This window comes from Platichthys flesus, chromosome 20, assembly GCF_949316205.1.
Source record: "Platichthys flesus chromosome 20, fPlaFle2.1, whole genome shotgun sequence".
Taxonomy (NCBI): Eukaryota; Metazoa; Chordata; class Actinopteri; order Pleuronectiformes; family Pleuronectidae; genus Platichthys; species Platichthys flesus.
In genome coordinates this window covers 7,604,658-7,674,494 of record NC_084964.1, presented here as the reverse complement: position 1 = coordinate 7,674,494, position 69,837 = coordinate 7,604,658, and the positions used below count along the sequence as shown (strand labels likewise).

At 41.5% G+C, this 69,837-nt stretch overlaps 2 protein-coding genes across 3 annotated transcripts; one reads left to right on the top strand and one right to left on the bottom strand.

Annotated features, from left to right (window-relative positions):
• Positions 1 to 12,269: 12,269 nt before the first annotated feature.
• LOC133975670 (uncharacterized) lies at positions 12,270 to 21,977 on the top strand. 2 transcript variants are annotated; one of them, XM_062413630.1, is made up of 3 exons: positions 12,297 to 12,342; positions 12,432 to 12,533; positions 14,315 to 21,977. In XM_062413630.1, the coding sequence occupies exon 3, from the start codon at positions 14,324 to 14,326 to the stop codon at positions 20,786 to 20,788; it is 6,465 nt and encodes a 2,154-aa protein (XP_062269614.1). In that variant the 5' UTR covers positions 12,297 to 12,342; positions 12,432 to 12,533; positions 14,315 to 14,323; the 3' UTR covers positions 20,789 to 21,977. The 2 variants fall into 2 exon arrangements, with proteins under 2 accessions (XP_062269615.1, XP_062269614.1); XM_062413631.1 differs by having other exon boundaries at positions 12,270 to 12,533.
• A 1,151-nt stretch (positions 21,978 to 23,128) lies between these two features.
• LOC133975788 (bone morphogenetic protein 7-like) lies at positions 23,129 to 25,657 on the bottom strand. Its single transcript, XM_062413769.1, has 5 exons — positions 25,345 to 25,657; positions 24,967 to 25,106; positions 24,676 to 24,792; positions 24,339 to 24,528; positions 23,129 to 23,544 (listed from the first exon to the last, which is right to left on the bottom strand). The coding sequence occupies exons 1-5, from the start codon at positions 25,655 to 25,657 to the stop codon at positions 23,129 to 23,131; spliced, it is 1,176 nt and encodes a 391-aa protein (XP_062269753.1).
• Between the last annotated feature and the right edge of the window lie 44,180 nt (positions 25,658 to 69,837).

Sequence of the window (69,837 nt, the reverse complement as noted above, 5' to 3'; positions counted from 1 at the left end):
ACAAAATGAGTAATACCTAGACCACACACAAACACACACACATACACACACACCTCTACTTCCGGCGAGTGAGTGTGAAATGTAATTTCCTTTGCAAGACGGAGGGGAGGAGTGTGTCGTTGAGATAGACGCCGTGCAAATCACACTTCCAGCTGTGGAGGTGAGTGGGCGCAGACCTCAGCCGGGGTTTTTATTTTGAAACACACGCACACATACGCTGACACAGTGGGGGGATGGGGGATAGCAGACTGTGTGGGCAAATCAGTTGTCAATGAAATTGATCGAGATGAAATCGTTTGCTTCACGTGTCTGAAAACAGGCTCAATAAGAAAGTTTTTCTCTGGAGTAAATCGCATAACTCTCAATGAGATACAAAACTTCATGCAGTTTCTTGCTAAATTGTAATACATGTTTATGGACATGATTTATCCTGCAACATGGACACGGTTAGAAGAAGGTTACTTGCCACGTTTGAAGAAGAATGGTGAACAGATAATGTGTTTAAACCAACATTGTAACACCAACACAATGCGTTTAGTTGAACAGCTAATTATTGTGTGTATTGAGAAGGGAAGTTGACATTTTACGATGAGTTAAGAATATTTTTACTAAAGGAAATACCTGTTAATAATCCACACATTTTCTGGTGCACTCAGGATGCCAGAATGAGTGGTTGCTTGATTAGAAGTTTCTACCTTTGTTTCTAAATCTTGAAAAAAACATATTTATTTATTTGTTTGTCGATGCTTCTATTTCTTTCTTTCTTGATTTGTACCTTTTCAGAAAAATGCAGCCTGTTTTAGGCAGGGCACATTAATAAAATCATTATGAAGATCAAATTAGGGAGTTAAAGTGATTCATTTTCAGGATACCAGAGTTTCCGCAAGTGCTTAACCAATATGGTTGCTCAAAGTAATGAAAACTGGCCCTTGCAACCAAGGGTTAATGCTGTGTGTATGTGTGTGAGTGTGTTTCTACATCTATCCCCATCATCTTTGCTCTCATGTAACTGGAGCCCAAAGTGAATCTCTCAGCTCTGTTTTTTTTGGGATACTTCTTCTGGCTTTTATCAAACCTCAGAAAGCAGCGCTGTGGGGACCTGGGACACTTTTGATTTGCAGATAATAGCCGAGGCGGCTCGCCGGGCCTCGTAAGTGCCCCCTGTCTGGCGACAGTCCGACAAATGAAACTGATCTATTCAGAAAGAAGTCCAGTGCAAAACGCGGTGGGATTTAACAAATTACTTCTCTAGACACAGTGCAGAAGTGCTTGCTCATGATTTTTCCTGCTTATTATTCAGACGATAAAACCTTGGAGCGAAAAGGATCTTGTGTCCTAAAGCTAAATCACATTTCTGGACGTTTAGTTGAGGGGAAATACAAAGCTGAAAACATAACGCTGTACAAATCACTGCAGTTTCTATGGCTACACATTTACACATCCTGCAAACACAAAAAATTAATAAGCATTCAGTTGTGTTCAGACGTTCACTGAAGTCCAGATGGACTTTATGTGAAAACGGTAGATGTCCAAGTGGGTCCAATCAGGTGGAAAATATCTTTTTTCCAATTTTTTAAATTTCGGTATCGAGTCTTTAAAATGAACACACTGGGTTTTCATCCTACTCCTGCACTGTGTATCATCATTTGTGATTTTTCTCAGCATGTTTGTTTTTAAATCTTTCCTAAATTAAATTTTCCAAAAGTCTCCTGATGTCCTGTTATTTTCTTATTTTTCTGCCACATGTGCTCTTGTATAAGTTCACAGTGAACGTCAACTTCTCTTGTAATGCAAGTAATAAACATGTAATGTTCAATGGTAAGAAACACACTATGGTGAAATAAGAGAACGAGCAGAAACATTGGAATGAATGTTTAGATGTTCAGGATCCGGTGCCAGGAAACATAGCACACTGATACTGTCAAAAATTCAAGAAACATTGAAAAACGTTATCTTACTTTGAGGTAATGTTGCCCCCTTGTGGCCATTTTATGCTAGTTAGTCCTGAAGTCCCCTGCTGAGTGATGCTAAATCATCTCTGTGCTGCATGTGGGTCAGTGGAGGAGAAAAATAAAGAATAAACAGATCGACACAGTCAGGCTCTTCAGTCTACAAGAGATTGTTTATTGAGCTTTTCTAAACATCTCACTCAAACAACAATCCATTGGGACAAATTATTTTCAGTTTAAACCAAAACCATATTTTGATGTTTGTAAGACAAAAACGAGGGGTAAACAGGGCTGCCTGGTTGACCTTTCACCCAGAGCGGCTCACTTTTCCTTGACCTTTAACATCCAGTGACTGTGGACTACGGGATTCTCTGATTAGCAGCAATGGCTAAATTTCTTTGTTGAGAGAAAATAAAAGTCAAGGTAATGTTCAGATACAAGAAAGTTAGAAATGTGATTTTTGTCATTGTCATTACGAAATATTGAGGATTCATCAATTGTCGAGGACAAAATAGACAAAGGATCACAAGGGATTCATCTTTTTTTTTGCTTTGAATGTATTGTCATGTCAGTATCATAATCAAAACCTTTGGAAGGTTATCATCTTAACACTTTGGGTCTTTTCATAGTCGCATCTGTATGAAGGATATTGACATGAATAAAAGTACTGCCTTTTTACTATGATTTACACACGTAGAAATATACAAGAATCTGACAAGAACAATCCAAGAGGCAGAAGTTAGAAATATTGACTTGTGGCTGGCCTAACCTGTGCTGTTGTCCCGCACATGTTTCCTGATCATGCAGACCTTGTTCATAGTGAATCCAGCAGACAAGAACAGGCCGATCCCAACGCCGATCAAAATGTACTCAATGTCTGGAAGGAAAAAAGAAAAGGACCAAAAAATACAAAATATCAGGGGACAGGAAATGGTCAACAACAAAACTAGATGGAAAACAACATCGGTTTGTCCGACGCACGCTCGTGCTCAGCCCTCCTGAGCAGCACGTGTGTGTCTGTGTATGACAAGCATGTGGAGGAGTGGGGTTGGAATTAAAAAAGGGCAAGACATGTTTGATTTCAAAACTTGTTTACTCGCGGAAAGATAAAGGTGTCAGCCGGGGTCTCACGCTACTTTCAACATGTCAAATTGCTTCACTCGTGTCTGCAATATGAATCCCGGACATCCAGGAAGCATCTGGGGGGGGGGGGGGGGGGGGGGGGGGTGCAGAGCTACTGCTAATCAACCACACAGTGTTGACATGAGACTGCATATCATCGCCCGCTTAACACGTCACGACATTTCACGCTACAAGCACAAACACACTGGACATGGCCCCGCTGGGTTGGAAGCCGTCACAACACGAATATGCCAGAGCATGACAGTGATTATTTACAGCCATAAAGTGTTTTGAATTGCTGCAGTGTGGTTTGATGCCTCCACCACCCAGTGAATTCTCTACCTTTATATTTTTTTTAGGTGTTCCTGTTACATCTTAACTCAGTTACTGAATGGAAACAAATATTCCTTTCAGCTATATCCGACTAAAAATTTGACCTGTGTTGAATGTAAACAATTTGCAGAAAACCTCTGTGTACATAATATATGTATCTGATCCATTACATAAATAACTCTCCGAATGCATTCTTCTAGAAACCACCGATGACTTCTCAGAATCAATACTCAAATTGATTAAATTGATCAATAACAAATACAAATATCATCAACTGTGGCTGAAGTCATTAAATGTATTTTTGTTATTTCTCCCTTCCAGCTTTTGCTCTGTTTTGCAAAAACATAACTGAAGGAAACAAGAAATTGACTGTTTCATGACAGAAGTATAATTGTTGAACAAGCGTTTCTACAGGAAGTCACCCATCTGATATGCAGGTGATGACGTCACCTGGAATCAGGGTTTTGTTCGGTGCTTCGTCTTTCGACTCACCTCGTCCTTCTTCAGAATCTGCTTCATCTCCTCTCACTCTCGTCAGCAGAAACGCTGAAACACACAGTTTGTTGACTTCAGGCCACAGAAACAAGATATTCAGAGCAACAGGAAGAAGGCAACACCACAGATGAGAGCAAGAAAATGTATAATAAAATACAATATTGCTTTAAACCTGTTGTGAGGAGTTACAACAGCTACGCAACTAACACGTAACTTTCACATAGAGCAGCGCTTACAGAAGCAGTGCAATCAAGCAAAATGTGATTTCATTTCTTTTTAGACTATGGCCTAAAAATACACTATGCCTTTTGTTCGTAAAAGAATATCAAAGGAAAATACCGCCTACAACAAACATATATTCCAATTTGGGGTTTCACTTAATGATTTGGAGAACAAAGTGAATTACCAAAACGTCAGTTCATCAAAATATCTTTGAATTTTCCCAGTAGCATAATAGAATCAACTCCTCTCAGTTCGGTCTTTTTTTGCTGGTAAATTACAGTTATGGCAATTACTCGAATGAGTTGCTCTGTTTCGTTGATACTGTTGTTGTAACTATAAATGGAGCGATTATGTGAGCTAGTTCAGTTCAGTTCCGCGCTGCTCCACTCATGTGACATGCCTCACTCCACGATCCTCTGTCATACACCTCTGCTCTGTCAGTATCGCTGGTGGTTGACTCAGCCCCTCCACCAGCCCAGCACACTTTGGAAGTTGAAGATATTTGGTCATCATCCCTCATTATATTAATGTAATCATATCTGGGAAGTTGATGATGTCAGAGCCGAGACTCCAAACTCTACAACTTTGTTCTGCTGCTGCAATAAATATTTTAAATCTGAGCTGTAGTTGTAGCCTGCAAATTCCATAAGCTGTTTTTTGTATATATATTTCCAATTGTTACATCAGATGAATTAAAGTGAGCTCAAACTGCCCCACTGCAAAACCTGCTGCAGCAGCAGAATAAGAAAAGTCCCCCAGCCTTAGGTTATGACCACTGGAGATAAGAAGCATGCAGTAAAAGGTAGAGAGTGGTTGACCCCTGCCCTCTGACCTCTGGCTCCCATCTCACATAACAGTAAATATCACGTGTGCTGACGGAGGCATTATACCAGTGCACATATAGATTTCTTTTAGTTAATGCACTTTCAGTGTGAAGTAGTGAAAAGAAAACAATAAATTCACAAAATGTACAGAAACACATTAGGTCACAAATACCTTTAAATGCTTTGACCATGTGTGACAAACACATTCAGACTTATTTGCACAACTAGGTAGAGCACATATAGCTCTGACAATTATTATCTAATAACGTGTTCCCAGTTTGGAGCCGCTTTGGCCTCTTCTTTCTTAACCTGACACATGCCTCTTGAATGCAGGTTAACATGCTTCAATATTCCTTCAAAGAAAAGATTAACGGGACAAATAGTTAATACAAGGCTGATTGATATAAACCAGAATGAGGCTCAGAGGAGATGGAACCCCTGAGGAAATATACGGCAGGCTAAGTCAGTAGCTTCCTTGGAAATAAGGCTTAAAACATACATTTATCATACAATTTAGCTAATGTAGTTTTTATTTCTGAAATGTGATGTCATGCTTAATTTTTCTGACACATTTATTCTTAAATTATTTTATGACTGTGTTCTCATTTGTATATGTTCTTTTTATATACTTTAAGTCGTGTGTTATATTTGTATAGGATATAACATATGAATTCCATTCTGTTATCGCCTGTTTTTGTTTACGGCAATACCGTCACTCGCACCTGTACTTAGAGCTCTTAACTATTTTTTTGCATATTGTACACAAATAAATTAAGACCAGGTCTGAACAGGGCCACATAAAATGATGAATCCAAATAACTGAGTTATTGCCAAGGGCCCCTTGAGCCAGGCACTCGCTGCTCCTATTCAGAAGCCAAAACACAGGGTAGTGGAAGTGTAGGAGGTGAGGTATGACTGAGAGTGGAGCAGGGTGATGTTGAGACAGAGCATATGCTCAGTAAGTACATTCCTACGGCAGCTCTGCCCTGTTGTTACAGCGCAATGAGATCGGAAGTAAAATGCAGCGTCAGCAGAAAACAGCTGATCAATAAACAATGAAAATTATATAAACTTGTGACCTTTCAGGCTTCATATTTGTCTCGATATGATCTGATTTCTTTGTTTTATTTTTACTTTTGGAGGCAGAAACATGCATCTCAGCTCCAGGCCCAGAGCATGAGCAGGTTAAGTGTTTTACTGAAGGACGCAAGCAGGAGTTTGATCATTGCAGTATTTCCCAGTGGAGGGCTTGAACCTGTGATAAGTCACGGTGGGTTTTTTAATCTATCTATTATTCTCTAGTCGTTTCAGCTGAAAGCCTCCTGAGTGCGCAGAGATAAAGTTTACAGCAACCTGAAAGTGACCTCTTACATAATGTGCCTTGTCCAGTCTCTGTGGCTGGAACTCAAAGTCAAAGTTATAAAGGACCAGAGCAAAACCTAGTATGAGACTGGATATGTGAAGAATTCACAATGTCATTGTGTTGTAGTTCCTTCCGTGTAGTATCAGCCGCTTCATCTCTTTGATTCTCACCCATGTATCCACGTGTACAATATTTGAAACAGCTGAATTCCCTATAAAGCTCCTCTCTTTTACATATGTTATTATTAGACTGCGAATTCGAGAATCAAATCAAAAAGCTCACAGGCAACTGTTATCACAATATCCAATTCATGTGTTGCTTTGATCCCTTCATCACATCTTAAGTCATCGTGTCATGTTCAGAAGCATCAAGCACTATTAAATGATAAACAGAAAAACGGTTTTACTCACCAGGGATGAGGACGGCCCTGATCATGGCTGACAAACACCCACACGGCTGAAATGCTTTCATGACTTTTTGCCTACATCTTCAAGTGCAGAGTCTTTTCTCATGAATAAAAACACCAAGCCGTTTCCTGAGGTTGTGGGTTTCAAAGCTGCTGCCAACTGAGAGGTTGGCATCTCTCTGAGTGTTGTTGAATGTCAAGTTTCTTATGATGTAAAAAAAAAATCAAATTATCTCCTCTGATACAAAATCCGTCTTTCCAACATAAATACAATCACATTAGATGTATTAAGTGCTACAACACTCATCAAGCCATCATGAGCTATGCTGGTCAAGAAAATGTATTAACTAAAGTCCTGACAAACAGAGGAAGAATGAAAATCTTAATTGTGGCCATAAAAAGCTGAAATATAAAAACTGCATGCGTCTTCTCTCTTCCTTATTGATCACTGATTGGAATAAGTATGGGGCTACGGAAATCCAAACTACAGATCCAAACTCAATTCAGAACTTGTGAGATCGTGCAGACATTCTGAGAACCACCAGACTTTCTGCAGCCAGCCACCTTGAGAAAATTCTGCAGAATGTAAGGAGAAACAAACAGCACTTTTTGCAGAAGAGAAGGCCTTGGTGTAGTCGTGGAAAATCTCGGAGGTTTCATACGTTTGATGTGGAGAGCTTTAGAATTCATTGCTTGTAAACTCGTCGCTGCTGAGTGGGCAACATCTGCAACGCACCCACCAAACAAAAAAAACGAACCTTGAAGTCACTGTTTTATTTAAACATGTCGTTGGAGACCAGGGCCAAACGGTGCAAACTTTTTTGAGATTGAAGGCCCATGTCTCACTCTTGTAGCACTTGAGACAGAGTGAGACCATGGCACACCATGGCTTACCTTTTTCAGAGGCTCCTTTAAATGCGGCAGATACATGTTGGGATCCAGCCCAGCCAAATCAATCCCAGGATCCATTGCACTTCAGTGATGAATCGTTGTTCAAAGAAATAATGACACCAGCAAGCGAAGAGAACACTTGAATGTCACGCTTCAACTCAACCGAGCAGCTAATGGTACAATTATTAAAAAATCCAAAGGGCATTAAAACTGTCTTGTGTCCAACTTCAGCTCGGTTGCCAGGTAACAGCAGTAAAGGACAAGCTGGTGATACCTAATAGAAATCATCTATAGAGCAGACCCTCTCATTTCTGTTCTTTTTCTACAGTTTATGTGGCCCCTTAATTGAGACGCAGCTCAGCAATGAGACAGGAAGTGAAGGTCAAAATAAAACAGGAAATGAGGGATAACTAAAGGTAACGTAACAGAGTCAGAGATACACAAGGATGAAAACACAACTTAACTTACGGAACCTACAACAGAATCCAAAAACCAAACAGAAAAAATTAACAAAGTAAAAGTCGATTCCAGATCCCAGAGGTTAGATTAAAAGTTCTCAAATACCTTAAACTGAAGCAGAATCATGACACTCACAGCTCAGATAACCAAATCATTCCAACATGTCTCCACCCAGTCACCATGGAGTAGCTGATCCACCCTCAAGAGGTCCGACAGAGCAAGTAAAAACACACACACACTGATTCCAACACAAAGAGAAATGAAATCACAAAGAACTTTAAATCCCTGATAAATCACATAAATGTACAAAGGAAATGTGGGGATGAGGGCCTAGAGAAAAGGGATTGAAATTATTGTTTCACAAGGATGAAACCCAGGAATTTAAAAGAACTAAAGAAAGAATGAAAATATATTTACACTTGAGTTTTCCAGTGTATTAGTACTGTAGGATAAATGTTACTTGATTATCAATAAAAATTACATTGGTTTAACTGTGCTGTGAGTTGTGGGCTGTAATCTGAAGTGTTGCCTGAAAGCTTTTACTTACTGGTTGGGAGAGTGCTCTGTTGCAAAAGACATGGTGTGTTTCACGGTTGTTCCTTCAGCTTCTTTGAAAGTTAACACGTCTTCCAGGAACAACTTGGACTTTTGCAATAAGTTTTTGCATCTCTTGTTGTTGTTGAATCAGGATTACGAAGCTTCTCCTACGCTTTACACGCATGGGCTGTTTTCTGTTCACTGCGGCAAGCGTTTGGCACTGATACTGGAATAAGCTCTTAGGTACATGTTGCCAGTGTTGACGTTCGAGTGGTCCCGTATCGCAACAGCGAACATGACACTCCATAGATTTATTACTGTGGTAGAATATCATGGGTCAACCGCTCCATTCAAACTAAGCTGGATCCAATGCAATGAAATACCTTGAAGCTGGCAGTATTTTCATTTGGCAAAGGATTTTCCTCCATGTCTAACATCTTGACCAATCATTAATATTTTGCAGAGCCAATGTTTATCATTTCAACAAGAAAAGAAAGTTTAATGTGAAATATATTGTTGAGAGGTGTCCAAAGCGTCCATTGATTAGGAATCTACAATATATTTACAAGGACAACAATGTTCCAATATTAACCCCATTAAGACAATAGTCTGAATCAAACACTCCCATGTAAACAGCAGGTTCTGATGACTGTAATGTGAACAAGTCATAATAAGACTATGCTTTGTAAAGGGGGGGGGGGGGGAGTAATGAATGGAACCTTCGTTTAGCTACTCATGTAAACATCATAATCAAAATAATATCTTATCAAAATAAGGTCAATAGTCAGACTATTGCTTGCCATGTAAACACAATCATGGACTTCTTCATATCTTCAACTGTGTAAGCCCCAGCTGTCCCAGAGTTCCCATACCTGGGTTTATTGGCCTGTCAGTGCTTGAGGTCAGTTATCTGCCTCTGCCTGCTTGTCCCCATTTCTCAGTGGTTATGGGGGGGGTCATGAGCCAGCCTGCTCGCTCGCTCCCCGTGGCTCCACAGCCAAACAAAACACATGTGGGTGTCAGTCATAGCGGCACAGACAAATGTTGGGTATTGTGCCTGCTGTGCTTGGCTTCATTCTTGGGTGTCTGTTGTGGGTCAACTGTCCAAACATGTCTTCTCACAGATAATTATAAATCCTTTTTTTTCCATTTCTATTTCTGCATGTATTAACAGGCCAAGGCTAGACTGATGGACATAGTGGGCAATGACACATGTGACACCTGTGATTTGTCATTTAATCCTGAGCTCTACTGAAAAGACAGATAGTTGTGTCCGATGAAAACCTCAGAGCTGAGAGTCCAAACTCAAAAGAAACTCCAAAAGGAACAAAACAGGAACAATAGATAACAACAGGAAGCAAAGCTGAAGCACTGGGAAGACCATCAGGAGTACGAGCAAAACCAGGAGCACACTTAACTGAACCGACAAATCAACAAAGAAGAGTGAGGAGGTCACTCACTAACTGAGGGTTTGTCTAAGCTACTGCAAATATTTCTTTATATTTTCCCCTGCTATTTCAAAAGCGTTATTCATCGACACAACCTTAGTTTTCCAAAATATTTCCATCCAGACGACAAAAATGATAACAACAGGCTCAAATAAGCATGTCGGACCAGTAGGTAGAGATAAAGTCTACATCTATGATCCGTCAAACACCAGGACATTGGGAGAATGCTTCATTCAAAAGCCAAACAATAGTAGATCATCAAACTAAATTTATATCTTTGCTTTTATCTGGTGAGGCAGATGTATGTGACTGCAGACTTGTAATTACACCTAGCAGTGCAAACCAAATGTAAAGAAACATTGGTTACCTCTCCAGAATCACAGATCTCTCTATCCCAAGTTCAGAATCCTTTCAAGTAGGAAAGCCATTGGCGTGTTTGCAGGCGAACATCCCAGAACACAATAATACCTTATATGCTGTCCCCTGAGCTGTCATCATTCGAAAATGCAACATTGACTCCCGTCACTCACTCTCTGCATGTTCATGCACTTCATGTTCTTCTAACACACACATACCTTCTCCCTCTTCTTAAACAGCCAGGTCACACATCCTTGGTCACAGGTCTCACACAGCCGGCCACCTTAAAGATATATCAGCGCAATCAGGTGCACTCCAAAAAAAGTTGAGGCTTAAACAATGGACTTTTTTCACAGGAGCTAGAGCGGGTCGTCCACTTACCACAATGTTGGAGGTTCAATCAACGTCTCCCCCATTCCACATGCTTTTGGACAAGACACAAATTTGGAGATTTCCCTGGCAGTTTGGAAGCGATGTATGGCAGAGAAAATGCATTGTATGAATGTGGGACCAGTTTGATGACTCTCTACCTTGGGTCGGTGCCAGAATTGAGTCCGCTGAATTTCTTTCATTCTCAGCACTGATTGGATGAAACGACATCGCATCGCAGGAATTAGAGGCCTGATTACAAATATTTTGCATCAGATGCGTTAGGTCAAACAAGACGCACTCAAATCCCATCTAATCCTGTCGTGCATTGACTTTGTATGTAATCTCAACGCACCTCATATTTGTGTTGTGTTCGGTGTGAAGACACCATTACAGTACAGAGAGCTACTGCTCACCTAACAAACCGTGAATCACAAGTTGAAAAAAGTTATGCTATTAACTTGGCATCTACTGCAAAAGGAGTTGAAGCACTATTTTAGACAAGCTCATCCTCAAAATGTATAATTGATTATATGACTTGGCCACGCGCTACTCTTTATACAGCACTCTACATGTGTATCCCGTTTGAGACACTATGAGAGTTGCTGTTGGGGCCAGGATGTCTCAACAGAACAATTTAAGACAAAAAAAGCCTGATGAACTCTGTTGATCATATAAGTTACAAATAAAGAACAAATGAACTAAGACCTGATGTAATGAAAGAGGTTGCAGGATAAGCGATGGTAAATAGCCACCTTCTCTCTTATGATGGGTATAAAAACAAGCTGAGCCCACACAGGGTTTCTTAATCACTCCACTTTCTTCATTGAGGGAAAGCACAGGATGATCCATCACATGTGACCTCATCCACTGACTTCGTATGCCCTCTCCATTTCAACTCAATCTCACGGCAACAACAGCTGCATTGGTCCTAAAACTAGACATCCCTAGTCACGCATGTTCATGTCCGCAACTTGACCTTGTCAACAGAGCTGGAACAACAATAATCATCCAGGCCCCACCAAAGTCATATCAGTCCACAGACGTCCGCCTCCAGGTCCAAAGTGGAGCTTCGGGGACTCTCCCACTAATTTGGGGATGGGTGATGCAATGGGCTATTATCAGAGACCTTGTTTCCCTGGGCGACAAAGGCTAAATGTGTCAGGAGCTTAATGTGAGCCAGTAGTGTTGGAAACCAGGTGAGTACCCCACCCCGTCTGCGCCGTCTCCACCAACATTCAACTGATAGACGCCTCATTGTCACTGACATGAAGATCCACTGTCGTCAAAGATGCCAAACACTAAAGAGAGGGTCCATGTGAGAACCTATCAGCCCTCGCTGCTTAGATACAGAAATAACCAATGACAGTGTCCATTTCATCCTGCTGCCCTGCCACTCGACACCCGCTGCTTCTTCCAATGTGAGCGAACCACCAGCGTCCAGTGTTGCTGCTCAGTTTGGCCACAGCGACTTGTGCATCTATTTTGGTATCTTCTGAGCTTGCTATCAGGAGCCTGAACACACCAGTGCATTTTAAACATGGATCTGAGGGCTTGACTCACTTTGGTGAGTTTTCTTTGTTCAATAACTTCAACAGAAAAACTTTGTTCACCGTGAAAGACAACCGCTAATTGGGATTTCTTCATGCTCTGCAGGTGGTACTGTACTGGATTTTTCGATTCTACACTGAGGATTTGTTTGATACCCGAGTCTAAATAAGACCCTCACCCTCAGAATGAGAGAGAACTATCACCAAGGTGAGGGAGCAGTGTGTTGCTATCAATGTTTACAGAGACAAGGAAAGTACTGAAGCCCACTGGACAGAGTATAATATAGTAAAGTTTTGTGTTTTGCACCTACAGGAATTATTAAATCATTAATCATGAATACTACCATAAAATGTACTGTACAGTAATAATCACAGAAATATTGAGGGAAATATATACTTATGTTCAAATAGCTGGCCTTTATACAGTAGTTAACTGGGGAGCTTCATTCCTTGGGTAAAAATACACGAGCAGATGCTGGGAAAGTACCGTGGTTGCTAACTGATCTGTGGTCATAAGAGCTGGGAGATTGTTGGCAAACAAAGTCGAATGGAAAGCCAAAATACTGTAAGTTAGTCGAAAGATAGAGTAAAGACACTAGGTTCTAGCCATTTAAGCTGGGTTGTTGGGTTTTATTGATAATAATAAATATAATGATGATGGCGAGTGGTTGCTAACTTATCTCTGATTATGAGAGTTGGAAGACTAATGGCGTGCACAGTCTAATGGGAAGCCAGAGCATTCTGTACTTTAGTCGTGTGATACAGTAATATGGCTGGGTTCGAGCAATCTATCCTACCTTGTTAGTTTTTAATAATGGTAACAATGATAATAATAATGTGTTTATGAAAGCTGGAAAGTTGTTGCTGACCACTCTCATAGAGCGTAAAAACATATTGTATATTAGCATATGGTAAAGCCACAAGGTTCAAATAATTTAACCTTGGTGGCTAGTTTTGATCTGTGGTCCAGAGTGATGGAAAGCCTAAGCCTTCTGTAAGCTAAGAGCAAGATACAGCAAAGTCAAAAGGTCTCATCAATTTTAAATAATAATTAACAATAATTATAATTATAACATACAACATGTTTTTGCTGCTTCAAATCATTCTTGACCGTGAGCATGAGGGCAAATGGAGGGCCTGGCTACTTTTACTGTACTGAAAAAACTATATAAAAGAAAAATATAATGCTAACAATCAAATATGCCTCCAAATCATGTAACGTCTATATTTATATTTGTCTCAGTCAATGCCATCCGCTTATATGGAGAATCGTGGTTGTGTGGATTGTTGAAGAGATGAGTTATATGCCAGTGGCTATGCTCCCAGGTCAGAACATATAAATGGGTTAATGAGCTATTCTAGGCCGTCACCCAGATAGCTGAAGAGAGCTACAGTAGAGCAGCTGCTGTTGAGGTACACTGTGACGAATGTGACGATTTACTTACATTTCCTGCACTTCAGTTAACCTTCATGAATGTTGCTCAAGAGTTTTGCAGAAGAGTGGTCTCTATTATAACCACACAATTCTATTGGATGTGAAAAAGGTACAGAAGGCATTTGAAGGGGACCAGCAGGCATTTTGGGCCCTACATAACACAGGACATAAACAATGGCAATGTCTACTTAATTTTCATAAAGTTTTTTCCTGTAAATGGAGTCAGGATTGGTCTCATAGCTAAAAAACAGAGCTCACGGCTCAAGGTACCACACAGTGTTAAAAATAGACGAGTGCATGGTATGAAGTGTTTGTCTGTTGCCTGCATAGTGACACCACGGCTGAAGTCGGCACATGTCATGTACATAAAGGTCATCAGGGCAACCACAGAGTTCAAAACCATTTATAGTAATCAATCCAAAAACCGTTTGCATGCCATTAAACCATTGAGATGTTCATATAATCATAGCTTTTATTGTGCACCTCAGTGAGTATGTTTGAAGCCAAAGCCTTTGACCGCTGATACTGATTTCCCTCTTTATTTTTCTCTTCAGGAGGTTTACATGTGCCACGACTTCCCTGACATCAACCTGAGCTGCAAAACCACCAAAAGACCTACAGAGCTGCAGACCTGCAGCAGATGTAGAGGAGACAAGACTGGGGATGCACAAGACAGAAACACACTTGTTGCCATCATGAGCTGTGTGGAAAAGCGACATGTGAGCCATCGGGGGGGGAGCATGCTCCACCATCGCTTCCCCAATGGCTTCACTGACTTGTTCATGGATGAGACGGACCGGGAGGTCAGCACTCTCACTGACCGAGCCTTCCGAAGTCTCTGCGTTGGAGATGACGCAGTTTATAATGATGAGGTGTTGTATGGATTTTCACCTTTCAGCTGCCATAAACCCTTGGCAGGGGAGCCTCTTAAAAAGACTCATCATAAGGAATCGAAAAAGCACGGGCAAAAGAAATGTGACAAAAACAATGCCCAGCCGTGGAAACAGCAGCAGCAAAAGAATATGTCCAACATGACATCTTTCCTTAAGGCAATGAGTGCCACAGAGGAAAGCTGTGAGGGGATGCTAATCAAAAATGGAGGTACTATGGATTCTAATGGGGAATCATGGGATAAGTCAGCACTTCGCAGCATCCAAAAGGAGTTATCGGATTTCTCCACGGTTTATCACCCCAATCTGAGGGAGGGACAATACAAGAACCATCATCGACATCACTCTGGTGGTGGTTCATCCAACAAAACAGGCAAGGATGCTGCCCTGCCCTCAGGGAAATCCTCAAAGATCAAAAACGGGAAAACCACTGTCAAATTAAAGAAACTTAACATCAAAAACTTTTTCCTCCACAGTGAGTTAAGCCCTTTCCAGACTTGGAGAGATTTTAAACACTTCCCCTTTGGCCAAGAGGAGACAGTAACATCTGTACGTCCCAAAGATGATATCCCTAAATGGTTCGACTTGCCATTTTACAAGGAATTGACAGATGCACACAGAAAAGAGACTCTGCACACAGTGGAGGCGCAGTCATGCCAGAAAGCAGCAGTAGAGCCCCCTCCACCCACTGCTCCTAAACCCATCCCTCCTCCTCTTCCACCAAAGGTCCTGCCAAAGCCCTCAAGTACTCCGGCGGAGAAGAGGTGCTCTTCGGAGGGAGGAGATGGGATTACTGCCCCCTGGAGGCGCAACAGGTCAAGGGCAAGAAGTGCAATTCCGGTCAATCAGCCAGAAACACCAAGTCAGGAAAATTATTCAAAGACAACTGATGAAACTCTTTTGTTAGTCAAAAAGGAACCTAAATCTGTGGAGGTTAAAGCTATAGAGGAGGTCAGCTCTTTGGCCTCTACTCCATTCAGCATCTGCCAACTGATGACTCCTCTCATTCCCTCCAGACAACCAACGGAAACATCAGAGATCCTCTCAGTCTTCTCACCCTCTGCCCTTGACCTTCCACTTAGACCACACTCTGAGGTCAAAGTGACCCCCGAACCTCCAGTCAAGCGGGAGAGCTACAAATCACTAGCCTCTAGCATCCTCTTCAACCTCAAGGACAACAGGAAAAGGGTTAAAAGCCGTTACAGCCCGCCTAAATTCAAAACTATAGAGTTGCCTGATGGTGGCATCCAGTCCCCACAATCTGATAATTATAAGCATCCACAAGCCGGCTCTGACGGTAATGCATCTGGCTTTAGCACCCCTGCCTTCTTTAGAGGTGGACAGACAGTTTGTAGTCCGATCTTGGAACCTGACAGCAGCCCAACTGCTGGTCTTACAAACAACGATACTAACAGGCCTCTCTCAGTTGACTACTTGTTATCAAATCTACTGCAAACCAAAAGGGATGCTGCTAATGGTGAGGAGAATCCGATGTCCCCCTTTACATGCTCAAAAAAGAATAGGAGCCCCATGGGTAAGAAGCAAAACTACCCCTCTCTGAATTTGTACAAGAAAACCAACCCTGTTGATAGTGATATGAAATATGTTCAAGTTCCTGCGAGCAGTGGTGCTCCTGCAAACACAGACCACCTAACTGTGACAGATGAACTTTCACCACTAATGCTCAACAAAGTCTCCCCAACAGCACTGCCAATAAACACAAGGCCTTTACCAAATACTTTAAATCTCAGCAAAGATCTATCACCCATAATTTCACCCCGTGCCATTGAGAACGAGAGGTTGTCATCAAACTTATCGGTAGAGAAAAGATTCACAAATTTACCAGACAAAGCTAATCAGCTGGTGAAAGACATAAAAGAAATAGACTCTGGAGTTCAGGCAGCTTTTAAGGAAAAACAGGCTAGTGGCCAAACCACGAGTACAATGGATGTGATCAGAGCAGCGAGGGAAGCAATCAATGCAGCGAAAAACAAAGCTCTTTCTGCGACTCAGCCAGAAAGCATCAATAAGCCAATTTCAGACAGAGAAGAAAGGAAAGAGAGTGAAGTAGATGAGAAGGTTGCTTATTCAAAGGAAAATGTTAGCAACAAGAGGGAGGGTTCATTATCAGAAAACAACAATATTTTCTCTCAAAGTAGAAATGAATCAACTGGTACAACACTTGTTGGCAAACATCTCGTCAAGAAAGAGCCACCGCCAGTTCCAAAGAGAAATTTTGCCAAATCTGATATTGAATTTGCATTTGACAAACATCAGACAGATAATTTTGAAAAACCCAGTAGGTGTAATTCAGTGAATGCAAAACTAGATTTACCAGAGAAAGAAATTGAATCTCTCCCAAAAAAAGCAAAGAGCAAACATGTCTTCTCAGCCAGACAGAACAATTACATTAAAAATCAGAGATTTGCTGTGACAGATGATGATCAAGGACAGGAATATGAGGAACTTGATCAGAATGTGAGTATGAGGTCAGAGAAGGATGAGAATGTGACGTCACTAAGACAAACGAGAGACAGCGAGCACATTATGAATGATCTGCATGCTCTGAAAGAGCTGCAGAGGGCAAAGCTTGGCGATCGCATACTTGAGAACACCAGGAACAAATTTGGGATAATTAACATTGATGAGGAGGCCAGGGCGAAGAATGATTTGATCTCAAGGGAGCTTCGTAATATAAAGAAGGGCATGCTATCTATGAGAGGGAACACATCAGCTAAGAAAGATGTGTTTTCCAAGACAGAGAAGGAACAGAGAAAGCAGGAGGCTTTCACAAAGAAAGTCACTAACGTCATGGTAAACAAAGCACTTCTAAATGACAATTATGACAAAGCCAAAATGGCACTTGAGGAGATAATTTCAGAGAGGGAGAAAAGAAAGAATATATTTGACGACAAAGACGATAATTCAACATTTGATGAGAACGCTAGCGAAGAATGTTATGTAACAAGGGGACAGAAATGTAAAAACGCAATGAATGATTCAATGATAGAGGGCAAGGAAAGACAAAATGGCAGCATTTCTGCATTAAATGAGAGAGATCTAAAGGAGAGGTTAAGCGATCTGAGAGACCGCAATCACGTGAGGCAAATTCTGTCACTAACCGAGCCTAGGCATGGTGAGACTCACAGACCGGGTGGTAGGAAAGCTCTACCTGTTATGGAAAAGGCTTTAAATGGGCTAGACTCACTCCTTAAAGCTAAACATGGTATTGATAAACAAATTGATACTCCTAGCTATGAATCAGAGGTGGGGAATTTCAGCCATGTAGCGAGACAGATGTCTGAAGACAGTGGTGAAAGTCTGAGTAATGAAATCGGAAGCACAAAGTTTGATGCTCCACCTGTTCCTCCGAGGAGTAAAAAAGGAGGCATTACTAAGGAAATAAATATTTCAAATGATGCAGTAGATGAGGATGCCTCGGACGAAGTTGGGAAATATGAAAATGGTGAGGTGTTCTTGGATGAAAGGAGGAGGACAGGCTCAGGAAAACAAGAAGAAGACAGTGACCAGTTCACAAAAGAAACTCTGCCCATTCAAAATGAACAATTTTCTGATGAAGACATGTGGGATTTGGTAATTAACGCAAATTCAAAATCCATCATAGCTCCTCATGCAGTTGTCTGTGAGCCCATCTCATCTTCAAATTACCTACAATCTGAAAATAGCTTGCACTTGTCACCAAAGTTCAAGGGAGATGAAAACGAGCCAACTGATTTACAGACAGTGAGGGCCAAAGGGGAAACCACATTTGAAAACAGCAATGAAAAGTCACAGGAAGCACGCAAGGTAAAGAGAAAGGCCCCTTTAAGACCAGACCATCTGCCAATCACACCAGATGACAAAGTAACCAGGAATAAAGTTGCAGAAGAGGAATCGGACAAAGCATATAGACACACTGAGGAAGTAAATGGAGATACAGAGGCCGTGTGTAAAACGCCCAGAGACATAATATCACCTTTACTACTGGTGAATGGTGTTAGTGTCAATCAGAGCCCACCTGATCAAGCTAGCTTGTCCTCAAAATCCTCGTACTTCTCTGCAGACAGTGCACAGCACAGAAACATTGAGACGGATTCCAACATCTACCACTCACTGGAGAACTTGATGGGAGAGGTTGAGGGAATGCTGAATGTTCCACAAAACACGAAACACGATTTGGACAGGACTGAGATGGAATATTATTCTTTGAGCGATCATGAAAGTGAGTCCGAGGTTATGAAGCGAGCGATAGCAGTGCTTCAAAAAGAGGCAGAAGTGCCCGACTACGACAGCAAGGAGAAGTACAATATCACAGCAGATGAAAGTTTAACGCAAGATGAAAAACCTCCAATGACGCCAATATCACCCCCTAACACATTCTCACCAACTTTGGCAATCCCCTCTTTATTTAAAATCAAAGACAACACTTTTAATATCAAGTCGAAGAAGAAACTACAACCTTGGGTGCTGGGAGGTAGTCTGGGTGGTTCAGAGAGGGGAGAAGATCAAGCAAAGGAAAACCCAGAGCTCACACTTATTAATGTGACCACTACCAGTGATGCCACCTTACCTCCAGCAGAAACCTTCACACCTAAAGAGATTGTAACCAACCACTTGCCTCCTCTGCTGCTTTCACCTTCAAATCTACTGAACGAAATCCCAAAGAAACCCCAACTTGGACAGTTCCTCACTGTCCAACAGGAGGAGGACAGGTTGTCTGGAGTGAGTCCATTATCTGAGGGTGTGGAGAGCGTAACAACCAGCACAGCTGAGATGGGAATGAGCGCAGGAGTCCTAGGAGAGCGTGATGTGTCTAAGGTTCTCAGCGAAGGCTCCGGATCCACCTACAGTGGAAACGAAAGCCAAACTGGGTTACCCAAACCCCCCATTGTCTTACCAAAATCGAACAAGGCTGTTCTCAAAGCCATTAAGCTGACGAATAGAAGAATCAAGAAGGAGGAAGCCCGGAAGTCCCCCAACAAGTCATCTCAAAGCAGCAGCAAGCACAGAGCAGACAGACAAAAGGCTGACAAGTCTGAGCAAAAAAGTGGCAGCAGCAGTAAGAATAGCAAGAGCATCGAGAGAAAGCCCCACCATCAGAGTGAGGATCACCCTGGTAGAGCAAACATTGAAGGAAGTGAGCAACTACTCCATGAAGACAGTGCCCACAGAAGCGAAGACCACCATCCAGACAGAGCACAGATGAACCACAATACTACGAGACGGGGCAACAAGTCACCGGACAGCCACAAGCAGGGCAAAGAAGCACTACCCAGTGCTGCAACCGAAAGGCCAGGCCGCAGCAGCGACAGACACATTCGAGACAAGTCCAAAAGACATTACAGCACTGATAGGGTCATCAGTAACGTACCTGTGTACAAAGCTCAAGTCAGCCCCATGTCGGACAGGCCCTTCCAACGGTCGCAGAGCATTGATAGATACTTGGGAGACAAAGTGGAACGCCGGCTTAGCGCCGATTTGTCAGCGAACGAGAGGTTTGATCCACGGACGCAGCGCATTGAGAAATCCATCGTGGACGGGATCCAGCAGAGAGGCCGAGCCAGAGACAAGGCGAGCAGAGACAACCCGTCGAGGAGGAGTCAGAGCATTGATGCGTACAGCACTGAAGCATCTCACCCTCCAACTCTGTCTCGCCAGTCGAGCTACAACAGCCAGTTTTCACGCCAGTCCAGCATTGAGCACGCCATCGTCGCACAGTCTTTTCCCATGACCCAACGCAAGCTCCTCCAGGATCCAGAATCGGGGCAGTATTTCTTCGTCGACATGCCCATACAAGTCAAGACAAAAACCTTCTTTGATCCCGAAACAGGAAGCTACGTGCAGCTGCCAGTCCAGCCACCAGAGGGAGTTATTCCCCAGCCTTCCCCCATGGAGGTCTTGACCCCCCCAATGGTTGTGTACCACAGCTTTGTGCCAGTGCCTCTGTCCCCCATGGCTCAGCAAGCTATCATTCAAACTGCTGCTGTAGAGCCGGAGGAGTTTGAGCAGAGACGCCTAGAAAGGTCAAGGCAAATGCACTGTATGGAGGGACATCAGTATTTAGAGCCTGTCTATGGTCAACATGACCACATGTTAGGGGAGTTCATGGGCACAGAGGAGCTGGACTGTCCAAGCTGATAAAACATGAAGATCCAAAGGAAAAATCCACCCTCCTCATATGCTGTTTTCTCTCATCAGATTGTTGTGTTCATTGCATCCCAGGAATTATTTTGTAAACTTTTACTCGAGCTCTTGAGATTTGACGGTTAAATATTAAATGTGATGAACCCCCTGTATTTTCTAAGATTCATAATATGCTGTTTGTCTACGATTGAGTAGAATGGCCATATTGAGGAAAAACTATTTCGAGAATAAAGTTTTTATATTGTGAGAACGAAGTTGAAACTGAGAAAAAATGTTTAATGTAACAAGAAGAACGTTTTGCTTTAGCTAGACAAAAAGTCATAATATTTTGAGAATAAAGAAGGTTGGACACAACCAGCAAGGAAAAGACTTTAATTCTTGTAAAATTAAATTAAAATTCTCATATTATTATGACCCTATACACTCTTAATAAAGCTGTGTGGGCTTTGTGAAGTTCAATCGATATTTATACTGAGGATTTATTTTTGACTTAACTGTTAGCTGAGAACAATTTATCAATTTTTGGGTGAATGATGACTTTCTGTTGAATCCTATCGTCTGAGTATGAGTTTAAGGATTTGTGAAAGACAATGTGCAATTTTCGAGACAGATGATGGACATGGATAATCCATGTACATAATGTATTTAAGTGTAAACAGAAAGGGAAAGCTTGAATGTAAATGTGGAATATTTATTGTAAATGCTGAGTTTGTTATATTTAACTACAGTGGTGTTTTGATCTGTACGACTTTTCAGGTATTTTGCTGTCTTTTTTGTTTTATTACCTGCAAAGGTTGTTGCTTGAGCTTCTTTTTCCACCAGACAGTTTCCAGTCACTCGAGTTAGAGATATCTGAAATAAAGATTATTGTTTAAAAAAATCTAAACTTTAATTTGTTACTGATTTTAACTGATTGTTTTCACGCAACTAAATGTTCAGATTCTTTGCATGCTGAAGTTTAAATTGCCGTGGAAGATGTCTGATACAACACAGAGTTTCGTTGATACCATGTAAATGCTTGAATTGGCGTTATTGAAATCAATAATTTTTTTTTAATAAGCAGAGGATATGAAGGAGAATTGGTTTTGCGAGTTTGTTGCATTGGCATTTTTCTAAATTAGAAAAAAGCAGGGCTGTATTGTGTCTGTGATCCATTCCAATAAAAAACAACTGTTTTTACAGACTTCCATTGTAACAGTGTTATTCATTTCACTCCACTCATTGATCGTTTAAAGCACAACAGTCGAAACGAAGAATACATGAAACTGCTTAACCTGTTTTGACTGTTACGATGGGTGATTAAAATATCTTGCAAATACAGAAAACCCACTTTTGGGGTATATGTTCACCAAAGTTCACTACTATTGTTACAACAAAAAACATTTTGATTGGTAAACGTTGTTGTCACTCACCAAATAGTCGCTAAGTTAGTTACTGATATCTAACATTCTTGTAAATCATTTTATTAAGTTTATATTAACAATAACATTATATTTACAAACTTTTAATGATACAATTGTATTAACTTGGGGCCTGCAGAGAAAGCTTATATCCACTACTGTGACGTAATTAACTCCTTGATTAATGGAAAATTATGTATTTATTTATGAGAGTATAATTATTTTGTGCAGACTGTCAATAGATTATTTGTAGTGTTCGGCTGCAGCTCTATTCTGCCCTCTGCTGGTCAATTCAGTTTGTACAGTATGTTACTTTTCACAGGAGCATCTCTTATGGCTGTTGAGCTGTTCCATCCTGTTGCTATAGGTGATCATAAAACGGATTGAAAACATTAAACACAATAACTAATCTCTGTTAAAACTGCCAATTACTTTACATCCTCATTAGCTTCTTGAGTCCAGTGAAATCAAAATGCTGATGACTCACACTTCCTTAATCTGCCTCTCTGCATTTTGAAAGTGATCCAAACAATATTAAACACTGAGCTAAGTACCTCAGAATTCAGAGTTAATGTGAACAAAATATTGAATTGTAAAATTATTCAATTGCAATATTCAAATGGTTACTAGTGATATTCTTGAGAACTTCATATTTTTGGGATTTGGGCTATTAGATTGACATGGGGAAACTGAATGAACTCCCCCTCCCATCGGATCATTTAAACAGTTTGTTGAAACTATAGTAAATTATGTAATGTAATGTTATGGATTCCATAAACTGAACTAAACAAAGGCTGATCAATAGTTGGGGAATTTTATTTCTAAAAAATAATACAATATTTTAAACATATGCACAAAAATACAGTGTTAATCAGCTCAAGTCATCCGTCTCTCTGTCCAGCATTGTCCTGATGTCAACAAGCTCACAGCCGGGTCAGTGACAGCCGCAGCTTAGAGCCACCATGTCGTCGTACTGCTTCAGAACCACGTTCTCCTCCTCATCGAAGTATAACAAACTGATGGACTGGAGTCTGTCGGGCACACAGCAGGGCGCTCCCACTTCGTCGCTCGAGAGCTTGAGCGCGTGCATGATGGAGCGCACCGTGGCGTGGTTGGTCGCTTTGAGGCCGCCCCCCAGCGGGAAGGGACAGGAGCCTTTGCAGTGGTAGGCGTTGTAACCCCGCGGGGAGATGATCCAGCCCGACCAGCCGATCTCCTCGAAGTCAACAAAGAGGGGGACCCGCTGGCAGGGCTGGGGGTGGTCGTGGGGCGAGGACTCGGGAGATGCTCGGCGCGTTCGGCTGCGGTGGTCGCGGCGCTCAGGTGCTGCTGCTGCAGGTTGAGCTTGTCCTGTGGAAGGAGAAGCAAAGACCATCACGTTAGATTGATGATCTAAGATGGACTTTGTTGTCATTCAGACCAAACACAAGACAAGGGCATAGCAGATGGGACAAATTTACTCTGCACTCAGCTCACACATGTCATTCAGAATGCTGTGATTTCCTCTGTAGTTATTAAAGCCTAAATTTAGCAACTGAAATTACATATATTGATCAATTGGACAAATAAGATGCAAGCAGACATGAGCATTATTGCATAATACAATTAAATTGCAGTAATAAATAGATGAACCAGGTTTGAACTGTGGAATTAATAAAAGATATTTTGACTTAAGTGTAATTCCATTATGAGTAAACTACTGTGGAGATGGGACAAAGTATTGTTACTGAAACATATCATCGTACTGACTCATAAGGTAGTAATATTGATATGCTGGCACTAAATATTGATATTTAGTTACTCAAATATATATAGTGCAATTCCCGCCTCTCTATATATACATATATTAAATGCATATTAACATGTTCGAGTTCTGTTTAATGTTAAACTGAATAAATACAATTTATGTTTTAATATTTCTTGTTTACAACTGCTCCTTATAATAAAGATGTATTATAGAGTCATGGAGACAGAACAGTAAGCTCGGCCGCTGCAATGTTTAGTTGGAGTCAAAGCCTGAACACTCTGATTCTGCAACATCTGAGCTACTGAAATACAAATGCAAACAGATTAATGCCTCTCTCATGTCCCTATATACCATCATATTAACACACACACACACACCGCGACCACCTGCCCCTTACCCAGGTATGACTGGTTGAACGCTCCTGTCTTGACATCATCTGAGAAAATGACCAGGTAAGAGTTTGCCTCCGTTAGCTCTGCCTTCTGCTTGGATGAGGCCACCGCCGACTCCATCCAGTTCCCAGAGGGGAGGGAGGTCACCATCAGGATGCCGTTATTCTCCTGGCTGTTACGGATCCACTTAGAAACCTGTCAGTCAGAGCAAGGTTCAACAAATGTTAGTTGGAAATATACTTTGTGAGTGGTGATAGAAAAACAAGTGGCATAAAGAAGAGGTTTTATTAATGCTCAGTTATTTTAAATATGTGAAATAAAACAAAATGAAGGGGTCATTACTGTTTGAGTCACGTTGAAGACCTCCCATCCCTGAGTGTAAAGGGGCACCAGTCTGGAGGTGATGAGGTTTCCTCTCCAAGGCTTCACCCGGCTGTCCAACACCTCGTACAGATCCACCTGGACGATCAGTACACACCCCTGTCACTTTCAAACCTCATCACACTAAACTCTTATGTGGCCTAGTCTGTGCAGACATTAAAGCCGGTGAACTGTTTGAGGTACATGAGTCACCGTGTTAGAAGAAGATCACATCAGGACTAAACACATAGATATAGAATGTAAAGCCTTTACCTTATAGAAATGAGGCCCGTATGACTTCCCCATGTAAAACTTCTGTTTCTTCCTGAACCAGCGAAACTCCGCTTTGATCATTCTCTCTTCTTTGCCGAAAGACGACAGGTCGAAGAAGTGTAACCTCTCTCCAGCATGACCTGCAGGCGGGGACATCCAGCACACATACAGTCAAGCGATGAAATAATCCGATTTTAGAGTAAGTCTCCACATTTTACTGTTAAATACACGTAGCCGTGCGTAATTGCGCGCCTGGTTGACATTTACGCACGCGTTTAAACTAAACACGTATCTTCCAAAAATACTTTTCTCACGTAACAACCGTTCAAAACAAACAATCAGTCGTCAAATCCAGTGGCCAGGTTTTGTGTTACTCACCTTTATCCACAAAGCTCCGCACAATGTTTCCTTCCAGAATTTCCTTCTGGCTCTTTGGCCTCCCGTCAGTCACCGACACCGCGTTGAAGAGATCCATCATGAACTGAGGGGCCTTCTTGTGAGGGGCTACCGCCGCCGGACCACGGAGCGACTCCTTCAGGTGGAGCAGCGCGTCCAGGTGCTCGCTAGCCGTCTTCTTCGTCTCGTCCGAGCCCGCCCATCCCCTGCCCCGCTGCGGGATGGCGAGCTGGGTGACGCATGACGGATGGAGCGCGAGGACAAGAAGCCAGAGGCGCAGAGCTCCTGCAGGCATTTTTGTTAGAGAGAGAGTGGACCTGTGTGTGCACGGTGGGTGATAAAGGGTGCGACCCCCGCGTTGGATTTGAAGACTGGCTGCCCCCCTGTATTCATCTAACACTGGGAGATGATTGGGCCGTGATTGACGATGATGGGGGGGAGGGGGGGGGAGACACACACAAAAGATAGGTGAAAACGACCCGAGAGTGAGCCATAAAGGTAGCAATAAATACATGAGCAATTTCCCTTAATTTGTATGTCCAGGTTAGGGGAGGTGAGAGGCCCTGTTGTTCACAACCAAACAGACTTTTATCAGAAAGCATGCTTGCAGAGATATGGAAGCGAGAAGATCATTTACAAAAGTGATAAACCCCGCTGACAGGAGTCACCATGGAGACTACTATACAAAAAATGACACTTTCCAATAACCCTCATGGTGTTTTGCATTGCCGAATACATAACAGAAAGTGAAGCAAATGCTGTGCGTGGAAATATCGCACGGATTGTATTTGAGCTATCCCGCGTATTAAAAGATTGGCCCCGTATCTTTGAGTATCGATGGGAGGGTGAAAGCAGTTTGTATAGCCGACCAAACAAAGTTATCCCATAATGATGTCATGTGTTTCTGGGCCCAGCTGTGTGTTATCAGCACGGGCCCAGTCGCGGGAGAGCAAACGAACGGCCCAAAGCCGTGACGCACACGAGAGCGCGTTTCTCTAAAGCTGCAGTTAACGCGCACGTTCCCTTCTGAAACGCAAGTCCCTCCGGTCACCGTGCCCCCCCAGCTCCTTCCACAACTGTTGGGACAGTGACTCAGAGTAAACACCGAGAACCCCGTGACGTGTTTATTCCTCCGATGTTGTTATTATTATTATTATTATTATTATTATTATTCCTCCGGGACCATCTTCACTCATTTAGCTCCAAACAAAAGGGATCAAATTCCCAAGATCATTAAACTGATCAATGGCCAAGTGCCCCCCCTGCTGTTAATCAAATTCATGTGCCATCACACAGGAATGATGATCCCCTCATTTAGGGGCCATTACTCAGGTTTTAAGGCCCCCCCACAATGAATGCCCCACCCCCCTATCCCTCACCTCTTGTAATGCTTACACTGTGAGATAAGCCACAGGATAGATTATGGCAATAAACACTGTAAACAACTGGAGCAGGAGATCACATGATGATTGATTTAATGAAACAGGAGTGTGTGAAATCGAAGTTGCTTTCGCAGGGTCAAAGGGCGTTCTGTGCACCGGATGATGTAGACGCTCACACTGCTTGCTGATTGGGTCTTTTCTGTCACGGCAAAGCCTTCGCATTCGCCAGGCTCCATCCACATGACCCCCTTCCGTAAGAAAACCACCAGCACAAGCCTCACCTACCAGTCCAGAGCAGAACATGTAGAGTGTTGCTGACCCTGTTGTCTTTGCGAACAGCTGTCGTGCGGTAAAATTCTTCATTTTACAATGATCCAACATCTTACTCGCCTGGTAGACAAGCTGCTATTCCAATAATCTGCAACAATTCTGCAACCAACCACTGAATTACAGGCACATGCCCAGTGTACGCTAGCAAAATGCAGTTTTCAAACTAAAACGTAGTAGTATGTATGTAGCCTACTTTTAAGGATCTTCATGATCTGGCCCAATACCTTATCTCAGATTTTTTAATTCCTTATCAACCTCTGTGCAGCTGGTGATCTTCACGCAGGGGTCTGCTGTCACTTCTTGAATCTGGGCTGAAAACTGGAGGGACAGAGTATCGGGGGCCAAAAGGCTCTGGAATGAAAAACCTTTTCAAAAAGCATATTCCTGATTTAAATGGTTCTTCTATCTCTATTCTAACCACTAATGCAGTGCCCGTTCTAAACTTGCCTGATTGGAATGGACTCCTTGCGTCTCCATCGATAAAGCTCTGCACCTACTTCAGAAAGGTTCCATATCTCTGGTGAGTCCTCTACTAAAATATAGTATACTCTATTGTTTGTGTGCAGTGCTTTTTTATAAACAATCTTAGGTGCAGTGTCAACTTGGAAAACGCTGTGTTTATCCTACCTGCCTTTTACTAAGTTCAGTGTTTTCCTTTGGCTGGTGAAGCTTCTGTATGTTCAGTGCTAAACTTCAGGAAAGGAGATACTGTGGAAGCTGTAACTTCGTCCAACTGAGCACCAGTAACTGAGTTCCTTCTCTTGACACAAGTAATGTTTGTGTTGCACGTGTGTGAACTGTATGTGTGGGGTAGTTTCAGTGTATATGTGTGTGACTTCTTGGCACATGGACGTGTATGACACAGCTGGGCGTTGTGGGATGTCCTCCAATGTTTACACTGACCATGTGCTGATCACAGATAGACTTAAAGGGAAGCCCTCTGACGTGGATGTACGCAGAGTCTCACATAACAGCTCGGGGGCGGAGCACAGCCTTTCACTTATGGATGGAGTGTTACAATCTTTTAAATAGCCTGTGCATTTATTAATACAAGTGTAGTAGAATAAAACCATTTTCAGTGGCACTGACATAATATGTGTTGTGATTTGGTGCTAGGCAAATAAAGTTAAATCGAATTGGAAGTATAGGAAAAAAACTTTTCAATAAACACACGTCAAGTTTTCATATTACAGAAGAATTGTCCATTGATCTGGTTAAATACTGAGCAAATGACGTTTTAAGAGTAACATACAGTAAATGTTCACACAGTAATCGACATTAGTCTGAATTTAAAAAGAGCCTATTTGGACTGAAGGGGAACAGATTAAGTTAATGGAAATAGATGAAGAACAAATGAATGTGCATCCGTTAAGGAGTAAATGCTTGGAACAAATATGAGGAGGAACTAAAGACAGGTCGATAATATTACAAGTGATGAATAAATACAAGAGTGAGATGTAAATATATTTGCAAAATTCGAAATATTATATATTTTTTGTTTTTTATGCCTGTTTTCTGTTTTTACTGACTAACCTAAACAGTGAATAGAAAGCAGGTGTAATACGCTATCACTTCAGCCCAAACTTTTACACACACACACACACAACCACACACACACACACACACACATACGCTTTAATGTTTTGTACCAATTTATTGTGGAACATGAATATATGGACCAAATTACAAAGATTGAAGTTATCTTAGATTGTTAATTAACTCACTGAAGAAAACCACTTGACCATGTTTTCAAAATCAGATGTCATAAATAAATGACGAGCCTGATTCTGGAGTGTGGCCTGGTGCAAGATTTACAAACATTTAATTTGTCCAGATTACAAATGGGACAAGCGGCATTTTTACTTTTCTTCAAACAACAGCTTTTCCTACTGTGACGTGTCGTAACGTCTTTTATGAAAAAGGCTTATTTCCCTCTGTGTTCGACACTCATCACATACACACCCACCCTGACAATTCACTTACACTTTGCTTGGAGCCAAAACCTCAGCGTTGCATTGCCAGGTCTCCAGCAGACTGGAGACTGAAGTCTGCATATCTTCTGCCTGTCCTGTCTGCTTCAGATTATCTGCTCATCACTAACTCTGCTTTTACATGCAACTCAATGGATGAAGAGCCGTCCAGTTAGACAGCAGATGGCGCTATTGGCTTAGGCATGAGTACCCAGTTATATTTATGATGTATAAAGTATGATTTCAGGGTATTCTATGTGCAACATCATCATATTTGTGAAATACCTTATACATGCAGTGGCGGTTGTTTTGACATAGTCATAAATAAAGTTGCATTGCATCAACTGATAAATACATGGCACCCTAACAGCTAAAAGTTGTTATGGACATTTTTTATGTGTCTTATATCTGACAAAGATCAACAAGTTATACTAAAATTACCACTAATGAATGGCAATTAACCAATATGTTAATTTATTTATATATATTGCAAGTTTAAGTTAAATATTTCAAAAGTCCCCATTGATCCAACCGGTGAGACCTTTAAAGACTCACCTCATTATTTTTTCTATGTTACACTTCAGTAAACTGAGTTCTATATATTTTCAGAAAGCTTCAGTGAGCTGTGGTCGACTCTTTCACCCACGGCCGCCTGGCTCCACATCTGACAAGTGAGTCCATGTGTTAATGACTTCACCTCGTGTTAAATACCTCTACTGAGGCAATTAGAGACACATGGAAGGCATTTGCTACAAGTGCTGGCCACTGCTTGCAACCCCGTTCGAATGAATAATGAAGAGGAATACAATCACGGCAAAAGTGGAAACACATGACAAGGGTGTCAGAGTGAGTCACAGTGTAATGCGATTTAAAAAACTTTATCTCTATTGCCTCCGAATCCAAACGGGGTCAGCTGCCCATTAGGTGTCTGAAATGCCCCCTGTAACCAAGAGGTTGATGCTTGGTGGACGAATGTTTTTTTGGTCCCTTTCAGAGAACGGGACAGAGTTGGGGGTACCATTGTCATTGTTCAATTTAAGACTCTATAGCTGCTTTCAGACATGCCATGAACCCAACAGCCCCGAAGTGAGAGCTCTGAGTTTGAGCCTCCTGACTTTCTGCAGACTTTCTCTGGCCAGTTCTCTTGTATAAAGATTGCAGAAAGTCCAGAGGAGCTGATCTGACAAAACAGTAGGAGATCTTCTGCAGTATTCACAGTGAGCCAGTGGAGGACTATTCTAACATGCAACAGACGCACACAATTAAAATGGTGCCATAAATGTAGAAGACACCTAATATTAAGTGAGCCTTTGACCATAAGAGCTGATGCAAGCGGTTCTGTGCTTTATCGACAACACAGAAATTATGCAAATCACGTGTGAAAGGAAAACTCAGCAGAAAGTCCACACATCCTCCTTTGTTTCTTTCTGAAAGGGTTTATCTGAGACAGTCTGATCATCTGGTCGGAAGGGCAGATGCAGTGAGTGCGGTGCATCATCAGCGTAGCAGTGACGGGTAACTCTGCAAAAGTGAATAATCTGAACGAAAGATGTACGTGTAGTTTAAAGAGAAGAATAGATTCAAACCTACGACAGCATGATCCTCATATTTGCAAACTCATCATCAGTTTCATCACACTGCCAGGCCAACTCCGTGATGCAGTTCCTCAACTTATCAACCTCCTCAGGGGTCGGAGTGCCTCTGTGATACTGATAAGTACGCTTTACAGTTCCCTCAGCATGGCTTCAGTCACATGTAACTTCCTTTCTCTGTTCTACATGTTTTGGTGCTTGTCTGACAAGCTGCTGAAGCTGATGTGTCATCCATATAGTGGTTTCTAAATGGAGTGGTGGATAGTGCAGAAAGCTAAAAAAAAGAGTTATTATAATAGTTTTACAAGATTTAAGTCGAAATATTATGAGAATAAAAGCTGCATGTCATGTCTGAGGGGGGATATCAGAAGATCAGCCAGTCGTCTGTCACAGTGAGGTCTATGGATCATCTTGTTAAGTTAAACTAAAGATCTGATTTCAGAAATAATGAAATACTTCATGATTTGGCTCATCAGCATCACATCTTTGAAAAGGTTGTGCAAGAGCTGTGTTGAATCTGAGGAAAAGAACAGCATGAACTTTGCTTCTATTGTGGACTGAAAGATAAGCATCGTTTCTTTTTCTGCTCTTTCATCATTCACATTGTCCTTCTCCCTATTTATTACCTTTAAGGTCAATGTAGATGTAAAAAATCTCCGTCATCTCTGTTCTATAAAAAAACATATCTCTGTACATTTTGCAGTAAGACGAGCTGGAATCGAGGATTTAAAGAAAGCTACGCTAAATGGAACCAATGACAGAACTGATTAGGGATTACAGTTAAAGAGCTAGACATAGGAAACTGAAAAAATTGCACTAAAGCAGACAGGCTTTCTCGAAGCCTCCCTCGTCATACTCCAGACAGGAGTATTAGATTCATACTCACTGGAGACATAAGGACGATGAGAGGATATCCTCCTCAGTCCCAGCAGAGCACATGAGAGCAGAAATGTATGTGCTGGTCAGTTAGTACGGAGACTTGACGACTTCCTGCTTCATCTCGCAGTGAATGAAGAATTGGCTTAAATTGAAATGTCTTGTTCACGATGGAGGAAATCAAGTACATGTGCATTATGTGTTATGACACGTGTATAAGAAAAGTGTGTGAACACCAATATCATCGAATTTTGTTTCTATATCTGTAGTAAGTATATTTAACAAACAAACAAACTAAAAAGTTCCATTCTTCATTAATGTGGTAGAAGGCATTTACCAGTAAGTGTAAATCTCAACAATTAACAGGGTTAAAGAAAACTATGGCTAGCTGTCCAATCCTGTTTTGATCAAAGACTGTATATAAAAGTGGACGTAGAATCTTATTAAGTACCTGAAATCTGCATTCTCTCAATATACCACCGGAGGGCGACTCTACTGTTTGCAAAAATACGTTTATTTCTATAGATGTCTATGAGACATCTATAGAAATAGTTTATTGTCTCAATGTCTAGGTTTCTTTAATAGAACATGATGGTCATTTTGAAAATGATGCTCCTACTCTATGAGGGCATCGATACCATATGATTGACGGCTTGTACCATCCAGTGGACGCAGGTCACAGGTGTAGGTGGGCGTGTCCTCAAGCCTTCAGTCTGGCTCCTTCCCCTGCTCCTGCAAATGTGATTACCATTTGTTTAAAAAATCAAGATGGAAAAAAATTGCAAACTGGAGGCTTCACAATCCTGACAAACAACATGGTGAGTTGTTTGTCAGGATCTGTATGTCATAAAAACGCCATACAATAAGAAATGCTCAAGAAATAGACAAACGTAGAGAGCACTGAAGATAAGTTATCGCTCACTCCAAATTCCTTTTCTTCTGTTCTTGGTTTCCGCAGTGCTGAGTTTGCTCATCCAGGATCTGAATTCAATCTTCCTTCTCATTTGAAGCGCAGCTTTAATTTTTTAGGAACATAGAGGACATTTAATCTTGGCTCACACTCCAGAGGCAGTGATGTTGTACGTGGCTCTTTACCAGTTGTGTTTTTTTACATTCCACTTCCCCCCTGCTCCGCATGGCGACCCCCCCATCTCTGTCATTAAGTCAGCCAGACGCTACTTCATCTGGCATATTATTGTAAGTCCAGATAATAGAAAGTGCCTTGTAACATTTACCTGTACCTAATTAAGCTGTTTGTTATCATGGTCGGCCACCTGCAGTGGTTATGATTCCATTTGTATTTGATTGTACAAGTGTTTCTACCTACGAATGTGTGTGTGCATACTTGTGTAAGTGGTAGTCCAGGAGTTCTTTGTGTTTTGCTTAGAGGTCTTTGTTTTTTACGTCTGTGTCCGTCCGTACAATCAGGTCTTGACTTTCTCTGGAAGTTGCCTTTAACACATGAACAAAGCAGCAGGAGATGTTCTACTCCAATGTTCAGAGGAGGGCAGGTGCAGCAGGCAGAGGCTGGATGAAACATCCAAATTCTGCTGTGAAGACCATGTGGACATCGACTTTGGTGTCGGCCCTTATCACCAAAAGTCTCTCGAATTTCTGGTACCTGTCTTTTACGTATACGGGAGCACCTTTTCATAGATATATTTGAAGTTTTTTCTTTTTTAAATTTGTTTCCGTCCCAAGTCTTTACAAATGGGGGGCTGGCAGAAAAAATGTCGACATTCTCATGAACAGCCCCGTTGGAGAATGTCACATTATCTGGAGTTGGGTGCATGACTTAAAGCAGCCTTACAGATTGGTTGCCAGGCTCTCATTCATGTATTTATTTATGTTTTCTTCACCTTTAATCAAACTGCATTCGAGCGGAACTGAGTTCACAGCCCAGTTCCTCGTCTTCTGTTTACGAAGTAGAAATGCAATATTTCCTGTTTGTCAGAACCCATACCTCTTGCAAAAAATAATACAAAATCAGCTACTGGAGTGTTGACAACAGTACCAGTGCCAATGTGCTCAGCCAGTCTGGTGCCAGTGTTGGGACGGAGGCCAGCGGTGAGGAAATTGGTGGCATGAAGCTTGGACTACACTCTGCTTGTTACCTGCCCAGCACCAGATGGCGGAAAGTTAGGGACGAGCCTGTGAACATTTAGCAGCTGGAGAGCCAAATGTGATCATTTGTGTCGACTTTTTTTTCTCACAGTAAGACAGAGAAGCTAAACTTCACATTAAAACCCCAAAAATTGAAGCATTGAACGGATGGCGAGCAGGAAATCTCAGCACTTCTCTCTCTCTCACACTGTTTTTCATTGTGTGCCAGCATCCTGCGGCTCCCCTAGCTCGACTGAAGTAGATTAAGGTGGACGAGCCAAATAGACTGAAGAAGCCCAGTTGTTGTAGCTAAGGCTCCAGCGACTCCAGGGACTCAGGCACGTGGAGAAGCAAAGGGTAATGTTTGTTTGTTAACGCCACATGGTCTGTAAAGCTGTGTGTGTGTGTGTGTGTGTGTGATTTTGTGTGTGTGTGTGTGTTTGTGTGTGTGTGTGTGTGTTTGTGTGTGTGTGTGTGTGTGTGTATGTGCACTTGGATATTAAACATGTATACGCATGTGTGAGTTAGCATGCGAGTTTCCAGATGGAGTGAAGGTTTATGTTATATAAATTGGCTCATACATCAACCAGCAGCCCGTTATGACTGAGGTCTGCTATCTGAACCACACATCTCCTGCTCTCCTTTTGTCTCCTTTATTTGCATGAACTGGTCACGGGTTTGATAAATGTTGATCACAAATGATGCGTGGAAAAAGCAGCGCTGTGCGTATCTGCTCCAATTTGTTCTCTCCATTTCCTTTTTACCGCAGAATCGGAGAGCTTATAGTGGGAGGAAAAACACAGGAGTGGGGTTACTCCATTTCTGTCTTATTGCTACAGCCCAAGATCATACCAAAGCCTGATTGGATCAAACCTATAGATTATATAAAACCTATCATATAGATTTAGGTCACGCCAAGTTTTCAGAAATTTGGAAACTGACCTGCCTGCCACAGGTCAGCAAGCAAGTCACGGAAAAGTTGGCTTTTAGCAGTCAGTGTGCTTTGACATGGGACAGATGGAAGGGGGTGGGATGTATTGGTTTAATTTTTTCAAAGTATCTCTTTCTAGTTGTTCAGGTATACTAACCACAGCTATAATAAAATAATTCACTGCAGGGCTAAGGTACTAGCAATCATTAAAGACCACTACGAAAAACTTGAAAGGAAAAACTAGATCGAGAGGTGTTCAAAGTCTTATCAGGCAACAAAACATCCATACATCCATTTTCCATTATCCTCTTATCCTTGGAGGGTAGCGGGCGGGGGCCGGAGCCAATCCCAGTTCGCGTCGGGCCAGAGGCGGGGAGCACCCTGGACAGGTCACAAGCGTATCACATGGCCAACACACAGAGACAAACAACCATTCACACCTAAGGTCGATTTAGAGTCTCCAATTAACCTCAATATGCGGGTCTTTGGATTGTTGGAGGAAACCGAGGAAAACCTATGCAGACACGTGGGAGAACATGCGAACTCCACACTGAAAACCCCAGCCGAACCGGGATTCAAACCAGCAACCTTCTTGCAGTGAGGCGATCCATCTTCAGACCCCACTGCGTTGTTTGACTGTTGCCTTTTTAAGAGCTACTGACGGCCTGATTTTTAGCCTAAGGGGTAACTGTTGATTCGAAGGTTACAAAAAAGGAAACTGGTATTCCACCCACTTCCAAAAATGTGTTAGTCTGAATTCTTTATCTGTTTTTGGCAACCACTAACTTAATACCTCTGCACTTTCCAGTACCATTTAGACAGATATATCGTTGATGATATATTTATTTTGTTTATCAGCAGCTTGTTGGCAGTCAACAACTTTACATGAGGTTTTGGCTGGACGCGTTGTCCCCAGACTCCCTCAGCTGTTTGACTAGAACTCCACATCAGTGTTTAAGCCTTTTAAAGTAAACCCTGCTACTTTTGAGATGTTATGCCACAGTTTACTCAGGCTTTGGAGGAGCTGAACTAAGTGCACACAGGGAGCAGTTCGGGGAGCCTGGGAGTCTGGAGCATCAAGTACACAGAGCTGCAGCGACTCCGAGCGTCTGACAACTTGACATTTCAGCGGCCACGAAGCAATAAAGACTGGTAGTGATCGGCAACACTTGCACACCACTGCAGATTTCTTGTTCTGCATTAGTGAAGCGCTTCGAGGTATGTCAACCAGAGTGTATTAGTAGCAGGTTTTCATCTGTCTGTGAAATAAGATACTAAGTTATTGAAGGTCAAATTCAGGTGATTAAACACGTGAACTTTATTTGTATTTGAATATCGTGATGTGCTTCTCATCAGCATAGGGTGTGGGAGTCTCTGGTTAATCAAATTCAATAAAGTGAACTTGTCTTCGATCACAACCTTGGTGCATTCTTTGCATGTCATCTTGAGTAAAAACATGAAGACTATGCAAAACAGTAACATATAAAGGCCTGATGGAAAGGATAAAGAAATCCTAGATGTGGATTTGTGGTCAGTTTTTCAGCTTTTCCCACTGATGCTTCTCGGACTGGGATTTGGGATGGGGAACCTGATCCAGGTCTGCTGCTCCCCGTCTGAGAGGAAAGCGGCATATGGAATCCATCCACTTCATACATCTATTTTCCTCATCACCCTCCTCTCCTTTCTCCATTGTTGTGCTGAGTTAGTAATGAGACTCTGGTTGACCAGTGGGCAGTCTATAGTCACCAAATGCTCTGCACTCTTTCATCCTCTTCTTTTACCCATTTAGCAAGGTCTGGGAACAGCCCCTGTCTTTTAAACTATATTGGGTCATAGCTTAAAGAAACTATCAAACTCTTTAACTACTCATTCAAGGTGTCATGCAAATGTGAGTCACTTCAAGCAATGATGCAGCACTCCTGGCCTCCTTGTGGCCTGCAGAAAAATAAAATGAGAGTAAAGTTGGCAACTTGGAAAATTGCAAATGTGGCCAAAATATTTCAAAACAATTGTGAGTCTATATCTGGTAACCATGTTGTGTTCTAAAAGAGGTGCACCACTAAAGGGCAACCATTCTATACGGTAAGTGGATGGGATGACAGTGTGGAACTTTGACAGTGTGGGTAAAAAACATTTTACTTTCTGGGATCAGAAACCTTGAAATCAAAGGATTCAAGGGAGGTAAAAATAGATGGTATTTTATGATTTATTTAAGGATTAAGTATTTTTAACAAATCCAATTGGGTTATTAAATATATTGTAATAGACTATAATTATATAACAGAATCATATGATTTTATGACTGGCACTTATTTAAATTATTTGACAGAGGTCAGACAGGACTATATATAAATATGATATGGCAGTTCTCACAGTGAATGCTACAGTCTTTGTCTTGTACTCCGCCTCCTCCTTGTTAGCAGATGGGACATGGACCAATCTAAAATGTCAAAGTACACATTAAACAAATATCTCCAAAAGATGGCTTCTATAATTATAGATGGTTCTGATCACATGGTCATATCATGATTGGTCAATTGTATGTATCAGCTGGACCACGATACCAAGGATCCACATCATAATCACAAGAGCAAAGACTGGCTCCAAATGATGTCTGCTGTATTTGGGATAGTTTGGCTTCATTTTGTGCAATATTGACAAAAATGTCTATTCAAAATCTCTCATCTCATGTTAACAAAACTCAGACAATCAGCACATCATGACGTCTGTTCAAAGAGCTTTTTGTCGCTCTACAATAATCCCTGGGAACTTAACTTAACATAACCACAGGGTGAATTATGGCAATGGAAATACGCAAAATACAAAGATGACAAACATTGCAACTTATCACTGATTCCTATGTGGTTATTTTGAACAAGCATTTATTGCAGGACATTTAATATTGGACATTTTTAACATAGGGAGATGTATTCCTCTTGATGAGTTGGTTTGTTAAAAGGTTGAAATGAAAGAACAACTGAACATTTCTTCAGACAAAGGCTAACCAAAAGAAAAGAAATCAGAGCCAGAGCTCTTTACCTCTCTGGCTTTTTACTTGACTCAGATTGCGGTTTTGTTGCACAGCCTCCATGAATAATCTGAGACAGGGCTCATTTACAAATAAGTGCCTCAATTGCTTGGACCTGGAGGATACTGTGTGTGTGTGTAGACACTCGTTGGAAGGATTTATAAAGTGTTTATATAAAGTGTGACTAGGGCGGATGATGCCAAATGTAGAAAAGGATCTTGAGTTTTAGCCAAGATGCTTGTTTGAGGAGAAGCTGATAACGTTTTGGTTTGACTGCAATTATAATATATCAGGTGACCAAAAAATATATCGCCACTGCCAACACCAATTTTTTATAGGAACACATGTACATGAGTTGGGCTGAGGTGTGAGGTCTGGCTTTGTAACAGCTACTGCTTCATTAATGGATAATTACATTGTAGGAATGTTTATCACCAATCCGTTTGCTGAGCAGCATCAGTTCCTTTTCTGTTGAAACTACAATGCCTTTCGATAGCTGCGCTTATTCAACTTATATAAATTATAATTATTTCAGTTGCATCAAGGCCAAATCTGAGGCCACAGTGCGTTAGCAGATAAGGCAAATCAAAAAATCTATTAAATGGATAATCTCACAATTTTTCTTTTTTTACCTTGTAACAGCAGTTTAAAAATGAGATCTAGATTACCTTACTGATAGCACCGCATGTTTTGCAAAAAGGCTCACATTTGATTTGAGATATTAACGCCACATCTACCACATTTACCACATTTACCACTTTAATGGGCCACTTTAGGTCCACATCTATTTTGTTGGCCAGAACTGTTGTATCATTCCCTGAAGTGACCCACATCCTTATGCTATCTGGGTATGGTGTTCCTTTTATTCCCACTCCTTTCCCTCAATGTCTATTCTTGCTCCATGTAAGTTTGGTGAATGGGTACCATCTCCTGTGAGAAGTGTGTCATTGACTGGTAGTCTCAGCTTCAATTGTCAGAATCAGCCCCATTAATTCTAAAAATAATGCTGAACTGTAGATCAGTTAAAAGGTTCAGACGTCATCATAAACTAGTGTTTATCTCCAATATTCAGCCAGGATACTTTTAAAAAATACAGAATTCTAAGCAGAGTTTGGTGTATGTGTTACTGCAGGAGCTGAAGCTGGGGATCATGGGTAATATCCACAGCCCAGTTGCGTTTCAGTTCACTGAGTGGTACACAGTATGAGCTCTAGACAAGAGATTGATAGAGTTGCTTTAATACACCATTTACATTACTGCTTCCATTTTCTCATGTGCTGTGGCTTCTCCCTGCCTTATCAGCGGTAGTCGGGGTATTTAAGTCAGGAGCCTGCAGTCAACACTGCGGCCGGGGTAACACTGAGGTCAAGTCTGTTGTTGATGCTACTTATCAGATGAGATAAAGCAGTCAGTTGAAGGTTGAGCCTCAAAGGTTTGTCGTTCTGTCTGCGCTTGATATTTGAAACAAATTACCATGTGAGCGTATAAATGTTGAGTAAACATCTTGGCCGGCCCAGATGTTGGACTCCCACCAGCACATAGCAGTGTGCAGAAAAATCATCAGCACTACACTTTAATGCTCAAGCCAAAAGGGAAGCTTCTTTGAACCATGTTGAGCCAAATCATGTTCATAATCTGCTGAGAAATCTTGCTGATGAAAAAAACAGTAATGAAAATTAAGCCGACCTCCACCTTCACAGAAAAGCAGAAGACGAGGATGGTACACAGAAGTGGGACGGCTCAAAAATATTATCAAACATGTCCTGTTCTCCTCGAGAGTTCCTCGACTTCCTCGCTTTGATTTATAAAAGAGAATCTGAGATTCGGGACAGGCTAAAGACACAGAGACGTACCAATAAACATAGACAGAGGCATAAAAAGAGACATGGTGAGAAAGACAGATGTGACGAGGGTGAGAGTCTTGTGTTTATGATGAAGATCTGCTGAATTACTCTCCCTGACACTGCTGGCAATGTACGATTTATGCCAAAAGTGAATACTGAACTAGATTGAAGCACGGCTTAAAATACAGGCTGGGAGACGCAGAGTCAAGCAGAGCGGGAGACGTCTGAGTTATATCATCGTTTTATTGATTTAACAGATCTCACTGATGCCCAATGACCTGTCCAATTGTCTGGAAAATATGTGGACACGTCGGACTCGTAAATGACGATTCAAGTCAGATTGCCAGTCCTACTTGGTCAGATATTAAAGTGGTTTATATAGAGTAGATCTTTTCTAGACTCATCGAGCACTAAGATGACTCAACATTAACCTATTCATTGCACTCCTTCACATCACCCTGTTCACACTAATGTACATATTTTGCAAGACACACTTTGAGTGTTTGGTGTCATTACTGTGTTCTCGTCTGAACAGAGATGTTTTGTAGAAGAAAAGTCATGAGGACAGAAACTATTTCAAACACAGAGGGAAAAATATCCGTTCGACCAAAAAAGGATTAGACTAAGAATCTTCACAGACATCCTGATAAACTAAAAAGCCCCTGCACGCACACACGCACCTATACATGCACACACACACACATAGACACCCCAATGATTGGTGTACGTCCAGTCCCTTTCAGTAAATATAGATTTATATGCATTTACATAGCATTTCTTCGTGATTGAAGGGTGCATATTCTATAGAACCTTTGTATTTTTATTCAATTTATCATACTTCTTTTTTTACTCTACTGCCTTTTTAAACTTCTTCTTACAACCTCTTTGTGTTAAAGATAACACCGAACACCTCATCACGCATTGTAGCTCTTCCATAATGGGCACATAATAGATGGATACGTTTATCATTTATATGATGGACGCCTACAGTATGTCCAAATAACAAAGAGCCATCATCACTATGTCTGCTAGATGGATTATGCAAGGTCATACTTGTTAAATTTTTTTAGTATCCACCTAAAGAGAGTTTACTGGGGTCATCAATGTGTTGCTGTAGCTGGTCCAAGACAAACAGAGGAGCCCCGGGGCCCGACAGTGTGGACGCCATGTAGCAGGACAGCATTTCTTGTTATTTTAACGTCTACTTCACTTGTGTTTATGGCTGTGCTTTGCTTATTTATGGTATGGTGCTGTGCTTATGTGGGTTCCTCAGAGTGCTGGTCGATCCATGTGATACAGCAAAGTTTCTGCTCCTGTGCTTTGTACCTCAAATGCAGCCTGAAGCCGGTTTTCATCACTAGTTCTGTGTGTTCTTCCAAATACCCTGCTCTGGCCAAATCAGTGGGTTTTTGGGATCCTGAATCCAAAAGTTTCTGCAACCTGCACCAGTCAGGACAATATACGAGTCAATTATGGTATTCTGCCCTACTTTGAAACACGGGATGTAAGGTGCAAAAACATTTACACAGGACCACATCATTATTTTTATACTGACGATGTATCGAATGAATAGAAGTGACGAATCCATGGACAATTATTATCCAACCTGTAAGCCCCCCTCTGTTCTACTGGGCTTCGAAGCCTCTTTTAGCTCATTGTTTTGATATTGTGGCGAATGGCCTGCTCCCAACAGCAGCAGGAAGCTGTTTTCATTGAAGAAGCAACCAGAAGTTGGTTGAGACCAAAACAGAGATACAAATGAGTGCATTTTGGGCTGTAGGTTTTCAGGTAACCAGCAACACGAAGAAGGTTATATAAAAATGTCTTACCCTCTCTCTTTCCACGTGAAGGGAAAGCTACGTCCTGCCTTGGCTCATGTTGACACCTCAATTTCTGTGCGATACTGAGTTGCAATAATACAACATCTTTGCCTGAAGATGAATGAAAAGGGGTCTTTAAAATAGATGATGTTGAGGCAGAGAGTGTTACTGCTTTCTGACAGAATTATGCACAAACTAAAACTTGTTTGAAGACTAAGCTTTTGAAAGCAACATACATATTCAACAAAAGGGAGGCCTCAAAGCAGAACACACATATATATATATATATATATTTATATTAATGTGGGGAAAATCGCACTGCTTGAAAAAGTAACCCTTGAAACTAAGATCCTTTGTTAAAATCCTAAAAAAAATTAACAACAAAAGAACAACAAAGACTATGTCAAATAGGCTGATTATATCTTTATCTGTTTAGGACCTTTTCCAGTGTAAACACTGACCTTCTCAGGACCGGTAGACCGCATGGAAAGCAAAGTCTGGTCCTGATGAGGCAAAACATCATTTGTGAGGTCCTGGTTAGGGGTAAGGTTTTGGTTAGGCTGTTGGAAGTAAACATGGCGTCCTAACAAGGATAGCTGTCCAATCCTTTGTATTGCGTGTGTGATGTGTTTAATGCCTGGGGGGATTCATTCCCCTTAAAATAAATAAATTATTAGATTTTCCAAAGGTTGGAAATGCCACGATTTAACCGAACGTTATCCTATTACTCTCTTGGCTTTAACATCCAAGCTTGGCTGGAAATACAGAGTGCCTGCCCACCGGTTACTCTTGGTTTTGATAAAAGACAAACGTGTGCAAAGAACACTAATAAAAACAAAAATAAACTGTACAATTTTCTTGAATTAAGTTATTTTTTCAAACCACATATCTCTTGAACATGAGCGCTCTTTCTTTTTCACCAAAATTGCCTCGAATTGTGCATATCTTTTTATGTTTCATAATCGTTGAAAATGTTATTTACTACTCTACAGTTAACTCTACAGTAAATAAATATGGTTTACGTCATCTTTTCACTCATAAAGGACTGATTAGGTAGACTTGACATTTGTGTGGAAATTGCAACACTGACTATGTTAACTGAACAATTGAAAGATATAAATTACCTTATCTAACAAATGACTCGTCGACTTTATAGACAAATACATTTAAATAGCATCCATGTTGCTGTTGCCAAGCAGCAGTGTTCTCATGGCATAACTACTTGGATGCAAGCACATTGGGTACATGACATCATAACCACAAGGACACGAGTTCCATTTGAAGGCAGCATGATGGGTTTATCAAAAGCAACTGGTTTAGGAGAATCGTGAATCTTGGTTTAATCACGAAGATCCTTGAGTGAGTTCACCTGAGGGAGCCATGAGCTGCTTTCAATGAATCCAGAGAATTTCCTGACATTTTCCAGGGGGGCTGTATTTGACAATGCATATATCCAAGTCAGTTGCTCTTGAAATTGTCCGGGATTTTTCCTGTAAGCCCCAGGGGAAATGTCCTGAAATTGTGCGAGTGACCCAATATATGAATACAGAAAGAGGGCATGTTGATGATGTCTCACACACGACAGACACATGTCCATTCTACATGTTGAAGATGCCCCTTAAGTTGTCAACTTGGAAAACAGTGTTTCTGTCAGTGATGATGTGCTGTAAACAAACACCCAAGGGAAGTTATACATCATGTCCTGTCTCCTGCATGCTCCATTCCTGTTGTTGTGCAATTGTCTGACTCTGACAATTTCCTGCTGTGTCATTCATAGGTGAAAAGCAAACTGCACAATCTGGAGACCCAATTTTCCTAATGTTCATGTCAAGTGCTATAATGGCTAATTTGTACTAATGCTAATCAAGAATGTTATGCCTGTTATACCAGCAAGGCTTTCTATTTTACAGATGAGGTTTAAAATTAAATAATTTTCATCAACCCTCTCCTCAATGGCTGCTGGTTACTGCAGCTCTACCGATTGATAACAGCTCCTTTTATTCAAGACAGTGTCACACTCAACCCCGCTCTTTTGTTGGCCAGTCTCTGCCGTATCATTTCCTCCCTCCGTCTCGCTCTCTGTTTCTCATTTCTGGCGTCTCTCGTCGCCCGTCAGTGTGAAATTCCCTGAAGGTTTTGCAGAATTCGTGAAATGTCTCCAATCAGACATCTGCTCCGGCGTTTCGCTGCATTTTCATCTGGCAGGAGATTTGAGCGTAGCTGCTGCTTTGTTGCAGCTTTGTTCCAACTACTGGGGGAATGAAGCTCGGGCAGCTCAGGTAGTTTTCTGATTGCCTCTTATCCTCCACGATCTACAGTGAGTGTGACGGCGCAAAATGCTCTGGTGTATTCACTAGGAAACTGAAATACAGAGCTGAAGTTTGAAGTGAGCAGCGGAATGCGCCTTAATTTTCCTCTGATATTATAAATACAGTCAATTAGAATATCTCAAGGCAGCTGTTTGGTTTGTATCAAGAACAGTGTCAGGTAAGACGGTAATAAAGGATTAACGCAATTTTTTTTTCTTCACTCTGCACCATAGACCGATTATAAAAAGCTCTGTACACGACGTCAAGCACACACACAATAAAAGTGACAGAATATTGTAGAGGTGTTTGAGGAGCATCTACACGGGACAGGAGATCAGATCATTCCAAACAGGCAGGGTCAGAACAGGCACTACATTAGTGAATCACAAATAAGGACGATATCTAATGTTTAGTTTTCATTTTGATTTTAGTGGCTGGTAGTTATTCATAATTCTTCCAAAACCTAACAAAATCCTCAACAATCAATCCCTTGCTTAGTGTGTGGACCAAACAGAAGTAAAATTCAGTGGGAGCTGTTGAAGCCACTCAACAGAGGAACAGAAGTCCTTTTACAACTCACAGGATATCCTGGGTGTGTGATCAGCCGTCAGTGAATCACCACAACATGAACTGGACTTTTGGCAGCGGTTGGCCTGAGTCAGTGGGAACTGGTGACTCATGGTCGATGACACTGACATAGGCCAACATAAAATGATTAATCATAGACTGGTTTCAATCTGGGGTCCAGTTTGTATTATTTGCTTGGAATCAGTCTTTAAAAAGTGTCTCATTCACAGCTGCGAGGCTCATAACATCCAATCATGTCATCCGGGCATACAGAAATACATGCTTTTATTTCAAGAATCTATTATTAATATTCTACAACAAAGATTTGATGTGGAAACAAAATTCTTGCAACTGGCCAAATGTCTAACAATGAATAAATAATCGGACATTTCAAGAATAAAGCTCGAAAAAAGTGTGTGTTTAAGAAATACCCAAATACTCCAATTTCTGTCACATCAGCACCATATTATCATAAGTATCAGGAATTTGAGCAAGACGCTGTGTCCATTCTGAAGGAGGAACCGCAAAGACCTTGAAGGAACTGGCTCTTTAGTGGACGAGGAGATGCTGATAGTGGTCTTAGTTTCGTAGATTTTGGATCCAGCACTAGTGGGACTCCAGCTTATAATTTTGTTTTATTCTTCTCAACTCTTTTCTCAAAACAAATATCTTTTTTTTCATAATATTACAACTGTATTATCAAATCCTCCCAAATTTCTTCATTCTGGCCTTAATTCCCTGTCGGAGGAGAGAGGGAAAAAACATCTACGTCCACAGGAGGTTGTTGATATTCGACTTGTTTTAGTGATCGTCATTCCCTGACGAGATTTTGAGCATCCTTGTCTTAAGGAACATGTGAGAAACATAAGAACGTCCATTATGAACGCATACGTGGATGCACAAAAACAGACACCGCCCCAGCACCGATCCTATTGAGTCAGGAGAGATGTGTCTGGTGTCTGCTGTTCGAGCAAAGGAACTTCATCCACTCTTGCAGTCAGTCAGACAAGAGCAATTCTTTATAACTTTAACTTGTATCTGTATCTGCTGTTGCATCACAGGCTGAATCACTCCTGCGACCTTACGCGAATGCTGCTTGCCTCTTTCATTTGCCAACTCTTGAATCTCGCTATAATAGGCAATCCATCACGGTGAAGATCATACTACCGCTTAAGGGGGGAGCTGATTTAAAAAATGTGGCCGGGCGCTGTGTGGTGGTGGTTTGTGTTCAAGTGTTGATGAAAACCACTGACAACACAGGTCATGGCGGCTTTCGAGCAGCCACGTAATTCAAGAAGCGATCAAATTCATATGATCCTTCTCATAAAGTCTGTGTTTCATTTTCTGACAACACCCTCCAACCTTTGAGCGAAATACTAGCAAGAATAACAGGACCTCAGCCTAACCTTGATATTAAAAACCAACAAAACCTAACCCTAAAGGGATATTTCACCCCAAAATTAAAATTCATAATGTTTTAGCCTAGATGTCCGCTGCGATCCTCACGTGAACACGGCTCCAGAGGAAGATGACAGAGAACATTTAGGCTAGAAACACGGTGTAAATGACTTAGTTTCAATTCAAATGGGAATGTCAGGGCATACGGACACTTGAATGACACCACATGAGTAGAATGGAGGAGTCGTGTCTTTTTTTTGTGTTGTTTTTGCTGTTTGAAGAATTGGTCACCATTCAATTCAATTGTATTGGATTTGGCTGCAACGCTGTTTAGCGCGGAAATTCCAAAAGTGTTTTCTAACCCTAACCATAACCCTTCTTCGAGTGAATTTTCATTTTTCAGTGAACTATCACTTTAACATGAACATAAATCTAACCTGACCCTATAACCTTATGGTCCTCACAAATATATACAAGTACACACACACAGAGGCTCATTCTCCTAAACTTTTATTTTCGGTCCCTCCCCAGGTGGATGAGCCTGGCGTGTGATAGTGACTGTGCTGATAAACATAATATGTGTTCTGGGCCTTCAGGAACTGCAGCCTGTGATCTGTTAAAGTTACAGCTGGCTCCTACAGCCACAGGGGGAGGGGGCTGGGGGGGTGTAATGCTTTTTCCATCTCTGAAGTACTCATGATTGTGGTCGAACGCTTGCTCTCCAGAAGTCTTGGCTCATCCCGCGCGGCTGTCATCAGCGTGTCTTTGATACAGGTAGAAATCCATCGCTGAAAAGACACCGAGCCGGACTGGTGCAGTGAGAGTGATGATGAAAGGCTGAAAAAATGCACAGGAATGACAGCCTGTATTTGTGTGAGTATGTTGGCAGTGGTGCGTGAAATACTGTACAACACGCACACTGAAAACAAATCAGATTCTGGTTCCTTTTCTTTTCCCTATTCTGCTTTCCTCCATAAATCTGAATTGGAGTAAAACTGGGTCCAGTAATAAAGCTTATATAGCTTTTAAAGGTTACTTTTTATGATACATCATTGAACTGCAAGAAAAGGGTTGTGGGGTTTGGGTTATATATAAATATTTTTTTAAATCATCAAGTGCTACTTTGAACATCAAGACAGATTTCATCGTAAATGGACAATAACACAGAAAAGACAATTCCTTGTTGAATCAATGCATATAACACACGAAACACAACGTAAAAGACAAATAGAGATTAAAAGCCTTGAAGTATATCCATGTGACATGAGTCTCAGTATGCTCTGCATAGATTCAGCTGGTAGAAACAGCCTTTAGAGGAGTACTTTTTACTTTGACCGCATTTCAGAGCCTGTACTTTTATACTTTTATAATTAAGGTACATTTCAGAGTCTCTTCTTAAATACTTTTATAAATCAGGAACATTTCAGAGCCTGTACTTATATACTTTTACTTGAGCAAAGAGGTTGAATCAGTATCTATACTTCTACATGAGTAAAGAATGTATGTACTTTTGCCACCTCTGAATGTCACATCTACAATGTCAAATACCATATTTTTGTGCGGCATTTTCTTATCTGACCTGATGGAGGCAGTAAAGGACCACGTACTAGGCCAGTCGCTTCTCGGCATCTATAGATGTGCGTCTCAGCACGTCCAGCACAAGAAGCTGATAATTACAGGCAATGGATAGAGAAGCATCGGCACCATATGCTCCCAGTTCCTCTGCTGCTCCTCTTCTCTGCTTTAACACCTTTGGGTTCAGTTCCTGCAGGAAGACACGGTCTCTGAGGGAACGGGATCCTACAACTGTCATGCAAGGCTTTGAAAAATATTATCACTCTGTTGCTGTTTTCTTTTCTTTTTTTCAGCTCATCATTTAATTTATATAATACTGAGAAATTCATGAAAGCTATGAATACAGTGTGTGTGTGTGTCTGTGTGTGCCAACCTCACGCTCAGGGATAAGATTCCCACTCACCACACCAACAAACATGCTCCGTCTGAGTAGGAAGCATGTTCGGCGATACTGTTTCAAACTGTGCTGAGAGAGAAGTCAGATTGAGCTCCCAAATGTTCAGGCACCACAACTTTATAAAAGTTAAAACTTTACAAAATGTTGTGAACTATTCTCTATGTAGAAAACAGATGTGTGTAACTCAATAAAAACCTTCCTGATACCCGAATTGTAGAGAAGTAGCTGAAGAGATTAGCTCCTGGAAGTTATAACAAGTTTTTCTGGTGAACATCTGATCAGTTGGCACGAAGGAATGTTGCTATACGATCGTAGAGTGTAAAGAACTTTTAACCTGTCTTAGAAAAACTTGTGTCATTAGAGTAGTTACTCACATTCCTGAAAACACGCTGTTTGGAATCTGCTATTTCGATGCATGTATATGCCGAACAGCGGCATAATAAAATGAAGCATTAAGATACAGTTGATTTTCAACAGTTTTCATATGGATATATAGTACAGTATAGTATAGCATATAGTATAGCATACAGTTCAAAGTAAAGTGTTGACGTAATTTTCCCAAACAACAAGAATATAATCCTTGGAAAGGGAAGTTATTTTCTAGTACCGTCAAACCCACTGTTTAAATTTTAAATAAAAAACATTACCCGGATGAGAATCTTAAAGATATTTCTCAAATCTGTCTCATAAGGCTTTAGATGTCAACAGGGAGAATTTACGAAAGCATATTAGGGCCAAGTTAAAGAAGATGAAATCTGAGATTTTTATGATAAAGTTGTAATACTTATAGAACAAAGTCGCTATTGAGAAAAAAAACTCATATAACAATATTAAAGTTGTAATATTATGAGAATAAAGCAGTTTTTGAGAAGAAACTCATATTCATGAATATAATTACATTAAAAAGAGTCTGTGTGGTTCTTTCATGAAACTACACACAATATCTTACAAAAGTCCTGATACTTATAATAATGTGATGAATTATTTTCCCGATACAAAGGTACAACTCAACACAATACTCCATATTCCGACTCAACACAGGCACCAGACTCATCCTCTGATATGACCCTTGTAAAAAGACACGTATCATAAAAATGTATTTATTAAATCTTAATTCTTGTGATATTATTTTGATGTAATACTACGACTTTATTCTCAGAATCTCTGTTACATGAGTAGTAGCATTACCTCTGTTTGTCTAATTCACTCCATCTCTTTCCTCCTCTCTCACACTCAGGCCCACTGTCACAATCTGCCCTCGTCAGTTACAGTACATGATGTCAAGGTTTATCAGCTGGCAACGCGCTGTGCTTGTTAATGATGTCATCATTAGGTCCCCTGTGGGGACGTTGAGGTCAGCCGAGGAATGATAAAGGGCCTTTAGTTAAACACCAGAATCGTGTTGTTAGCCCCCAAATTGGCAGTGCAAACAAGATTACTGTGTTTTTGGAGGAAGTCAGTCTTCGGAGACTTGGCTGTGGTGCCGAGCGCTGTTCCAAGAGTCTGGGTTTCTGTGGGTGGGAATGTGGAGACGGGCACAATGTGGGAGGCTCAAACAAAACACTGTCTGAGAAGAAATGAGACCGGGAGATTACATATTGTGTTACGGACACAACATTTCTGTCAATCAAATTGTGCAGCTGAGGTCTCAAATAGTTTGAGGTTCCTCTGTGTCTGGTCCATCACGTTGCCTGTCACTGTTCTGCAGTGCAACCAGTCCTGGTTACAGTAGATGTTACACACTGAACATGAGGGAAAAACTATTCACAGCATGTAGCTTGGACTTCTGCAAGAGACTGTACAAGTTACTCTACAATCTTTTTTAGACTTGAAGTTTTCCTTCCACATAAGAAGAACACAGCAGGAGTCAGATGCGTTCACAACAACAGCAAATCCCATCCAGGCGAGGGGTGGCGTCTCGGTAAAGCCTGCTGCAGAAAGCACATCTTTGTTTACAGCACATCGACAACAGCTCCGGTTCTGATCACCTCATCTTTGTTGGCGTCCTCTGTATATGGCTCCACTTTAGAAACATTGAGATTAGTTCAAGATTGCAGATCCAGGACGAATGAATCTGGTGAGCGCGGGTAAAAGTTGTTTTTCAGAATATTGTGACCTTTTGTCTTTGAATTACAATCGATTCTATTTATGTAACAATATTATTCTTGAAATCTAAATTCTTCAATATCGCCTGAATAATCTGTGGTACTATTGTCAAGGTCTCCCTCTTTTCTTTGACTTAAAAAACTACTTATACACCTCTTATTTAGGATACATAAAAATGAACTGAAGTGTTACTTAGACTGTGTAGGCATATTTTCCTTTTTGTACGCAGGGCTTTGATGGTTGTTTCTGTACATCTAGCTATGCTAGGCTAAGCTAACAACCATCTGTTTCCATCTCTCATCTTATCGCCATAATCACATGAAAGTGGGATCAACCTTCTCATCAGACACTTGGCCAATACATATCCAGAAATATCAAATATCAATTTCATTAAATAAGTTTGACAACAAATTTGGAAGGCTTAATGTGCTTTTAAAGTAAAACCCCTTTATATTGTATAAGTCTGTGGTTTTAATATAGAGTACAGGTGTATTGCTGTAGGTAGCCAATGATGGGGAAGCCCCGGGCTGAGCTAATAATTGCTGTGGATCAGCTGTTTGCCTGAGTCAGCACGTAATCTCCCCAGCCACTGCAAATGATTGACACTTCAGCACCCGCCCTCCAACCCCCGCACCTAGGAAGACAGTGTGTGTGTGCGTGTGTGTGTGTAGAGAAAGATGACCTTCACAGCTGCAATGTCACTGACATCAGCACTGCAGCTTTTGGAAGTTGGAGACCTCTCTAATTAGACCTGGGTGCCCTGTCATCACATGCTGCTGTTATCCCGAGACAGCTGGATCACTCACACTCTCTCTCTCTCACACATACACACACACACACACACACACACACACACACACACACACACACACACACACACACACACACACACACACACACACACACACACACACACAGGTGTCCAGGGCTGACACAAATATCATAGCAACCTTGTGGGAAGCAGAACGAAACACAAGACAACAAAGGTAGCACCAAGTCATTTGACCACAGTAAAACAGGTAAGAAGTGCACAGGTGCGTGAACATACCTTGAACATACTGTTTTAAATAAATATAGAGAAGAAGTTTATAAGATTAAAGTCATAATTGAGAATAGATGATGAGCAGCAAGGAGGAACAATCCCCACCCCAATAGAAGACGGGCGAAGAAGATGCCAAACTGGGCCTGTCGGAGTGTTGTTAACAAAATCACTTGATATCAACTGCAGAATTTATGCACGCTGCACCAAACCGTCACCTGGACGTTCTGGAGATTTTCTTGTTGTTGTAACGTTTCCGACAGCACATCTCCTCCTGCTATGTGAAGCTCAATCTTCCAGGAAAGTCTAGACCCAAATGTTTGGACAGTTTCTGGAGTTCATGTCTGACAACGGCTTAACAGTATCTCAAACTTTAAGTCATATCCCTAACCTGCGAGGATGAGGATACATAATATGGAATCTTTTATGTTTTCAAAGGCGATGAGTAACAGACCTATTCAAATGTGGAAACATCAGCAATAGAAAATTCAGACACAATTCCCCTGAATGGCTGCTCATCAATAGTTTTTATGACCAATGACTGAAATCACCCCCTTGGTTACATCTGTTTTTTGCTGCTGAGGATAATCGATCAACACTCAGATAAATCCTCTGAACACTGCAGCACCAAACAACAGAGACAATAGAACACGGGGCCTCATGTGACGCTCTTATTATTCCTTTATTTTCCGAGCATTTCGGCATCTAAACCAACCTAAACAGCATCTAGCAGTAGCCTGGGTCACGGCCAGCTGCGAGCACATCCCTGGGTGACTAACCTGGCAGGATGCTGACTGTGGCAGCTGGTAGTGATTCAGCAACACAGAGAATTGGGAATTGAACCTTCGAAACCACACAGACTGAATATATTTTCACCGAGTTCTGGGCAATGGGCTCTCCTCATGCCAAATGGCCTCGAGATTACAGGCATCCCAGCACAAGTCTCCGTTCTTCTCAACAGAGCAATTGGCAGGTTTGTATCCAAAGCTCAACAAAAGCTGTTGTAACGGAACAATGTTTAACTCCGTCACTTGAAATAATTTGGTCGGATGTGAGAAAATGCAGGGATGCAGAAATGGAACTGCTAATTAATTTTGTCTTCGCAATCGTTCACTGCTTACCTGGTTTAGATCTCGGATAAATTCCATAATGTGAACTGCAACGCCAAATACCTAGCTCTGCAGTAATAGATGGCGATCTAAATGCTTCACGATTATTATGAAGCACTTTCAACATCCTTTCCATTCCTCCCTGGTAAGTTGCGCACTTTTAGCAAGAAAGGTTCGAGTGAAACCGCCCACCCTGTCAAAACCCAGGCTGGATATAGACACAAATTACTGCCTATTGCTAATTTCCCTTGTAATTACAGGTTCGGGCTGTGCTCTAGAATTCACTGATTATCCTCAGCAACACAAACCAGAGCTGTCAGAGTGACAAAAGAGGGAATTTCCAAGGTGGAATTCCGTTGAAAAGGTTTAAATTTAAGAGCAAGACAGACAGATCCTAGGATCTAACAGGAGTTTCTGACCAAAGTGTCCATGTTTGTTCTACCTGCACTTTCTCCAGTTGTACCGCAAAATTTCTATATTTTAACAGGATCCAGACTGGAATTGAAATGAAAAAGAAAAAAAAAATTCCACACAGCCTATGTTGTGGATAATGATGAGAAACCCTAACCTCCAACCCCACGAGGGAAAAGGAAATGCAGCGTAAAAGTGCAACCACAGTGAGACAAGAGGTAAACAATGAGAAAAGAGGGAGTTTCTCCGATGCTGTTTCCCGTCTTCTCACTAACGAACCGTGAAATGGAGAGGTGTCCTTTGACACGCATCTGGAGCTGCTTGCCCCGACATGCAGCCACCTGTGACCTGCGTGAACCTGCAGTAGCCTCGGCTGGAGACAGAGGGCCGGCCCACACAGTCGTAACAATGCTGCTTGAATACTCACGTGCCATAAGTACGTTGTACTCTCTCATGGTTCACACAGTTTGTTCACATGGTTATTTATTTCATAGTCTTTGTTGTTATTTTTATGTATTTGATACTTGAGGATTACAGGGTTCCATATGAGGTGGTTTGGGGAACAGGTAGGAGGAACATTATACCGTTGTGGGTACATTGTGCTTTTATACATCTTTTTGTACTTCCACTTGTAGATACACTAATGATAAACCTATCCACACTTCATCACATCTATAACAGGGACAGTCAGACCCACATAACATATACTGTTCACTTTTATATATATACATGCTCTGAAGCGCAAACAACATGTGCTGCTGCACCCTGTGACACCATAAGGATGAACTTGAAATAATCTGTACCTGGTTTATCATGTAATGCTTTAATGGTGTATGACCCACTGTCTTCACTATTGTGCTGCACTGAGCTGCTGAAAGTACTTGATCAAAATGAGTTGTCCTGCATTTGTTTTCAAACTGACTCCGTGCCCTGAAAACAGGGAACTGTAACTTCTCTCATCTCAGCATGCCGTGTCACCATGCCATTCTGCATGTTTGCCGTCAGGGAATATCAAACACTTGCAGTTCTGCAATCACATCTAAACCCACAAAAGAGATCTGAAATGCCGTCTCTGTCTTTTTTCTCTTTTGCTTGACCGTTTATGATGAAATTAGTCTAATTAGGCATAACTAGAAAATGGCTCTGGTGAATTTACCTCATTTGGTTGGTCTAAATGGGCCTTGTTATGGCCTTTACGTAAGCAGCACAGACCACAGCCTGAACTGTTACTCAAGCGATGTTATCAAACACATGTACTGCCCTGGGTTCACTGTGGCTGCGTATGAGCTTGGACAGAAGAAGAGGAATGAAAAATAAGCAAGGCCAAAGAGAAAAGGAAAGTTAGAGGATGATACAAATAGGAAAGAAGATAGTTGGAGCTAAACTTAAGTTGGCACCTGACGGCATTTCTTGATCAAGCGTTGCTGTGCTTCATGGGAATTACCACCAAAGTTTGGCTAGACCATTGTCCAATCAGATTACTTGATTCAAACTATTTACTGTATAATTATATTTACATTCAGACCTTTGTGGGACGGACCTTGCCCAGCCAGGGCTGCATATTCCACCTCCACACCTTCTTTCTCTTCATGCTCTGCAGGCAGACATGTAGATAGCCCCGATAGAAGCATATGACATTTATACATGCAGTCCTGGGTCTGAAGCCATTATAAACAAGAATTATAGACCTGCGGTTGTATGCCTCCACCGACCAGTGCAGTTAGTCTGAATACATTTATTTCCAGACTAGTATGAGGTCATTTTGACCTTTAACCACTATTTTGCATTTAATGAATCTGTGTCAACTGGTTTGAGATATTAGGTTCAAGAGGCCAAAATCCTGTTTTCTGAGGTTACAGCGCCTTGACCTTTTACCTCCAGATTTTAATAAGGTAATTGAGTCCAAGTGAATGAGCAAGAAGTAATGAAATTCACAATGAAAGTTCCTGATATGTCATGATCACAAGAAAGTGCGGTCAAAGGTCTCTAATCTTTGACCAGTGCAACAGTTCATCCCTGAATCGGAGCGAACATTTAGACCAAATTTGACCACATTCCTTCAGGGCATCTTTGAGATATTGTGTCAACATCAGTTTTCACTTTTGACCAGTAAGATCGAATCAGTTCATCCCAATTTAAAGTTGCAAATAATATTATTTTTCCTGATTTATCATTTTCCCAGGAATCGGAGAGATGGAGAGAGAGACAACCCGACATGAAGCTTCTGGCCACTTGCTGTCATGGAGGCATAACAAAATGATATCATGGTCAACTGTGTGGTATCAAATTCTGAGTACTGGTAAAAAAAATCCCCTAGTACGAATGATTATGCTGTTTTTGTAGTCTCTGTTGGGAGAGACAGCAGACACACGGATCAGAGCCTGAGAACTGGGAGTGGGCGAGGGGAGCGGACAAGGCAAGTGGTTGACGTCGATCCAGTCAAATATTAGAGAACTCGCTGAGAGGGCACTTGAAATACTTTCACATAAACACTTTTTAATAATGTGCTTACGACCACAAGTCCAAATGTCCTTGGGCAAAACAATGCAACCTAAACATACCTCAGCTTGAAAAGCTCTACACACTGTAAATGGAGTCCATTTACCCCTTTTGAGACTAATATGACAGCATTGCCTCTTTCTTGTATGGTTTCACAGTGTTTCCTGTTGCAACTGCAATCACACCCACACACAGTCATCACAAAGAGTCCTGAAGTGCACATATTCATCACAGCACCAAGGTGAAGCTTTAAGGAGCAGTACTTTTTGGGGCAGGGGGGTCCTTTAAAAACCTGATGTTTTGTATGTCCTGACCAGGTGCCATTACCAGTAGACAAGGTGATCTCTGCAGGAACCTCACAAGGTCATACTGCAATTGGCATTTTCAGTGCCCACGGTGCAATGGTGCTTCATAGCATACGTCAATAACCTTAAACCAGCAAAATCATTTTAAATTGCTATTACATAGGTGTTGACTTGTGGTCACCTGATCCAAGTTAGCGTTCACTCTTTTAATTCTGCTTTTGGTCTCCACCCACTCTGGAGCCAAAACATCTGGCTCTACAGCAGCTTGCTATACTGTTTGGTCCAAAAGTGGAATATCTCAGCAACTATTGGATAGATCATCATGACATCAGGTACAGGTTTGGTTTGAGGTCTGGGATTTACTCAAAAGCAATGATAGTTAGCACTATCAGAGAATAGTGATGTTTTCACTATATCGAAATGGTTGTGAAGAGTCTTTCGGGGGTTTTAGGGAACGAGATGAAATGGGCTAGCCAAAAGAAAGTCATTTACAACAGTTACAAGAAGAACTGCCCTGTCTAGTAGTGTAAGAGAATCTGAGGGGGAGTTTTCCTCTGAGAACTGGACTTAAGCAAACTATCATATGAGGTCCAGGGCTGGATGGAAAGTTGAGGTCGATGATGCAACCACCTCTTTGTTTTTTAAACCTTGAAGTCAGACAGTCGGCCTTGACCACACTTCGTTAACATCTCAAAGGCTCCACACGAGATTCAGACTTTCCCTGACCAAGTCAGAGGAAGCAGGCCTGCGAGGCAACAATATTTGTCTTCCATCTTCATATATCAGTAAAATAGCAATATTAATAATTATAATAATAATAAGAGTCAACATCCCTCTGGCTATAGCAGTAGTTTATTCTGCTAAACACCTCCTGCTTTGCAAACACACAGGTGAACCAGCAGCCACGAAAAAGGAGAACAGGACACAGGCCTTTTCTTATGTTCCAGTTATGAATTGGTGTCCGGAGGTGATGAGTAAAGTCGGTTAACATATGTTAATCCATCTTATTTCTCATCTTTTATTTTAGGCCAGCAAGCTGAGCACTATAACCCCAGCAGATAAGAATTGTTCTGCTAGCATGACACAGATCCTGAGTCTTCACTTTTAAGTCCGAACGATATTTATATATTGTAAAATGTCCAACCAGTAATAACCTCTCCCCTCTTGACTTTATTATTTAAACAGATCACTGTTTCAACGTTTACAGCGGCCATCCACTCTACTCCAGGGTTTTCAAACACCAAAAAGGGGGGAAAGTTTGGAAAAAAGCAACTGGCCCTGTTTTAGTTTGAAGGATGACCAGATGGATAGAATGACGCAGTCACCCTCATCCACTCCCTGATTGGTTCCCATCAGTAATGACTCACCGATCAGCAATGAATGCCAAAACACTGGAAACAACACTTGTCAGTAACATTTTCACCTTCACCTTTATATGGTTCTTTCTGACAGCTGCATTTACCACTCTGTTACATAACATCTGTTTACTTTCAGTGGCTGCAGGTCAGCTTTACTGCTTTTATAAATGTCACTTCTGTTACATTTGAACACTCCTGCTTACTTATGTGTAATTACAGCAAGTAATCCACGCACTGATCTATCCCACACAAGTCGAGCCGAGTGGACAACACGGCCAGCAACAAGAAAACAGGATGTCTGCTTTATGTTTCACATCTTGACACGTTGGTAATTACATGAGTTTTACTGGAAAACTGAATCGTTAGTGGTCAAACGCCAAAAGCACACACTGACCATTGGGACCCGTAATAAGCTATTTCTGATATACAAAGCTTGATCTAATGAATTTTAAATTTTCAACATTTTTCCTGAATAAATGCTTTTATTTTAAACTGTCACCATTTAATCAGAGATTTGGAAAACAGTTTAGGCGGTGGAACATGTTATGCTTTCATTGTGGACTGAACCATCAGATCCAGGTGAGACTGACTCGTATATCACTTGGTCCTGATTGGTGGTGACTAGTGTCTTGGCATAGGTATCTCATTATCTCTGAATCTTGGAGCCAATAGTATGTTCAAACCTCAGTGCAGGAACAATTAAACATCTGCATAAGGACAGAAGTAGAAGCAAACATTTGTTTTGGACGTAACGGCTGCACAAACAAGAATCTAGGTTGTTATGGTAATACATTGTTTTCATGATCATTAATAATTGTTACTGCTTTGGTATTTGCTTTCATGAATTTGAATGATTTTGACGATAAGAGAGCATTAACTAAAGCAGACACAAGCACAATAAAATAGATCACAGCATTGGCTCAGCCGATGAAAGCAGCTTTAATGTTCCTTTCAGATGAAGCCCATAATAAAGTCTCCAACTTTCTGTATCTGCTGTCTTATTAAAGGTTGATTTCAAACCTGGTCCCCCATATAAATTCCTTCCTTCCTTCCTTCCTTCCTTCCTTCCTTCCTTCCTTCCTTCCTTCCTTCCTTCCTTCCTTCCTTCCTTCCTTCCTTCCTTCCTTCCTTCCTTCCTTCCTTTCATCCATAGTCTATGGTTGATCATTTTCTCCATGTGCTGCGTACGGTTCACAACAAGATTTACTGTGAAAATGATCTTTTCACTGTATTTCTTTTCTTCGTTTTCTGTCAAACATGCTACACACATAAATATTTGCGACACTTCCTGTACTCGTTTCAAGGTAAAGGCATCCTGTTATTTAGTTGAGTACATGACAGTACTTTTATTCAAGGACATACAGTAGTTAAACGGGAAACCTCACAGAGCAGCTCCACAGACATGCAGAACTTGTGTGAACTACAAACGCAAGCAAGATGCAACAGATCAGCAACACAGCCTTTCAGGGGCTGCACATGCACCTCGTGTGGCCCAGGCGGGAGTCGGTTAGAAGGTTAGAATGGGTCAGATTGACTAAATTGTTTTGAAAGATCTCCAGCAGCACAACGGCTGGAATGAAATACCGCGAACAACAATCCAGCTCATTTTATAAATTTGTTAAAGAAACAAAAGTGGAGCAGAGACGCTGTGAAAAAGGAAACTTTTTACCAAAGGATTGGCTCCCTGTGTTTATGTGCCCTCTGACTCTGAAATTCAAGATCTCACACACACTGAATCTGTAAATCCCCCATGAGCTTTCACGGTGGTGTAAATTAGAGTTCAAAGTGAAAAAAAAAGAAGAAACAAGCCACTCTTCCCCTGAAGCACCGCGAGTCTGTGGCTCTCATTAAATCCGCACACACACAAACACACAGTCACACAGACACACAAAACAAATGCACACACAGTATTTACATTTCCCTAAAGCTGAATCTGAGTTGGGTTTTTTACACTTTCGGCGCTAACGCAAAGGCAAACAGGAACGCCAGAGGGTCTAGCTGTCCTTAAGGGAGGTGTGTGCATGCGTGTGTCCTGCTGGGTGACCTGGTTAATGAAGAGCCAGTGTTGGAGAGAAACCACCACGGGACCCTCGGAATCGTGCAAGTCCCAGCAGAACTGACTTGGCTGCCGTTCAACTCACCACAGAGGCCTGATGGCTGAGTGAGCAGAAACACTGAGTCTGTGTTATGGTGCGTAGCAGTGGTCCTCAACCTGAAATAAATTCTGCCACACAGTACACCGACTGTTTTGGCAATACTGTGAAAATCAAGGGTGAAGACGGGTGATTCCTCAGCAAAATGTGTCAGCAAAAACAGAATTTCAAATAAACCTAATTTCTGTCATTTTATATGAATGATAGATCAAGTGAGTGCAGCTACTGTAAATGCAGAATTATTAGCGAACACTGTAGTTCTCCTCAGCTCTATAGGCATTTGTTATCATCTTAAAGGTGTCTGGTTCAACCAAATATGCAGTTAATTTTATTTAATATTTGAATATTATGAGATTAAAGTCATGATTTAGAAAAAAGTCATAATACTTTACAAGAAAAAGTTGTAACTTAATTAAAAAAATATTTATCCAAAACCTGTGTTCCGTGGAGTTTCTTGAAGATCCAAACTCTTGAACTAATCTAGTAGTTTCTCAAGAAACAAAAATAACCTTTTAATGGCAGATTTAATTAACAATCTTTGTGGTTATTTCTTCAAAATATCGCCAAAGATCACGACATTGCTTTTAGTAAAATTATGACTTTATTCTCAAAATATCTGACTCTGAAAATGGCCCCAGTTCTCTGTCATAATGGGCAAACATAGGGGATGTGTAAAACAATGTCCTTTGAGCACAAGTAGAGGTTTATCGTTAATATGAGCCTATTCTCAAAATCTCCATTTTTTTAATTCCCCTTTAAGTGTCAATAATACTCCTTTGTAATGTAGCCACTATTTATTTTTATAAAGTAAAAATGTGCAGGTCTGAACCTCTAAGGTCTAAATGACTGAGGCAGGATTTGCTCAGTCACGAGAGCAGCAAGGAATCTCACAGCATCCATGAAGGCGGGGAGGATCACGTTGGTCCCGAGCTGCGTCCATCAGAGCCATCGCCTCAATCCCCAGCGATGCCTGAAGCAGAAGTTCCCTGGGACGAATAATGAGATGTACAGTGTTCTACACAGAGAAAGTTAATTTTAAAAGGAGCAGGAAGCAGCTGAAGATTTCGGAGTTAGGATATGACATTAACGGGGGGGGGGGGGGGGGGGATTTCTTAAAAAACAATAAATTATGACTGAATGAAAATAATAATACAATAAAGTAGCCTTTTCCACTTTGCTGATGCATGCTAGAACTTCGAGGGAAAAAAACCTTTGGATTTATCTTAAATGAATGCTGAAATAAAAACGAGCTGTGTCTGACGTCTCGGGGATCCTTACCCAAAGCCTTTCATGAGGAGGGGCTGTGGTCTCTATAAGCAGAGCATATATACTCAGTCAGTCTGGCTCCGGGAACTCCAGAGAATAGTTATATATTTTTTTATTAGTACATGTTTAAGTGCTTTGGTGTGGCTGTGTATGAGCTCATCCTGCAGATAACTGGGAAGAGACGTTCAGTGAATGTGCTCAGAGACGGTAAAAGAGAAGGCCGTGACAGCGCTGATGGATGTGTGTGGCCCTGTTTTCATAAAGTGCATGAGACATATCAACATCCGACACAACCTGAGCATCCAGGGAAAAATGCCAAACAAGTTAACTGGACTTAAAATGATTTCTGACCAGCGCTTTGGCCTTTGTGTTTCCAGTGATCATCATTTTGCAAATGAATGGTTCAACTGGAGTTTATGAGCCAAGGCAATTTAATTTATAAGGCAGCTTTCATAGAGAGAGGAAGATTCAATGTACTGTTCAGGGACATTAAAAAACAATAACAAAATCTAAAAGAAGCTTAATTCAATTTTCAAGCAAAATAAAAGATTAAAAAGAGTAGAATAAAAGAGATAAAAAGTTTGAAGATAAGGCTGTAGGAAATAACACGAATAGATTTGTATTAACATATTATAGTAAGTTAAGAATATAATACAACTGTGAGGAATAATGAATACAAAATTGAATGAAATACACTGATGGATAACCTTATGATATAGCTGAGTTAAGGTGAATTAGAAGGAATCCTAACGTCATCAAGCAGCCCTTTAGTGACTGAAAGCTGCTCCACTGTTTAGGAGGCAAAAGATGAAGGTTGGGTTTTTATAAAAGACATTGTGTTGTAGAAAAAACTTAAAGATCCTCTGTAGTCAGGAGATACCCATTAGTTATATACATGGAATTAATGGATTGAAGAAGAGTCAAACATGCAACTGCTCCAAATATCTATGATGGCATGTTTCACAAAGACACTGTGAGAACAATTTGAAAGAAATCATAATATTAAGAGCATAAGGATGTAATTGAAGAATGAAACATACACAAACACAATATTACAAGAATAAAAATAAAATCATTTTTAGGAATAAGCATCCAGTTGAACATTTGCTCGCTGCACCTGCACTCGTCCTGGATCCAATTGTTTTTATTTTGGATCAAATTCAAACCTGTTTGAGTATAACACAGATGTAACCAACAATTGCCTAAAGAAGTTCCCTTAAAAATTATATTTAATTCAAGAAGATACTTCTGGAGAACACAACTTATTCATGATATCGTATACTCGTGTTTCTTCTCAAGCTCTGTACGTAACAATGTTCTAGGATGGATTCATGATGCACTAAGTGAAGCTCTTACAAGTATGCATGTGCAGCATAGATGTGGTTTAAGAAAGACACATGTATATTTATATCCCTGGCAAACCCAGTGCTTCCTCTTGATGCCAAGATCTTACAAGCCCATAAAACAAAAGCGTCCATGTTGGGGGCTCAGCTCAGTAGGTCAGGAGGGGAATCTCAGAGAGAGCACTGGGCCTTTTTTAATTATTTCCTCGGGAAAAGAGAGGAGATGAAATGGGGAGAGGATCAGGGACAAAATCGAGTTATTCACTGAGGAATGTGTGTCCCTTTCCTGTTTGACTGTGACTGCGGGCTCGATGAAATCCATCCTCATGAGCACAGTGGGAGCACGAAGCCACGACAGGAGGGCAAAGTCAAAAGGTGTGAACGACCGAGAGGAATGGATGAATATAATGTGTTTCCTGGCTGTGCATTTCCACGAGTCGTTTTTTAGAAATGTTGCACCCTAACCCTTCCAAAAAAGATAGTTTTTTTTAAATATGATTGACTTTTTTTACGCGTGTACTGGTTAAATTACAGATTTTTGATCAATCAAATTACAGAAACAATATTCTTAAAGTATTTTTCACTAAAGCTTTACGATGCATGAAACTGTGTGGACCTTATGACGATTGTAAGGAGGATGCTCATGTTGCTTTTCCTTTTGTTGACACTGCCAAAGGTTAACAGAAAAAATAAATGTGCTAAACTCGTGAGAGACTTTCCATGAACACAGGTTTCTGAATAATCGAATCAAACAATGCCCAGTGTTGGGGCTGCAGTGCCCTTGTAAGGGAGTTGGGAGATAGCGCTGGTTACATCAACCTCTGGAGACACCGAGGAGGGGTGGGGTGGTGGTGGGGTTCTGCAGGAGAGGGTGAAGTCAGACGGAGGCACTGACGTCTGCTGTGATTATTTGCTTGAAAGAGAACACGAATGGAAAGAATAAAATACCACTTAGGACACATAAAATATGTATGTATTCAGATACACATGTGTGAACAGTTGTAGATGAGAACACATTCAAACACACCACCCACTTACATGTTTATGCACTCTGGCAGTTGCCTCTAGCAGACGTAACACCTGTGTGAATCCAAGTTTCTGCAGCACCTCTGCTAAATGTGTTTTTCTATGGCTCGTGTTCCATCACTCTTATGATCAGAGTTTGCTCTTTTTCTTCGCCAGAAACTAGTTTCACTGTGTCATGCTGCACTTATCTAGATCTACTACTGTACATTACAATGTTGGCAGGATGAATGTATCTCTGTACCTTCTGTAAGCGCCACCACTGTACACCCATAAACACAAAAGCCTGCAGGGCCCAAATCATTATTTTTATCCACAATTTAACCGAAGTTCCCCATAAGAGGTCAAGCAAGTGAAAAAAAGTACATTTTAAATTGACCTCAGGGGTTTAGCCCGGTCGATAAGTCCAGAGCCACACGCAAACACTGAAACACATTAAAACTGTGAGAGATTAGCCACTTTCGCCCCAGCGACAGTCACAGAGCAGCAAGGCTATTCGGGCTCATTTGTCACCGTAGGTGCTCCCTGAAGGCCTCCACATTGTTCTCAAGCATGCTGGGGCCACGTGAAGTTTGAATCAGACCAGGCGCCCGACTAAAACCACTGGGGTGAAATTAGACATGGGGGCCCGCTTTTTCTCACTGCCCCTTCTGGGGGATTAGATGACGTTTAAAGTTATTGGTGGACCAATACGTATGATTAAAAGGGCTGATTATTGTGCAAATGGAGGTGTATTTTATTGGCCTCCCTTAAAAGAGAGGGGGGGGGGGGGCTAAGAGGGTTCTTGGAGCAGTTAAAGTGGCTCACTCGAGGTCCAGGCTGAGATTATGATGCCTTATTTAACACTCGATCTGTGGATAGCAGGCAGTGAACTGCTAGTGAACCCTCAGGGCCAGCATTAGAACAATATGTGTGAGGGGTAGCTGGCCCTTTAGTCGCCTTTTGTAGTTTCAGTGCTGTGTTTTCTTAGCATAACCTCCAGGGCAGTAAAAGAAGGGGGCTTTTAACGTGAAGTAAGCCAAGGTATCAAATGACACTTAAGGATGTATCCAAATTAGACAGGGACACTTCCAGACTCTGAAACTGTCTCTATCAGGGTCAGTGAGGACACCTTCGTGAAGATGGTAGCACCGACAGATGTCCCCCCCGATATGTTTCCATGCAGATGTGTTTTAAAACAGCATGTGTTCTCAGAAAGAAGTGGAGGTAACTCCATGTTCCTGCTAGTCCTCAAAAAACAACTACTCTGGAAAAATAGGTTACAGGAGTGACAAAGTCAGAAAGTGATGTCGGTGGTCCTCACAAAAAAGAAACAGGCACGTAAAACACTTCTGTTTACTAATTGGACCGGTAGCCGTGGTACCAGTGTGACATCATGTCGTCATTAACAGGTGCCTCATCCGGTTGGCTGTTCATGGGAAAGTTTTAATTACAGGTTCCCGGTCAGCCGTCCACACCAGTGCAGGCCAGCGATTAGTTGTTATTTAAGGGCTGTTGTCAATGTTTACGAGGTGTCAGGGGGACGGGAGGCAGGCTTGTGGTTACTGCACGGGGTCAAAGTCAAAGGTCGGGCAGAGGGAGAGCAGGGAGAGCCGGCAGGCAGGAGGGGTGACCAGAGCACAGTCCCATAAACTAGAGGAAATGATGCTGACCACTGGAATGGCTGCATCTGTTTCCCTGTTTACTACATGGTTTCAGTCTGATTTGTCCATTAGCTGTCAAGATTTAACACAACTTGACAGCAAAGTGCAAGAGCAAAAGGTTAAAGCATGAGGCCAGGAAAGAGCTGAATGGGTTTGGGGTGGACAGTCCCACATTGCAGCTCACACTCATGGTTTTTAAGACTGGGACTCGGCTGGCTCGGGGCACATTTTTCAATCTGAACACATTCAAGACAGAGAGAAAACTTGCTGAGCCTGACCCGAACTCGACAGGCATTCTGTTTTTATTGGTTTCTTGACTTGACCTAAGCCTAATGCAGTTAATGGAAGCTGCACTGGGTTTGTGTTACCCTCTCCCTGACATGCTGACATGGTTTTTGGTTGTGTTCCCTGCTCACAGACATCGTAAAAAATGGGTAGGCCCTGACCCAAAGCAGAGTAAATTGTCAAATTTCTTTTACCGAATCTGGCGCAGCTATCAGATCCCGACATGCTCGGGTCTGGTATCCACACACTTGTCAAGAAAATGCTTCATAATGACTGTGATAAATTCCTGACATTTTCCTCCAGCACCAACTAGAGGTCGACACTCAGGAACCGCTCTACCGACCACTGTTGACTGCAGATTCATGAGCCCTCACGTGAGCTGTAATAACTTTGGTGATCCCTTGATCTTTCAAACTTGCCAGCTACTTTATAAAAAAAACCATAGCCATTATCAACCAATCAGCAACTGTCTGTCCCACAGCACATGCTTTCTCAACAGTTGCGGTACCAAATCTGGACAGAAGCAGATGAAAGGCGCTGAAGGAGATTTTTGTGATTTTCTTGCCACATATCTTTCATTGCATGCAATATTAAAAGTGACAAACATTGCTCTGGGTTTCAGGTCTCCCTCATTTTTATCCTCTTTAACACTTTTCCCACCCGCCTGTCCTACGTGAACAATGCTGCCCCACACAGGCGTCAATACCTTCTCCAGAACTGTAAGCAATCGTTGAATTTAGTATTTTCTGTGGTAACATGTTTCCCCCTCACAGCATGGCTGTGGCAGGGTATCAAAATCAGCAAATACAAAAGTAGCTCACATTCATCATGAGGACAGATGTTCGTATCTCCTGCTTGAAGGGGTTGGAGGTTAGAGGGGACATCAGGATCTGCCCTGATTCAGCAACGACAGCGTCATACAAGATGAGAGTAGCACAGCAGAGGGGAAATGGCTCTTGTTGTAGGTTCTCCTTCTCTCTCAGAGGAGGTCCTATCTATCGGGGTCAGAAGGGGCCGCCCAACCCTGGCTCTGTTTCCACGCCAGTTGGAGACCCCCACCTGGCTGCCTTGCAACAAACCAGTCAGCTGACGAAATACAGAGATCCTGTGTCTGATAGAGAATACAGAGTCGAATACTCCGTCACCACTGAGTGTGTCTGACTAGTCCCGGTTGCGTCACTATTGATTATTCCGTATTTGTTTGCGGTTTTAATTATTAGCCTTAGAAACATTGCTTTGAGGCAGAGTTGCTTTAGAGAGACGGATAATGTATTTGGTTGATGCATTTGGTTTTAAACATGGAGAACTAACTCATCCAGAGTAAAAAAAAACGTTTCTCTAGAAGTTCTATGTCCATCTGTGTTCATCTAACCCCTTTGAGCCTGTTCGCCTAAAATGCTGTTCTATTGCATAGTACAGCAACATTCCAGAGCAGGGCAGACTCGCTGACGTTGACTAAACTGGTTTATCAGCATCTAGAATTGTTTTTCCCCCTGATTCATCAAATGTGTTGGTCCTGAATGAGGTTCCCTCTGTAAGAAACTTTACAATTATTATATTTCTGCATACCTCTGTCTGATATTACAGCATTTTGGTAAGGAGTGGGTCACAGTAAACTGACAAGTGAACAAACAGGCAACATGCATTCAGACAGGCGGGCTAATTACTGACAGAAGAAGTTGGGCGTTTGCTGTCTTGCGCTAGATCACTCTAGTAGGCTACATTACTTTGAGAGGATACAACTGGGCAACCATATTTTGGGAGAGGAAGTCATTGTGAGAGGCTTTTTGCCATGCAAAATCAGCAAAGCCTTATGCGCTGCAAGGCTTTGAAGGGGCCTCAGCCAGCAGCACACCAGTTTAAACCATCTACCCAGTACAGAGCGTCCACTGGGAACCATTTGGCAAACACGTCTGGCCACGACGAGGCTGAGCAGAAAGCACATTATTTCTCTTTTCTCCCTGTTTACCTTTATTTCACTCTGCAACTTGCTTTACCTCACTCTTACTGCTGCAGTCTAGACAGAGAGAGGAACGGAGGAGGAAGCTGATACTGAAGCCAAGTCATGTGCTGTCGAGAGTAGTAGGTGACTGACACACACACACACACACACACACACACACACACACACACACACACACACACACACAGCTGGTGAGGTCTGGTTTAGTTGAAACAAACAAAAGGTAGATTATGACAATTAATGGCTTGGTCCGAACCCTGGTGTTTCCAGAGCATAGTTATAGGTCAAATTAATCAAAGCTCGTTGTGGCACACACATACACACACACACTATTCAGACATGTGGGAGCCATTTCTCCACCTACCTCCAGCTCTCTATGACAACAGAGAGGAACACAGCAACATTTGGGAAAAGAAAACAAGCCACTGAATCGACAGTGATTACCAAGCAACTCATAGTTGTAATGGACCAGGTGCGATTCTGATACTGTCAGTCCAGTGTAGGAGCTGTTTGTCCGTCACACAGCAACAGGGCTGGAAGCTTGGCTCTGAATGTTGGATTGAATTCTCTAAATGATGATGAAATGTTGTGACCTTTCGTGTTCTTGTTTCAATATGTTGTTGGCCTATTCTGAGTTGTGAGGTAAATCGGCCATCATAGACTTTCATAAACCATTAATTTGGGATAATGTTCAATATATAGGACCATCGAATATGTAACAATATATGGCTGTTTTTATTCACTGCAGAAGATAAATTACATTTTGAAAATGTAGTCAACCTGTGTAGTTTTAATGTCAATAAAGGTCTTGAGCTTGGAAAGGAGATGGCTGCTGAGAAGTAAACATGGACTTAAACGATGCAGGGTTCCAACAAATTGCTGGTTAAATGCAATATTGGACTAAATGTGCCATTCTGAATTAGATTGGGTAATGATATTGTTGAATATTTCTTAAAGGGAAATGCCGAAGATTGAAAATAATCTTTCTGAGATATCAATGGAAACAGACATCTGTTGAACATGTAACGGAGAATTAGGAGGTAAAGAGACAGATATTTCAGAAGTTGGCAGAGACCAAACCCTGAGCTAAAAGAGAGTGAACATTGGCCTTACATCTATCAGGTGGACAGAAACATGAGCCTAAATGTATGCACATTTTGCTCTATCTGTTCTGGCTTCACAGTATGTTTTAGTTCCCCAAAGTTGTCAAGGAATTAATAAATTCTTGCTGCTTTATGACTCAGGAGAGAACTACCATGGCCGATAGAAAGTTTACATCCTTGCACCAAACATCTTAGACAAATATTGCAAAACAAATCAGCAACAATTCTGATATTATTGTGGTTGTTGTTATTGCAACTGGACAGCAAATACAAGGGAATCTGGAATCTAAAATAATAGGAGTTTCAGGGGTTTTAGATAAGTTTACAAATGGCAATAATGAGGACTACTGTGGTGAAGTAGATTTTATATTCACGGTTGATGCATTGTATACAGCTCCAACGGCTTCATACCAAGAAGCAATTGTGATGTCGTTCACTGGCACTCCCTGCTGACGCAACCTAGCATTCTCTTTTTAACCAGAAGTACGTAGAAGAAACAGCAACCCTGCTAAAGTCTCTTTCTCTTTTTTTTTTCTTCAGTTGTAACCAAATGCAGAAGCAGCCAATAATACAAAGTTCAACTGCCAAAGCCACAAAAGGCTGAGTAACATTGAGCAACATTTAAACATGTTTGATAAATGAAAGAACTGAGGAGGGAGGAGGCAAAAAATGATTTGTTAGTTAATCAGCCTCCACCGCGGAATGAGAACAGCATTTTAATGATGCCCTTTTACTTGCAGCATATGTAGTGAAATGTGCAACTGTTTTAATTTGCCCTCATTTCTTTTAAATACTTTACCTCAAGAGGCCGAGCGTGTAACTCGAAACGCTGAAGAGCAGCACTGTTTTCTAGAGGTTGAGCCCATTTATTCCTGAGAGCGTGCTCCGTCTGACTTCATGATACTTCAGCTAATACAATAATCCATAATTCAAAAGCTTGAGGGAAATGACTGCTACAGTTGTATATTCAAACACTCACTAAGGCACACCCATGCACACAACACACACACACATTGCAGATAAACCCTGCAGGGGAGGTTTGTGGCCCCTGTGATTGCACATACATGAACATTTGAGTATGTTGGTTATGAAAACAGTGGGAGCCAAGGAAATTGGGGGTCAGCTGGTTTTGCTAACCTTTCCCTCTTCAGGTGAGAAAGTGCCAAAAGCCTGGTTTCGAAGCAGGAACAAGAGAATATGTTATAGATGTGCACAACCATGTGCTTGTTGAGTTTGGGACATGGCCTTGAAATTTACTACTTGGTGGAAAAAGTGACCCAATAACACCCGTATCCTTGTGTGACCTGCATGTGGAAACGTGGTGGAAGGGAACTTTTTAAAACTTTTTAAATAGATTCTGTACATTTATATTGTATTTTTATTATCATCTGCTTTGTCTTCGTCATATCAGTACCATGAGTCATTCCATCCATCTGACTCATTTCATATATCTCCCACTGTGTTTCAGCCTTTCCTTTCCTTCATCAATATCCCTGATCGTTTTTTGACTCTCTGAAGGGAGGAATTAGTCTCTTCTCATGGACCTGTGTCTTTGAGAATATGAGTCATAGGCACACACTGAGCACTTAGCAGTATATTGAAACTGAACAACACTATGATGTGATGAGAGAAACCGAGGTGTCATGGCAATGGATGAGGGGGTGATGGAAAACAGCCTCACCCATCTCCCCTGCTCTCTTTTTTTGTTGTTGTTGTATATAAGGTAGTATATTTGATCAAGATTAAAGCCACAGCAGTTGGCTGTTCATCGCTAAATACATTTGCCAAGCTGATGAATATAGTGGAGAATATATGAGCCAAAGAACCAGATATTTCCCTCAGAAGTTGGTAGAAACTAAAACATGAGCTGAAACAGATTGAATATTGGATCTACAGTTATGAGGTGGACAGAAAAATTTGCCAACTACACTATATGCTATTTTTGCTCTTTCTGTCCTGCGTGTGTTTATAGGGATCTGTTTGCTCATTTGTTCACCATAGATGGTAAAGTACGGAGAGCAGTTTGACATCACAGCACCAAGACATCTTGAAAATGATAGAAAATAGAAATAATGCAAAACAAATCACCAACAATTCTGCTATTATTGTGGTTGCATGGACAGCAATACCAATTGCCCTCCGGGGACTGATAAAGTTGTTCTGAATTTTGAAAGAATCTAATTTGGCTTCTATCACACTTTAATGTGAAAAACACACATACACTGCCACCGTTCTTCTGACCAACAAAGGCCACAGGTCAGTGTCAGTCTGTAGCTGCGGATGTGCTTCCTGCTCAATGTGGAGGTCGGTCCAGTCCACTCTCAGGCAGCAGGCCAGCAGCGGCCCACTGATATCGAAACCATGTGTGAGATAATGCCCCGAACCACAAACATGACATCACCACACTCTGTAAATCTCTGGACAGCCCCTCGCCCTCACCCCACCCCCATCTCCCTCTTCTTCACCCTCGCTGCTGCTGTGGCTGTTTTTCTTTGACCTGATCGTAACTTTTGTTTGGAACACAGAGGCAGCACGCATGTCTCTTCTCAGCATTGTCCTGTTTTACAGTAACACAATTTCACACCTGGTAGCAGGCCAGCACAGCTACATGCGTCAGTGCAAACACGGGGAACAAAATGATCTCCAGCTGACTGAGGTACGAACATTGCTCATCAACTTTCTCGGTCCAAACGTCCTCAGCTGTTCCAGGAAAAAGAAACGTTACAGCTTTAAGTTGGCCTTGATAC

What these genes read in the sequence shown, in the direction of transcription:
- LOC133975670 (XM_062413631.1), top strand. Translation starts at nt 14,324, where the DNA reads ATGTGCCACGACTTCCCTGACATCAACCTGAGCTGCAAAACCACCAAA.
- LOC133975788 (XM_062413769.1), bottom strand. Translation starts at nt 25,657, where the DNA reads ATGCCTGCAGGAGCTCTGCGCCTCTGGCTTCTTGTCCTCGCGCTCCAT. An exon ending in ACGGGCCTCATTTCTATAAG is followed by an intron (nt 24,793 to 24,966) that starts GTAAAGGCTTTA and finishes CTGATCGTCCAG; the next exon opens with GTGGATCTGTACGAGGTGTT. An exon ending in GTTCAACCAGTCATACCTGG is followed by an intron (nt 23,545 to 24,338) that starts GTAAGGGGCAGG and finishes CTCCTTCCACAG; the next exon opens with GACAAGCTCAACCTGCAGCA.